Below are 61,520 nucleotides of genomic sequence, written 5' to 3' on the forward strand. Positions count from 1 at the left end.
GTGCATGATTTTCCAGGCTTTTCAGCTTCTGAGACTTGTCAGTCCATAATTCAGTATCAAGATGATGCCAAGGTATTCAATAGATCCTTTTAATGTAATAATGTCACATCAGTTTCAATGTGAAAAATCTTGCAGCTGCATACAAGGGATGGTTTGAACACAAACACGAGTGCAGGCAATGACACACTTTTCCATACTCACATTTAGATCTGGGCAAATTTCCAGGGGAATCCACATTTGTCTCCTACAGCCAGGACGTCAGAAGGAGCAATGGTTTGTTCAGCAGCGAGCAGCCAGACAACAGTCCTGCTTAGGGTTTGGTCTACCTAGTACAGGACAGCCAGCTCTTGTACTTGGGATAAGACAACAGAAATAATACCAAGACTCAGTGCAAAACATGGTTTCTTACACTGAAGTCAATTCAGTGACTCAGCCGAGAACAGAGTTGCTTCCTTTGCTGTTTATGCCCACCTTGCAGTCCAGCACTGCTTATCTGCTCTGCTCTGCCTTGTTTAGTGCTGGATCCAGTCGGTAGGCTGCAGTTGCTTCATTAGTCACTAACCTGCTGCACACTTAGAAAGTACTTATATGTGTTTTATAATGATTGAAAGGCTACAAGGACAGTTTGCTGACTGCTTTATTGCATACTCAGTAAGCCCTGCAAAAGCTTGGCCAAATTGTGGGGTTTAATGGACGCTAAGCATCAGGCCTTACATTTCCTCTTCTATGTTCTCTGTTTTAATGAAAACCACAAATCTTTCCGGGTGAATTGTTTCTTAAGTGAATTTAGAACAGTTAACACTTGCATTTGTAAATTTTGTAGAAAAACAGGTATTACTAGTTGCTTAGGACTCCAAGTGCTATCTCAGAGTTCATTGGATGGCAGCTGCAAAATCTTGGTACTAAGCCTTTGTTGATGATTAAGCCAGTGATGTTATTTTCAGTGCCATGGAGCACCTCCAGCTTTGGCTCCACAATGACCCGAGGACGACTCAGCACCTCGGACAACACCTCTGCAATTCGTCTGCAAAGTGAAAAAAAAAGCCAAAAAAAAAAATGTTTAGGACCAGATTTTCACAACTGTGTGTGCAGAAAGGTAACTGTATAACCACAGCACGCATCTGCTGAGATTTCTGATACCTTTGCGGTGACGGCACATTTGAATTATTCTTATGAATTGCATGCTTAAGCAATAAATGAGAGCCAAGTCCTAAAGCTACTCATGTCCCAATGCATGAATATGAACTGATTGTATTTTTAATATGAATGTTTGGGTTTCTGAGATCAGGCACTGAATTTTGATATGCCCTTATCTGAGGAAGTATCTGTGGTGCCTTCTCCCCAAGGTATCACTCCCAGATCCCACTGTGCCCTGGAGTTTTGTTCCACATTTCCTTGATTGCATGATCAGAAATGCTCTTTCAGTAATTTCCCCTCATTTCTTTTCACTAATGACAGATCTTTTCTCTCTGCAAAACCACCTTCAAATTCTTGATTTCTTTTACTGGGTCACTGTTAGCTTTTCTGTGCTGGAGATTTTTTGCAGATAGGCTTTATGCCAGTCTCCTGCATAAAACTGAATTACATCTTGAGCAGGTATGAACTTGGAACAATTCCTACCTCCCAGGTAAAATAACTCATCGGATGTATAGGCATACTGTGAATCCTGCACAGACTGAAGAGGCTGGGAAGCTGAAAGGAAATTTTTCTAACTCGCAGTTGAATTTCTCCTGGTGAAGGATATGTACAACCAACTGCAAGAAAACAAATGATTGTTCTGATTTATTTTCCACTGTAGGAATAATTGGTAACATTGTTCTTCTTGGCAAAGATGAATAGTTGGAACCAGACTATTTCAGAGACAAAATATCCACAGGGAGAGATTTTTGAGGCAGTCATAGGATGCACCCTACAGAGTGTGATTCTCATGACATTAAAGCAGTGCTAATGGCACTGTGATTAACTTCTAATGAAGAAAGAAATGAACCTGATAAACACAGCATAAATGTTCTACGGCAAGGACAATAAAAATGTTAAATTTTAGGCAAGGTCTGGCTCTCACTGAAGCCAAATCAGATGAGCTTACTGAACTTAGCCATAACAGGCAAAAGAATTTATGACTGTGGAGGACGAAGAAATACTGCCGTGAGTCTGAGCTGCTGAATAACTCTATACCACAGAAGAGATCCCCCAGAGTTTTGCAATAGTAACTGTTGTGCTACTTTGTGGAATTCTCTGACCCTTTGATAATGTTTCCTCCTTTTAACAGCACAATCCGCGCTGCTTCTTGAAAGCTTTTAGAATATTTTTCCTTATGCGTTTATCCTAGAGGAGAAGGCAGGACTGCATTTGGTATTTAGGACAGGGAGCTGGCAATCTGGATTCTTTTCAGCTTTGTCACTAAACCGTGGTATGACTTTGGTCTACTCATTGTAAAGCGCCACAGCTTAGGGAAGCTATGGGGAGTCTCTGTGCCTTGCGGAAAGGATCCTGTGTGTGCCTACTAAAGTGACCGCCTTCCCAAGCCTGGCCACTTGGCAGTCCCAGCTCCTTCACTGCTTCTTTGCTGCCTGGCAGAAAGTACTCCCACTTGTACCATGCTGAGGTTCATGTTCTCAGGGTACGCACACATGCTTCTTTGACACAGTCTGTGGTCTCCATGGAATTGTAACGCCGGAGCTTTGCTCATTTACCTTATCCCCAACATCAGATAAGCCTCGCAGTAAAACAGGAGTTTATTTAGTAACAATTAAAATTGAACATTTAGATATTAAACTGTGAGGAAGTAATGAAGTAAAATGAAAATTATTTCAATTCTAGCTGAAATTTTGCAACCAGAGGCCAGTGTTTTAGGCTCTCCTCCCCAGAATCTCCAAGAATGTCCACGCGCTCAGGCACTGGGATCCATTAGCCCCAGTCCCTAATATACATCATGCTCCATCCTTCTTGGAGCAACTCTTTGAAGTTCTCCACACTTCTGTTCCCTAGAAATTAAGTTTTATAATATAAATGCATCTCTAATTGGCTTTTACCAAAGCCAGCAGCAATGGATATTTTACCAGTGGTTCCTCTGGGTTTAGACCTAATTGACCAGAAGGTGTGTGAGCTCTATAAATACACCTGCTGGCCCTTCCTGGGAGCGAGGTGCCTTATTATTTCTCCTTTCCTCCTATCCAGCCTGCTGGCTACTGCTTCCCACCCACTCTGAGCTGCTCCCTTGGTTTCCTTATACAGAGTTATTAGTGTTATTCAAACACTGGTTATACACAGATTCTATTAAGCTTATGATTTGCGTTAGTGGTTTCCTATAGAGATCTATACGTGCGACATTATGCATATAGGTTAGTTATTGATAACAAGTTGCTCAGGGGGGACCTGTCTATGAGAACAGGAACTTCTCAGCTTTATGCTCTGACACTGTCACTTAGGCTATAATTTTCAAAACCCTCCAACAGTAACATGCTTCATTTTTAATATCTACCTTCAGGTGAGTCACTGAGCACCTCGAGCTTCTGTTAACTTCATTTGGATTTGAGGTGCTAATCTTGAAATGAGGCCACTGGCATTGGGCACCTCCAGCTTCCCCTGACTTTGGCTTTTGGGTGCTTGTTCTGGGGGGTGTACACACTAGAAACAAGCTAAACAAAAACATGGGGGTTTTTTTTGAAGAGCCTTCAACATTAAAATGGGACTTCCAGTTTCTAAAGGCTGACAGGGAATTAGTTTTGAGTCAGTCTTCGTGTGGTCATTTTTACTCTGCAATGAGAGTATTCTTGCACAGAATTACACTAAAAAAATTGTCAAGACACATTGTCTTTTGTTTCCATGAGTTTGCAAATATTCCCAAGCAAATGTGATGTAAACCAGCAAGACGCAGCTTTTATCCTCCCAAATAAAAGACCTTCCTGAACAACATAGACCCTCAGCTAACTTTGAGCTCCAGGGGCTGCCAGGGGGAGCGCGCTGCTGATCTCATGCTGCCAGCAGCCATGAGGCCCAAGCCTTTTGCTATGGCACCGACACGGTGCTGGGACAGCCTCTGCCTGAGCAGGTGTGCATTGCTGTGTGCCCAAAGCAACCAGGAACAGCACTGCTGTAACAGTAGCTAGAAGATTATAAAATGTACGTGGCAAAACAATTCCTGTCTCAGTGCACCAGGAGCTCCTCCCCATGTAAACAAATTCTTGGTCACTTTTCAAAGTTGGACTTTGCTTCTTAAATTATTTATGTCTTGTAAATTTAAGGTACCCTGAAAAAAAGGAGCAGAAAATGGACATTCAGGCACTTGGCACCATTTTACAAAATTTCTGTCTGCATTCATAGCGGCCTAAGCAGACAGATTTATTATGGATCTGGCTTTTGATGCTCCAGGCTACTGCAAAAAGTTAAAAGCAGACATACACTGAGGTCACTGCTGCATCTTGCTGCGAGTGTAATGTAGACATCTGGAGCACTGCTAGGTTGGCTCTCCCAAGCAATGGCAGCTGGCTGTGCAGCGGTGTCCTTCTGCCCAGGCAGAACGATGCAGCTCGTGCGAGCTCAGTGCTGCTACAGCCAGGCTACCGCAGAGACATGGACAAGGTAAGTTATAGCTGCTGCAGAGGGGGGGGGCTCCATATAATACTGGCATGACATCACGTTTTGATGAGACTTTAATAAAACTAAGTTTCCAAAGTCCTCTGGTGAAGGACATTATGTGTGTTCAGTCTGTTTCATTGCCTAATTATGAACAGCAACTAAGACTTCACACACATAGTTTGTAATTATTTGCATTTTGCAAAATTCCCTTGCCTTGACTTCTCTATTACTAGTAGTAGTATGTCTACTAGCAAGGCAGACTGCACATTTTATTATTTATCCAAGTGCCATAGACCAAGCCACGTCATCAGCCTGACATCTTCAGCTGACAGCAAAATGGCCCAGACCTGAAGCAGCTGGCTTGATGCTGCTGTGATTGTGGCTCACATGTACCTTGACAGAGACTCCACGTACCTTAGTAAACTGAATTAAACTGGTAGTACACAGGCATGCAGCACATACCACCGAGGCTGATTCTGCAGATCGTCAGACCATGAGTGAGCTTGCCCACAGGAGCAGTCCAACCTGAGGACTCCCAATGATTGCAACACTGCAGTGAGATTATTTGCATACATGAATTTGTGTGTGTGGATAAGTTCTTGTATTTATCAGTCCCGTAGTTCCTAGGTACCATCAACTTCCAGTGACCTTTCTGGGAGTTGGCAGCGTTTAGGACTGCATCGTATCCCATGCATCTGTCCTAATTCAGCGACTCACTTAACTGCGCCAGTAAGACTCATACATATCTTCATGCGATTTACGGAATGGGGAACATGTTGAGTACCTTTATGCACCTCTAATCAGCGATTTAATTGTACTTTCAAAACACTGCTTTGAAAACTGCGCTCTCAGTGAAGAATAAAGCCAACGCTAATGTTTTTTTCCTCATGCTATTAGGTTGGGTCAGATTGGGAAATGCATGTGCCCGTCAGTGAGTGGGCAGGCAGAGGCCGCCAGGCCGGCTGGCTTCGGGGCCTAGCTGGCGAGAGCTCACTGGGGCCTGGGCACCGATGTCCTACACAAAGGCAGCAGTTCCTCAAGGAGATACCTTGAAGCCAAAGTAACTGAGCAGGGGTTCTGCGTTATGTTATTTCTTTTCTTGTTGGTGTCTGTACACTGCAGTCACGGTGGTAGGCAAACCACAGCGTGGCCTGATTGTTTGGGCAGACGGACAGAACAATGACAGCCCCTTCTTCACAGACTGCGTCTCCTGAAAAATGCTTGTTTTCTGACTTGGCTGTGGGGTTTTGCAACAGTATGTAGTGAATATGTACAAATGGGAAAGTCTCCAAATGGTGACTGGGACATTAGTACGAAGTATTATTAATAAATGAATTGACTTTGTTTTTATTAGCTAAATAAATAAACCTAGGCTCATATTGTTGGAGTGAAACTAAAACTGGGAGAGACAACATTAAGAACACAACTAGAATAAAAACTGCCACACAGTAAATCAAAGAAAAAGAAAAGTACATGGCTATTAACGTTCTACTATAACATTCCTCACAAGCTCTCTGCAGTGTAGAGAACTGCAAGCCAACATTTTTCAACAGTCCCAAAGAATGTGAAATGTAAATGTTTAGAAGTGTGTTTTTCTTGCCAAGCTAAGAGCAATCATAAACATCAGCTTCTACTAGAAACATTTTAAAAAGATGCACTCCTTGCTGCCAGCTTTTGAGAGCAACACCATTTAAATTAGATTGGAGTCTCCTTGGATTCTTGACACTCCGTTGCTGCCTTTTATTTGCCAAAAATTGTTGGATTGATGCTGTTTGAATTTAAAGTATGAACTGCAACTGTATTAAATATGTTGCTTAAACATTATGTGGATAAGCAATCAATTAACCTGCCTAGGATTCATTTTGAGGAAGACAGAGGTCAAAAGAAAACGTTGAGGGAAAAGAACCGTTGTTTTAATTATTATACTTACTTTCTGTGGCATTACAAATGTGCATGGTGTTTTCCTGTCAAGTGGCACTCACAGATTTGTTGAGATGTAGTATTGCTGTAGCTAATAATATACTACAAGCTAACCATGGCTTACTTCTTACTGTACCCACTCTGCCTTTCAGCTGAGAGGCCTGTAAATATCATTAATAAAATTACCCAGTAAACTGCCATTGTAGATCTGTATTAGGTAATACTAAACTGCTGATTCTGACAGCACGTTATTTCTTCACAATAACATCCTCCCATAAATTGTCATCTGATAATCTTAGCCAAAATGTTAAAATACGGGAAAATTGAAATGCTTTGCAAACTAAAGCCAGTTTCAACTGATTGTTTTAGTTATATCACCCTCAGATTCCAAACAAATCAAATTATATAATTTTAGCATTTTCTAAAAAGTAAAACATTTTAGCTTTGGGATTCAAAGTTTCCATTTTAGTTTAGTACCTAATTATATTTTTGGAAACCCTTAAAGCAAAATTAAATATTTGAATCAAACCATTTCCGTACGAACCAAAACATCTTTTTTGTCAGTGCTGCTAGTGAATCAAATTTAATATGTTTTTAGAAGAAAGAGCCATCTCTGATCACAACCCAAAGCATCTCCTTATATAATCAGTGTTCAGTTCACCTCCCTTATTTTGCACCATGAGAGCAGATGGACTTGGGTTCACCTGGTTATTTGTGGATCATGGTTATTCATCTTTGCACTTTTCATTTTGATAAAAGACTATGAAATAATCTAGGAAAAATCTGTTCTTAGAGAAACTTTCCTGGTGTTATGTATAGCATCCTACTTGTTTGGAACAACTTTGTAAATTTGAAAGAGGATTTTCAAAGGCATAGAGAGCATTTTGGGGTACCAGTCTCAGATAAACAGATTCTTAAAGAAGGATGACAAATCTAGTGCTGCTTTGAAAACTCTGTAGTACTGAAATAGTAATGCTATGTGGTGTAATCATGAGATTTCATTTTCAGAAACAGTAATATATTTTTAGTTCTTTTTTTTCTTCCTTTTTTAATTTGTATTTTGGGATGATCACATGCTACTTTTACAGGGTACTTCTGCAAGTGTGGCTGCTGGGACTGTCCAGCTGCCCTGTTCTCCTCCAGTAGTCCCGTCTGAGAACAGCTGAACTTGTGGGGCATATGATGAAAAGCAAGGAGAAAACACCTCGTTATTATAAGCAGAAGATGCTTTGAATGGATGCAGAAGACTGAATTAATTTCCTCTTTTTCTGTCTTTGTTGCTACAGAAACAGTGATCTTTGGAGTTTACAACTGTTACCTGTGTCAAAGAAACGGAGACTAAAAATGAGTGCAAGAGCAGAGAGTACCTGCAGGCATTAAAGGGTGTAAGGACATGAAAAAGACCCAACAGCAGCAAATAAGAAGATGTGAACTATGCTATGCTCACAATGGAATCATTAGGAATTTTGCCATGAGAGCAGAACTGAGTTGTTCTTCCAGGTATGAAATGTACTGCAAATTACAAATATAGAGCTCACATTAAGAGGTTAAGACAGGAAGCTGTTTTCTTTCTAGGATGAGCCAAGAAGCTGCAATAGCTGGGTCTCTAAACTTGTGTATTCTAGCCAAGCCTTGGCAGAAGTCTTGCTTCCAGCATCCCTTGAGGGTGTTTTTACTTCCCAGTAATATATATCATAGTTCTCCCATCCCTTCCTTAAGTTCTAGTGTCCTTCTGTCTCTTTTCCGTCTGATCAAGAGCCTACACAGTAATCCAAAATACACTGGAGTCGGTAGATCTCTTTGCACTGTCTATAATAGGCTCTGAATCAGAACAGAGAGGTCATAGTTATTAGGTTTGTAATTTGTTTTGCAGATAAATTGGAACATTTTGCTATTGTTTTGATTTGAACCTCAGATAGTCCTAGAAATAGCAGAAATAGCACATACATAAAACAAGGTTCATGCCAATGGAACAATCAGAAGAGTTTATGTATGCCATCCCAAGAGAAATGGGATCTTAGTGGCGGAACCAGGAAAGCAGTCTCAGAGTCCTCACTTCCCTCCTTGTGCTCTCACCATTTGATCACGCAAACTCCCCCAGATTATCATAAAATTGTGCAAAGAGCAACATCCAGTAGAGACCAGCTCTGCCTGGCTCCAATGAGCCTGCCAAGGCTGTTGGGATAGCGAGGGAAGAGACACACAATTCATTTTAAGAAGGTTTTCCTCCCCTATTTTGTCGTTGTCTTTGTGGTGGTTTGTGAAATGCTGGGAAGGAACATTACAATGAACAAAAAATGTTCCAAGGAAACCAGCCTTCTCCATGCCGTTGCCCAACAAGCACCCAGCGTACCAACCGCAGAACTTAGCATAGGAGTGTATGACATGACACACATGGGGACTATGATTTCTGCTGGGGTAAGGTCTGTCTGAATTCACAGCGCAGAGAATTAGAGCCTGTCCCTGCCTGGTCAGGCTCTCCCTCACCTCCAATACAGATGCAGGTGCAAAATTATCAAGACCGTATTTTTTTGCATAATTTAAAGCCATAAAATGGAAGCTGCCCTTGAGCATTTGGCTCTTCCTCTCTTGCAAGTTAGGGCCAGATGCAAAAGAAGACTTAAGCACCTACAACTCAGTAGGTTCCTCCCTGCTCAGGATAACATTTCTTCCAGTACCAGCAACTTTGTGTCTAGACATGCCCAGAACTGCTGTGATCTGAGCAGCTTAGTACATAGTTCCCACCTAAAACCCATTGGGATCCTGAAAGAAGTAAAGGAGCCTACATTTTCTTAGGCCAGCCAAATCAAATGGAGTGTTCTGAACAAGCCTCATACACACCAGCAGGACCAGTCCCCTTGCATGGTACAGTCATAACTACTTTCTTTTAAATTTGACCAGAGGGGAGTGGTGCTATCTGGCTGAACAGTGCTTTTGACTGACAAATACAAGCAAAGTAAGAGACGTTCTTAGCCATTTCATGTAAGGGTCCAGGCCTGCCCCGGTCTTGTGGGGATTGTCTAGGAGAGTAAACATTCCCTTTGGGAATGAGATTGGAAATCTGAAAGTTTCCAACACAAAGAAGAAAGGAAAAAAACCACACACACACACACACAAGCCCCTTTCAAGGAAAACATAAATGTAGAGAATTTAAAATAATAATAATAACAAAAAAAAAAAACCTGAAGAAACCACAGTTATTTTGCTGGCTAATATCATGAAGACATGATAGTACTTGCAGCTTCCTGCTTGGACCTGGCTTGCTCCAAAGTTATTTTGTGTGTTAATCATGTGGTTTAGATGATGAAGATTAGGTCTGAGTAAGCTGTTTCAGATAAAAGGGGAAAAAGCAGCAACCAAACCTTCACCCAAAACTCCAACCTAAACTTTTCTAAGCTTTGGAAAAAAAAAAAAAAGTATTAACTTTTCCTTATTATTATTTTGTTTTGCAATTAAGATTTTATTTAAAGGTACTATTATTAGCTACAGTTATTCATTCAAAGTTTTAAAAGTGCAGAATGTTGTAAGAAGGACTACTGTTATCAGTACAAACACAAAAGTACATTTCTTTCCCTTTTCCTGAACTGAGCTTTTTAACAGCACTTTTTTTTAAAAATTCTTTTTACTGTTTCCAGTATAACCAACAGCATACTGTGTAAGTTTCTACACAGTCTTTTGTTTTCTATGCATCTTGGCCTGGAATGTTCAGTTACAGATTTCCTGATAAAGTCTCCAGCTGACAGCTAGCAATTTGGCCAATGTTTCTCAAAAAAATAGGTATATAAAATCACGTTCCAAAACCTAAACGGAAGTGTGTAAGGGGTCTGATTCTCAAAAAACAAGAATTGCTTGTTGCTCAGCAATTTTGAAAATTAAACTATGTTCTTTAGTGCTTTACTGTGTAATACTTTTAGATACCTATTTTTAAGTATTTGCCTCAATGGGTGGGATACTTTTGTGCTTGATTTGCACACATTTGGCATGTGGTGTGCAAAGGAAATTCATACCTTCTCCATTTATGCGCTGTCTGGGCTACTCTTTGCATATGCGTAACAAGTCCAATATTTGCTTATGCAGACATTATATAAGTACAATTGTAACTGCTGGCCCAATCCTCCATTGCTTTTAAATTATGCAAACTGGGAGCCTGGCACTTCCAGATGTGCTAGACAGGGTTTTACACACCCTGTGGACTTGCTCTGAGTCCCATGGGTTTGGACACAGCTGTAAGGCGGTGGGGAATCAGGCTCTAGGATATTGTATGAGAACGCTTTTATTTAGAAAATCAACTTTCTAGAAAATCAAGTCTCCTGCATTTCAGTCCACTATAATGCACCAGTGTGCAGCAGAGCTGACTTGAAACGACCCATAATGGACTAGCCATGGGGCAGGGTACCTGTCAGGAGATACCGTAACATCAGGCATTTCACAACAGAGCTGGACCTTGATCCTTCCAAAGTGCAGGCAAATAAATGAGATGCTCAAATTAGGAGTCAAGCTCCTTCACTGCAGTCACTGTCAAGAGATATATACCTTTAAAAAGAGATTGAGTTTCTCAGACATTATAGAAACAGGGATTCTAACAGTTAAGCATGATTAATCCAAGCCTTAGAGCCAAGAACATGCAAAAGTGAACTGTCACTGGAGGACATAAGACTGTGGCAAGCGCTGTCTGGAGACTGCTATTCAGTCGTTTGATTTTTCTGCACATCTGCAATTGCTGATTTCAAGTGGGATTGTTGGAGGGGATCTACTTTTCGTGACAGCTGCTGTTTGTGCAGCAGATCAAACCCAACTGCAGTTAGGATATATTAAAAATGGAATGAGTAAGCTGCTCTAGAGAGTGACTTCCATCATTATAAACTAAAGAGGCTTGGATTAGCATTTGAACTTTTTGAATACTTATTCTAATTAAACCACAGAATCTTCTGAGAGCTTCATCCATCACTAATTAAGACATGCAACCATTTATCTGTGGTTCATCCGTGCACTTAGCAGTTTGTGCTTTAGTGGGACTTAGTAGTGCAAAGTGTCTGCACTGGGGTAAATGCCACTCAGAGAAACACATGGGCTAATGAACTCTGCACTTTTATATTAACCGTCTTACCCCTTCCGTACCCGGGAATACTAGTGTGGCTTCAGATGTGGAGCTAAAACAAATAACACACTTCAAAAATAAACTGCCCTAGGAAGTGTCTCTGAGCTTTTTAATGTTGAATTAAAAAAAAAAAATAAAAACACGTGAATGCAAATAAGTTTTCCTGCAAAGAATGCAGCACAAACTTCCGCGTGTTTTGGTAGTATCTGAGAACCGGAATATAAAACTGCCTGTAAACAACAGTGAATCTGACAGGTCTGTTTTATTTTTCTCCCTTCTCCATCTTCCCCAGTATAAATTAATAAATATTGATGAGAAAGAGAAGCAATAAGACTTATCTATTAATTTCTCTCCTTTTATTTTCTGGACATGCTTAATTTAAAAGTGTGTTGGGGTTACCTTTAGTCATATATATGGCTGTTTGAGCCTTTTATTAGCCATGATTCATTCTGCATATCAGCACAAGGTGGTGATCATGCTTTCAGTCTATATCTGTTCCATGATGCTCAGTTATCTGTCTGCCCTTGAGCTATCGGTAGGTATGGATTTGCATGTACACTGTTGTCCTATGACAATAGTATGCCAGGAATGACCGGTCTGGTATTACCTGGTCAGGTGAGGTTCCATTCAAATAATGTACATGCCACCAAAACAATTCAGATCAAAGGTCTGTCTTTCAACAGAATTAAAATGTACGGACTTCTAAAGCAATTTTAGCAGTTGGCTTTACAAATGAACTTATGTCAGCTGCTCTGTATGATGACTGACTAAATTACTTATATACCTAATCTTATCTAGCTATCTGTCTGTCTGTTTTTCAGCATTTCAGTACCCATCACCATATTATCTAGGCGCCACCATAAGATTAAGAAGCTCTGTAGTGACATTCTCAACGTGATCTGTTCAGAGGTCATTAGCAGAGCCTTTCATACTGGAAGACCGGAGGAGAGCAAGGAAGTACGCAGCAGAAGGAGAGAAAAGGAAAAGAGGCGGTAAGCAGTTGGAGCCATTTTAGTTGTGCTCATCCTGTGTGGCTTGCTTAGCTAGTACTGAAATGTAAGAACCTCATGTCAGCTGTCTTTATTTTGATATGAGGACTATAGTACTTGTTGTTACACTACTGTTACATCAGAAAATTATCTCACACGGCCTCCAGATTGCTGTCCCTGTGCTTTCTTCAGATGCTGTTTACCTGCTTGGTCTTTATGATTTCTGTATATTACTGCCTCAGAGCAGGATATTTCTCTCAAAAATTCCTAGCAGAGAGCAAGCACTGCATCTCAGAGAACCACCTTCTCCAAACTAATATATTAGCTAACATTTTATTTTTAGCTTAGCATGTGAATCCTACAAACACCTTGAGCTTGAAGAAGGAAGAAAGGTGGTTTTTAATGTACACAAAGTTACACAGGACCCATGGAGTCAGGAGAGATAATTTTGTCCCACGAGACCCAGTCTTGCTTCCACTGAAGTCACCTGCTGTAGGCTCTCTGATTGCCATGGGCGCATGCTGAGGACAGACAGGGGCACTTGCATTCTGGAAAGGTGACACTGCCTCTACTGTGTTCACTGATGCAGTTTTTTGCTACCGTTTCAAGAAATACACTGGTAGGTGAAAAAATGGCCAAAGCTCTTTATTTCACCGCTGCAACTAGGAAGCTGGTTCAGTCCTGAGGAGGCCAATAGCAGTATGCTGACGCACTCAAACAAACCCTCTGGGGGTCTTTTGTACCCCTTTTGGTACAAAAACATGGGGATTTACACTAGGGGATAAATAGGTGGTTCCAAAGCAAGAAGGAAAGAGCCAAAGTTGGACGCTAACCACAATACGTGGGTGTAAGCGATTACCAAAGGCTTCCAGTAACTCTGCTATCATCAGAGACTGTCTTTATGGGTATGGCCTCAAGAAGTTTCCCTCCACTTAATTAAAGAGGCAGATAAGTATCTAGGTGGAGTGTGCAGATAGGTTCTGAATGAGTTATCCACTAAGGCTGGTTCGCTGCACCTATTGTTAAAGCCAAAATATAATATCAGATTAATGCATTATATTTGCCTATTATAGCACTATGTCATCATTATATGACATGTTATAATTAAAGCCCTGCGTTAGAAACAAAACTATTTGGCTTGGGATAAGTTGCCTTTATGACTTCTGTGGTTATGATTTCCTCCTTTTCTTAACCCCTTAAAACTGCATAATATAGCTATTTGTAACTGTATAAAGAAAGTTTCTAGTTTCAGATTCTAATCTCGGGTAATTCAATGTAAATAAAGTCAAAATCTGGCAGATAGGCTTTTCCTGTGTCTGAGTATTTGCTAATAGAGGGAAATGCCACGCTGCCCGGGTTGAAGGAGTCACAAAGATGGGCATTAGATTAAATGCGAGCACACACAACTCGCCATCTAGCCCTTTTACTCTGGCCACATCACTTCCTGATTATGTACAATTTCCCATTACTTTTTAGGAGAAGAAGCCACTCAGCATGCTTTCACTCTTCTTTTTCCTTCCTGGAACTACAGGAGGAAAAATTGGTTATTAGACTGGTTTCTGGACCTAGCTCTCAGGAAACCATGCTCACAAATGCAAATCTGCAGAATGGGTGTGTGATTGCATGCCTAACTTGGAGATACGATTTAAGATTACAGTTTGGGTAACTGACTATGTTAATGTGTTTAATTAGTGATTTGCATATGCAAGCTTTTAAATTTCAGTAGTTGGTGATTCATGCAGTTAAGTGCCAACCTTAGCCTTGCTGTCAGGTTTAGGTAGAGAGTGTGCCAGCAGTACCCCCTATCTCCCACATCAAATGCACAGGGCAAGTGTTGTCACCACTCAAAAGGTAATTTCCTGAAAATAGTCAGGCTTTGTCTATTTGAGAAGCAAACGTGCTGTGGGGTTATGAATTTTCCTGCTGTTGTTTGGTAGCAGCTTTTATTATTCAATATTTTGCAATACCCTTATATAAATCTAATTGATGTCTTTTATATTAGTAACCAAACTTTGCATTTGTTTAGTTTGGAGATGACCACCTTAATAAAGGTTAATTATGAGAAGACGGTTGCCAATAGCTAGGGGTGATATCCCACTGTCTTAGTCAATCGGTGAGAGTTTATTCTGTTGCTGCAATGCTGTTAACTCAATAGTTTGCTTCCTAATTCGTGGGTGACCTTTTGCCTAGACTTGGACAGAGCTGGGTTTGGCCTTGGTAACTTGCTTGTGCAGTTTTAAGCTTTGAGCACGCCAAGCGCTATTTTGTTATTTCTGTTTCACATACATCTTGGAAATGTGTGTTCGCTTCACGAGCACACTTTCTCCCGTGCAGGAAGGCCCCAGGTATAAGTGCCAGATTTCTCAGGTCATCAGTCTGGGATATATGCAGAATTTGAATTTATAAAGCTTGCTGGAGACACATATTTAGCATTTCATCTAAAATAAGAACATTCCTAAAGTGAAAAGTAAATAATGTAAAAATAATAATATGCAACAAGGTGATTTTTTTTGCACAGAAAAGTTATTTCGTCAGCTTTTGCTGTCGGTAGCCTGGCCCCAGCTCAAGATGGGCCCGGCTTCCCTGCACAGCTGCTTGCTCACACGGGTAAGTCACTAAACTTGATCCCACGGTGACTGCTCCTGTTTGCACAGAAAGGAAGCTGCGAAGGGATGACTCAGAGGGCAAAACGGGATGTAATGGGCCACACATGGGCATTCCAGAGGAGTGTGTTCTCGTCAGTGCTAATTAATTTTCTGCTCTGCAAAATACTTAACAATACAAAACACTGGTAATTTCTTCATTCTTTAAACATTTCCATCAGTCTCTTAAAGGTGTTTTTATGAAGTCCATTCTGTCCTTTTCCATGTTGATTGATGAGTCAGACCTAATTACATCGACAATTTATGATCATGACATGTTGTCCCTGAGTAGCATGTTATTACATACTTAATAAAACTGCAGCCGTACCCACCAATATCAGGAATTACATACTGTCAAAGGGAAGGGAGTTTGAAAGGAAAATGCTGAGGAGTCAGAGAAATTCTGTGAACACAGAGCTCAGATTCCAGGAGAGGAAAAGGAAGATAGTATCTGACTTTAAGATCATTTCAAATACCTTAAAAAGTATGAGGCATGATAAAAATACAGCCCCTGCAGAGGATTTCATCATGAGGGATAGGCTTCTGTACTCACCAAGTCAGAAAAATTACTTTCTAATAGCATCTGCCTATTTTACATACATAATGAGCCAAATTCTGTGTGGTCATGCTACTGCCTGGGGAGTGTTTAGAGTGAGGGACAATTGTGCTTCTAGTCATTTTCACCAGAAGACTGTCCTGAAGAGTGCACGCTACAAAAATAACTGAAGGCTTTCCCTGGTGAACTCATTTTTATTTTTAGCATTTAATACAAACTTTAAGCAATTAAACATGGCATTATCGATGTCTCTTATTTCATATTTCACACTTCTTTAAACAAATAACACCTGAAACACCCGCCTCTATTCTCCCACACCCAGGAAGTGTCTTTCTGCGGAAAAAAGAAGTGGAGCATTGAAGGGTGAAGTAACTTGTCCAAAAAACAAGTTTGAAACAATGCCAGAGACAGGACTATACTTTCTTTTCTCCAGACTCAGTAGGTCATCATTCCTGCCTAGTTATATGGGGCAGAGTAGCAGAGGCTGAAAAGCAGCTATCTGGGCGTAACATGAAGCACAGGACCAGTGCAGCGTGCCCCTGTACCACGGCAGGGCCCCCCAGCTTGCTTCGCTGTGTAGAGAGACCAAAGCCCTCCGGAGATCCCGAGCTACTGTTCAGTCCCTGCAGGGAGGCTGGACGAGGACTCAAATTATCTCAGAGAGTAAGTTCTGTGAAGTGCTTATTTGGAGGTCACTTTTACCCTTCTCCTCCCCTCAAGACATTGCGGTAGTTGTCAGAGGGAAGAACCTCACACTGCATTTATAAAGCTTATAGCAGTGGGCTTTTCTGTCCTAAATTTGTGCACAAGTGGTTTGGTTACAAACAGCTGTGGATGTTGACGAGCAGTGCATGCAGGAGGCTGAGTCAGTCAGAGTTACCAGGACATGAGAGTAAAAGGCAGCATTCCTCACAGGCGAGTTTTATGCAATATTAAATGTATTTGACGTGGATAATTAATTTTCCCATTTGTCCTCTTCACTTCCTACCCAAGTGCCAATGAGAAACCCTTCTCAGCATAAAGCCTGTTTTGAAGCAAGGGATGCAAAGGCCTGAAATGCTGGTGTCTGAAGTGCTTGTTTTACACCAGCAGAGCCTAACTGCTAAATGGTGAGAATAGGGAATGAATATGGGGCTGTTGGGAGGTGCTCCTCACCCTCCTCTTCTCTGACTGCAGATGAGGATGAAGCCAGCTTCTGCCATGTGTTCACAGGCAGAGGCACTTGCTGCAAAGATAACTTTTCCTTGAGGAAGAAAACCAACCCTATAATTTCCGGACATTGGAGTAAGCAAAATAACCCTCAAAATGGGAGCAGCATGCAAAAAGCAGAACAGTGTCTGCCTCAGTGTACAGAAACCAAGAAGTAATAGACCCAAGAGGTCTATATTGCCATCTTCCTTATAGGAATCTGTTGATCAGGAGATTAGGAAGGCACTACCCAGAGAGCGCAGCTACTACCTTGATTAGCAGTTTCATAGTCTCGTAAAAGGCACCTCGTTTTGCTCTCCCATGTAGGTGGAGCTTTGTTGGCAGGTGGAGCATAGGAAAGGATTGCCAGTATTTTTTTTTCCACATCTAATCCTGCACTGAATGCCTAAGAGGAGCTGTTGCAGAGGAGGGGTGCTGCCGAGGGCTGCCGGCTGCATCCTCCAGCTCCATGGGCTCCCTACCACACAGTCGCTGCTGGAGGAGGGGACGCAGACACGTGAGGGGGTGTTTGTCCCTGAGCTGCCCTGTGCTGGAGAATGCTGCCCTGCTCCTGCCTGTCTGGGTACGGCTGGGTACCAACCTGCTGCTGCCCTCTGCTATCCCTGGTTAAAGCAGGATTTTGCCTTTTTTTTTTTTTTTTAAGAGAAACCTTGTAGTTTTACCTGTCATAGTAAACTGACTCTAATGCCAGTAAAGCATGCCTAATTGGCAGGATTTAGAGACTGATCATTTCAATTTATGCCCAGAACAGGTAGGGCAGCAAAGAAAGCCTCTCCCACCCAACCCCACCCCTTCTCACCAATGTGCCTCAACCCTGCCCTGAAGGGACCACCTGGAGGGCTGAGAAGGGAGTTCCCTCCCTGTGCGCAATAAAAAGGCACAGTCCTACCGTAAATACCAGGGTAAGCTTATGGCTGTTTAATAGTTAGTGTACCTCTGGTAATAAAGCTCTTGCAGGGCTCGTGCAGAAGAGTACCTGCTAGTGAATTAATGCAAAAGCAGGAACCATTGGATAAGGTTTTGCCTTTAAAAACTTGGCAAAACCCACCAGAGGAGAATTTTCACTTCGTGTTACCGTGAGGTCAGTGAGAAAAGAGTTCAGTGCCCCTGGCGTGTCTGTTGGAAACAGTTCCCATCACTGCCACAGTTTGCAATAGCCTTCCCAGAACCATGCACTGGTTGGTCTCACTTCCTTCTTTTAAAGCCTCTTTGCCCCATGGAGATCTGCCTTGTAGTCCTTTTTGCCAAACCCTTTCTAATCTGCTAACCTCACTTGTGAACTGTATCCCCTGCAACCAGGCACAGGATTGTATTGCAACAGGTTTGTTTGCATCATTCTCACCCATTCCGGGTGCCTCATCCTCCGCAAGCCAAAATCCACAGGAGCTAATTCTGGAGAAAGGCACAGCTTTGGTACAGACGGAGGAAGAAAAGTACCAAGGAGTAGTGGTTTTCCCCTGTAAAGTGGGAGTATCTATTCATCTAAATAAAATGCTCTGCAAAAAAACAAACAAAAAAAGCCCTGTGCAAACACCATGTCACTCTGAGCCTTCAGCAGACCCGTCTTATGCAATTGCAGAACTAAAATAAAAATAACATTTTCCAGTAGCCATTAGTGGCACTCAGATTGCCCAATGCAGGCATCATTGCTTTTCTCAGCGTCTGCTTTATCAGTTGCCTTCCAGCCCGTAGAAGTCCATGGTTCTTGGCAGCGGCTCCTGCTGATGTGGAGTGGGTTGTTGCCTAAGAGTGCTTTGATCACCAGCCAGGTACTAACACCATGCGTTGGAGCAGTGGCTTGCCAGCCCCGGCCAGCATACACACTGAACGGGCTCCTTCAGCACAGGAGGAGGAAATTAGGATTCGTTTTGGCCCATCCGGGTGCATCTCATTCACCATCTTTTGCACGTCCAGATTTTCTGCCATGTTTTCTTTCCCAGGATTTATGCCAGTGGCACAGCTGCAACACAGCAGTAATCCAGAGGCCAGGCAGCTATCTATGCCTGGGACTGGAATGGTGTGTTTCAGCAGAGCACTTGGCACATCCAAAACTCGAAAGCTGGTGTTCAGCATTGTTTTGCTTCTGCTCAGGTATAACACATGCTCAGGTGCTAGTGCTTTGTTACCCTGGGACCCGATGGTAGCTGTTAGAGCATAGGCAGTGTCCCACTAGACAGATTTTCCTTCTGTCCTGAGGAGTGCAAAAATGCTGAAGCCACCATCATCACCTTTTGTACAGGAAGGGACACCCACATCAGCCATGTGCCTGGGTATCTCTGTAGAAATTGAATATACGATATGAAAGTGCTCAAAATTTTCTAGGGCATGTGGTATAAAACAGAGGAAGGCACAAAAATCTTCCCAGAGACACAGTGATCTCAGATCTATGTATATACAGATCCATGTAAATGCATCCATGTAAATACAGATCTGTGCATTTATCATTACTCATGGGAGTAATAATAGTTCCACTGAAATCACTGCAGCTACATGTATAAAATGAAGCACATATGTAAGATCAGGATCTAAATATATAATAGGCAAATATACCTGCAGCTATGGCAACTGCACTTACAACTAGAGATGCACATATGTGCACACAGTTCCTATTACATTTAGGGGCTAACTAACGATCTAAAGATATATGATAAACTGGCGAAAGAACCAGGACCAGAAACTGTGTCCTTCCGTTCTCATGCTTTTGCTAAAACCCAGTACTTATGCCTTGCTGCTTAAGTTTTGTCAGAGTTCTGCATTCATTAACTCTGCAGCTATATAATTTGCTTTGAAAGTGTTTAAGGATACTGCGAACCCCATAGCTAAAGTCCTGCATAAAGGCCTTCTGCCTCCTCTCCTCGTCCTTCAGATCTGGGGACTCGACGCAGCAGTCGGAGCTGTTCTTAACTTGGAGCAGAACAATATTTTCTGCCACCATGAGTGGTCATCAGGAGCACATCAGCAAAACCACAGTGCTGCTTGGAAGTTATGTCTTGACTGAGCTGGTGTAAAAGCTAGCTTGCGTGCAGAAGTTAGGCATAAGTGGCTATGGTCCAGCTTGCATTCCTGTAAGCAAACTCCTTGATAATTACCCCTTTTTTTTTTTTGTAATTCTACTCATCTCATTGTGCCAAGTTATCCCACAGATTTTGTTCTGCTCCTTGTACATTTAAATGTTAGACACACTTAAGTATCTCGAAGAATTACATTCTAGGTTCCCTTTCTCTCCTTTTATATTTCAAAAAAACAATAGAGGCAGAATCTGTGTCCTCCTGTTCCCTATAAGACACCTAGACTCGGAGAAATGCAGCGAATTGCAGTCAGAAACATCCACCCCCGAGTTATTGTCTAGATGACAGAGGCTGGGGAAATTAGCAAAACAATGTTTCTGCTAGCTAGCCACCAGTGCTCTCTCCTTCTGCTTCTCAAACCGGCTCCAGGCACTTTCTCTTGTTCTTGTGATTCCCTTCCTGAATTACTTCAGCCAAGTAATTGTTTCATCATGTTGCACAGAAATATTTTCCCATCGTGTCACCGTGACATTCATTTCTAAAAGCAAAGCCTCTATGCTCACTTACACAAAATATAAATCAAGCTCACAAAACTTTTGTGGACCTGGATCACAGGTGAGCTAATGTAGGAGGGGAACACAGTCAGTGGATGAGGCATTAGAGGGATTTTTGCATTGTTTGAAGGAGACTGATTCCTGTTACTGTAATTTCTAGACAACATCAATGAGCTACCTACCACAGGCTTAATGAAATGCTGTTGCAATGGACTAGCAAATGCAAGGTATTTATAGGAAACAAACCAGCTGTTGCGCTTCTTTTATGTGGGGATAGGGACCATAAGCTTTCGTAGCCTCTATCAAAAACTCAGCTCCTTACTCTGCCTGGCATGATGTTCAAGCCAATCAAAACGAGGTCTGCTGACAAAGCCAGCACTTCTGTAGCGTGCTGTAGGGAGGGAATGCGTGAGTTCTGAGATGATTTATTATTCTGCAAATTGTATGAAATTGTAAGCCCTAACTAAAGCCTCTGATTTAAATACCCTGGACTCTGAGAAAGTGCTTTGAAAGCTATGTAATGTGTGATACAGAGGCAGGAGCAGATGGGACAGGGCAAGGCAAAAAACTGATGTAGATCAAAGCCTTCCTTAGACTGTAATTAGCTAGAAAATATTATTGGAACTAAATAGCCCAAATTTGTGATGGCTTAAAAACAAATAAGGGTTAAATTTGGCTCTGCTCTGTGAAACTGTGACAACCAGTCAGAAGGTTTGGAACCAAATGTGTCCCTCTTGTAAACACAAATCAATTAGTTTCAGCAACTATTAACCCATTTATCCGAGTTGGGAATTCCAACCCTATTGTTCTTCACACCCATCCAGATCTAACCACCAACATTTGTAGGAGGGGAAGAAAGCCCTTTATTCAAAACAAAGCAGTCAAACAATTTAGCAGGTGGGAAAATGATCACAAAAGGATTTTAGATCCCAGTTGATAGAACTCCCCAAATCAGAATCAGAGCTGTGCTGAACTTGAGAGCTCTTCTTTACTGAGGCTCAGGACTCAAATCCCACAGCGGTTGTGCTCCCGGCTGCTGAGCTGCAGGGTCTAGTATCACTGCAAAGAGAAACTGTCTTGGGATTTCATGTAGTTTTGCATCAGGATTACACTGCATCATATGTCTCACATGGTCCTGATGTCAATGCACGGCCATTTCCAGGTGTTTACATATTCTGCATGGATTGGGCTGCTCAGCTGCCCAGGCTGGGTCAAAGCAGGCCTCAATTCACATGATAGAATCAGAAACCTCTGAAATAAACGGGATATTATCCAAGTTTACAGCTTGTACAAAGTTTAGCTTTCTGTTGAAAAGATTAAACTCTCAGAATTTGTTTTGGGTCCCAGCAAATAGTTAAGTAGAACTTCATTATTTTAATAATTTCACTAGTCTGTTCAGGGTGCATCGCCCAAAAGAAGAGCCAATTCCCTCACATATTTAATGTATAGATTTCGCCACATGGTTCTACTTTTACTTCACTGAGTAGTTAAAAATGGTAGTCAGAGTTGGAACAGAATTGTTTCCTTGGGAGTACTTAATTATATTCCTAGTTTTGTTTAGATTTCTTGATTGTATTAGGACCCTTGCAACATACATGCGTGGGTTTACATTTTACTTCACACTTCACATTAACGTATGAGTTTTGCCCTAACATTCTGACTACTAAGCATGTGCACAGAGTTAAACACACAAAAAATAGGCTAACCCGCAGGAGAGTAGTGCGATTTCTTTTGTATTAGTTCTTAGTAGGAAAAAGAGTCAGAAGCAGATTCATCATTACCCTGTCCACCACATGATCATCTCTAACCAGAACAAACTGAATGCAAAACCCTGCCGTTCTAGTTCGGTGATGGTTTAGTTTGTGTTGCTCTGAATAACAGGAAAATGCAAGACAATACTTACTGTATCTTAAGTGATACCATTATAAATGACAAAAGAAGATGTGTAATTTGGCCTCATATACATTTTTGTCTTTATTAAAGCAGATACTGAGTTGCATTGACTTTTATTCTTGTCACAGCTAAGGAAACATTGCTTGAAAACTACCTAGTATGAGAGTAACTTCATATTTTCATACACATCCACATCAATAACAGTTGGTCTAGCAAGGAAATTGTAAAGGTGAACACTTCACAAAGCTTTTTTTTTTTTTTCAGGTTGTAATTTTGATATAAGAAGGTTATTGCAGGAATGAGGAAAAAACTATGCTGTTACCAAATGTGATTGAGTCTCCCAGCCCAATAACCCTTTGGTGCAATTTGGGTGATTTTATTTGATAGAAGATAAACAATTAGTATAGAAACAAGTGTAAATTTTCCTGCATCTTCCAAGAGTCAATAAGGGAAGGCAGCAGGCAAAGTGTCAAAGCAACACCACCCAATGTCAGAGCGGTATTGGGGCTATACACGCTTTGGACAGATAAGCAGAGGCTAGCAATTGCTATTAATAGACAGAAGACCCATTAACAAAATCATACTTGTGTTTTTGAATATTTTGGTTTAAAATGATACATATGATTTCTTTTGCAGAACTAAGCACAACTGAATTTAAACATTAGCAAATGATAAAACGGTGCTAGATGCTTTGGAAATGGGATGCCAGTGCTAGGGATGTGGTCTTACAGACTTATGTCTAAATAGGAAGAAACTCTGTTATTTTGGTAGTAACAAGAAAGATCTGTACGAATCAGTCAGTGTAGCATACAATTTGAAAGGGGAAAAACAACCCTGAACCAAATGACATTTATAAACTTCCATAAAATTTGAAACAGACTCGTGGAGTAAAGGCCGTAACTCCTCTGCGTGGTTTACCTGCAAATAGCCTGCAAAGTCCTACCGCAAATTGCACTGAGTCACTTTAGGAAGAGAAGCTAAAGAAACCTTGCAAGAAGACAACTGAGACGCACCAAGTACTGCTTTCAGTCAACCGAATCTTGCTTGTAATAGGAAGCTATATCAATATTTGGAGCCGAGCCCCTGTTCGGACAGGGATTTTCCAATTCCCCCCCCCCGCCCCCTTGATTAGAAAAAGTATGTGGACTCTTTTGTCTGCTTTAGTACTAGAATTAGTGCTCAGATTCATTTCCAAACTACTTTTTCCCAAACTGTTTCCAAACTTCTTTTTTTTTTTTCTAGGAAATGTTTTAATTTCAGGGGCTTTTTCATATGCTTGTTTATAAAGCAGGGTATTTCATGACCTCTATGCATTTAATCATGCTAGAAAGCTCCTAAAATGTAAGTTCTGTAGCTAACAGAAGATTAAGAATTAAAGATTCAGGAATTCTCTTTCTGACTCTTTCAGGTTTGTTCTGAGACTAGTGTAAAATTAGTGCATTTGTGTTCTCGGTTTTCCTGTCTGTAACTGCGTCCTTTTGACAAAAACTCATCACTGCACAAGTTTCCTCCTGAATGAGAAATCTTTAATCCAAATGAAGAGATACAGGGCAATACAGCAGGAATTTAAACATTCTTTAAATTGCAGCAGCGCTGCCCTGACTCTCCTGGAGCAGGCAAAGTTTAAGGACGGGGATTAGCTCATTCGTGCCTGACAGAGCTCTGTCTCCAAAACTGGACTATTATTTAAACAAATATAAATACCTTTAGTACATCTTATCTTTCAATCTACCCTGCCTCCCAGCCCTCATAAACTGAACTTTTGTTGGAAGCTTTGTCATTTATAAAGAAAGAAAGAAATGTATCTGAGGACATCTTCAGTCCTGCAGCAATTCTGCCCTCAGCAGCACTCAGCTCCGACTGGGAACGCAGCTTGTGAGTTTGGGTAACATTACATGGCCTACAGCACAACAAGAAAATAGGATCTAACGATGTGGATAAGTTTCGTAACTAGAAGAATAGTAGAATAAACAGCCACAGGAGGCTGGAGAAATCAGCGTCACGAGGGACAGTCAAGACAAGATCTAACGTCTATCTTGCCTGCAAGAACTTGAGTCAAGCCGGTGCAGGAGCTAGCTCACCCGAGAAGATCTATTCTTAGGGTCTCATAAAACCAACTTAACTGTACAAATTAAAAAGCAAACAGCAGAAATCTGTAGCAGGTCTAACACTTCGTGCTTACCAGTGCCCAGCTCCTAGCAGGAGCTACGGAGGCACTGCAGGAGCAGGGAACGCACAACAAATTTCAGGAAGAGCTCCGGGAGTTTGTCCCGCCAGAGGAAGATATGATCTTAAGTGTCAAAAATGCAGAACAGTTCTTTCAGTAGAAAACATGCTTTGCTTAGAGAAACATTAGAAATAAACAACAAATTCGATATTTGTCCTGAAATCCGCTGCTTTTTGTATTGGAATGTATAGCAGCCAATTCAAATGCATTGGCTTGATCCAGAAAAGCCCGTCTGTACTCAGCTGTCCAACGGCACAGACAGTTAAGGAGTTTCTGTTCGGAGGCACTCGACTTAAAAACTTACTGCTTAAATTTGGCCTAACAGGAAAATGGAAAATGCTGAGTAAGAGCCGATCATTTTCTCAACTCCCTGTGCGTAACCAGCTCGAGACTGTTAGCTGCTCGCAGAGCTGCGTGCGGCAGTGAGCAGCGGGGGCTCGGGAAGAAACGCGGCTGGGGAGCCGTGCCGAGCCTGGCTCCTTCCATCGGAGGCAGAGCCCCAGCTCCCCTGGGAACAGAGGTGTAGCCCAGAACCAGCTTCCTCCTTCTCTGCCCCCCCAGCTTGTCTGCCACTGTCCCCAAACACAGAAGCACAGAAACAAACGCCTCTCAACAGAGAAACTCCATCTACAGGTTTTTAGGAAAATGTCTCAAGAGAAAGGATAAGGGAGTTGTTCGTGTGCCTCTCACCTGGCCGGCTGCAGGAGAGCTTCCTGAGCAGTGACCGAGTTACCGGCATCCAACAGAAATGCTACTTTCTGGTGTTTGTTCCTGTAAACTACAAACATAAGAAACGCTGAATCACAACTTAGAGAATAGAAACTCCGTAGAGAAAAATATATATATATAAATAAATTAAAGCTTCCTCCCTTACTTTTTCTTCCTCCCTCCCACTTCAGACTCGGAGTTACTTTGCCAAGGACTGGTCCCGGTTTGGACAGCACACCTCGCTCTACATGTTGAGAACAGCAAGAAGTGCAAAAACCAAAAACGCCAAACAACCACCTCCTCCCCAAACAATACCCAAGCGGCAGCTAAAGCAAGTGATTAGAGGAAATAAAATGAGGCAACGAGAACTGGCTGAAGCTTCCAGCCCTGCTCTTTACTGGCTTTCTCTTGGGGTTTTTGTTTTTGTTTTTCTCTGAGTCACAGAGAAAGTGAAAAGACCAACTGCTCCATCCTGCTCCCTGATCACAGCACTGAGCCAGATGCAGCTAGAGTTTCAGCTCTGCCTTTAAGCTAGCTTCAAACGTGCCTTCCAAATAAAACAAGCTACTTTTTTTAACCTAGTCATAAAGTTTATTAAAATTGTTCATTAATGCTTCAAACGTAGCAAGAATGCATAGATCCCAAAATATACATATGTATTTTCTTATAGAAATAGATTATTCTTTATAATAAAAAAAAAAAAACGTAGGAACATCTTTAACAGATTACTCAATCCATGACTGACAGTTACACGAGATTGCATCATGTACGCAGCATTCCCAGCCATGCTTCAAGGATTGCATCACTTCGCCCTGCTCTCCTCTCGCTGTGTTAAATACCCCCAGCGCCCAGCAGCCCGCAGAGCCCCGCGGCCGCCGGCCCCCGACCCCCGACCCCCGGCGCGCCCCCGCGCCCTGGCGGCCTCGCCGGGCCCCTCCGCCGACGCGTAAATAAAGAGCAAACCGAGCAGAAAGCCCCGCCGAGCCCGGGGGGAGCCCCGGGGGCACGCTGCGGGCCCCCAGCCCCGGGCTCCCCCGGCGGGGGGGGGGGGGCGCAGCGGGGAGCCGGCCACCGGCGCTCCCCTCCGGCCGGCCCCGGGGAAGGGGGGTCAGCAGCGCGGCGAGGAGGCGAGCAGGGGCTCGGGCAGCTGTTTGAACAAGTTCCTGAGGGTGCTGAGCTCCCGGGAGAGCTGCTCCACCTTCTTCTGCAGCCGCTCGTTCTCGGCCGTCAGTTCCAAGACTTTGTGCTGCGTCTCCAGGTTGCGCATTTTGGCTTTGTCGCGGCTCTTGCGCACCGCGATGTTGTTCCTCTCCCGGCGCAGCTTGTACTCGTCGCTGTGCTTGTCCACGCACTTCTTGGGCTTGTTCTTGCCCGCGGGGGGGGCCGAGTAGCCCCCGCCGGCCGCGGCCGACTTGGAGGACTCGGAGGGGTTGGGGGTGCCGGGGGGGCTGGAGGAGGACGAGGTGGACAGGTTCCCGCTGCTGCCGCTCGGCACCGACTGGTAGCCCAGGTAGGAGCGCACGGTGCTGCCGTAGGGCGAGGACATGCCCCCCGGTCCCGGCCCGGCCCCCCCTTCTTCCTTACGGGGCCCTTTGCAAGAGTCCAGGGTCTCGAAGACCGGCTCGGCTTTGGTCTCCACGATCTGCGGCGGGAAGCAGCCCGGCAGCCCCCCCGGCTTGTGGCTCTGGCTGCCGCACGGGTGGCCGTGCCGGCCGAGGCTGATGTAGGTGTAGTCGGGCTTCTTGCCGCCGCTGCCTTTATAGTCCTCGGCGAAGAGATCGGAAAGGAAATCTTGGCCGCCGCCGCTGCTGCACGGAGGCTCAAAGTTGCCCCCTGCTGCTGCTGCGGGAGGAGGCGGCTGCGCCGGCTGCTGGGATGCTAAGGGGTCCAGGTAGGGGCTGAAGTCGATGGCTCGCTCGTGGTCCCCTACGGTCAGCTCGGTCATGGAGCGGCCCCCGGCCGCCCGCGGGTGCAGCTTGTTGAGAGCAGCCAGACAGTCCGCCTCGTAATAGAAATTCGCCACTTCCATGGATTTAAAGGCGGGCGGCTGGATGGGGAGGCATGCTGCGTCCCAGGCCACCAGGCGTTGCATGAAAGCAAAGGGGGATGCGGGGAGGAGAAGACGGCGCAGGGGGCCCCCCCGGCAGAGGATCGAGCTGCCGCCGTCGGGGTGGGGGGCTCCAGACCCTGCCTCGGGCTCTGGCGCTGGGCACCGCGGCTGCTGCGCTGCCCCCCCCTGCGCCGGCTCAGTCCCTGCGGCTCGGCGGGGCTCTGCCGCTCCGGGTGCTGCGGCTGGAGCTGGCGTTTCTCCTGCGGACCATCTGGTTGCGGGGCCCGCGTCCTAAAAGCCTCTGCCTTAGGAAAGTTCCTCCGCTCGGTTATTTATAGGGGCGGCCGATCCCATAGCAACAGGCGCGTCACCGCCTGGCCGCCTGCCACGCCGAGCCGCCGCCGGCCCCGGCCCGCGGGTGCGGAGCGGCTGCGGAGCGGCTGCGGGGGCCGGCACCGCCGCCGGGGCCGCCCGGGACGGGGACGGGGCCGCAGGTGCCCCTCGCTCCCCGCCCGGCCCCGGGGAGGGGGCAGCGATCGGCCCCCGGGGGTGCGGAGCAGCCCCGCACCCTGCCGGCTGCGCGCGGTTTGGGGCCGCAGGGGTGCAGCGCTCCCCCCTGCCAGGCTCGTTTGGCCCCCGGGGAGACGGAGGCAGCGGGGGGTTATTTATTTGTTCGGTTCGTCTTTTTCCAAGCTCTTTTGCCAAGGCAGGGGAACGCTGCGGCCAGAGGGCAGACCGCGCTATTCGCCGTGCGGCGCTCGGGGGAGGAACGCCCGGCGGCCGGCAGCGCTGCCCCGTGCAGGGGAGCGCAGCGGCGTTGTCCGAGGGCCGGCAGGGAGCAGGGGGAGGCGGCTCCAGGCTCCCTGCTCGCCGCTGGAGCAGTCACAGCAAAGCCACGGCTCCCCTCCCCGTCCCTTCGCGCCGGGATGATGGCCTTAAAGTTTGTCTCGGCGTATTTACTTTGCGTGCTGTGGTGCAACTGTCAGGGTACACAAGCGATAGGGGATCTGTGCCCTGAACCCAAAGGGGACCGGCTTACAGGCGGTTCTGAACCAGCGAGGTACGTGCACGGCAACATGGGAGCCCAGAGCCTGCAGAATGGCAGGGTAAGTTTGGGAAGGAAGACTGAATCTTGATGTCCGTTTTAATTAAAGACACCCACCTTGGGAATCAAACTTATATTTTCACTCTCTTACTCCCACATTTACCTGTCTACAAGCTGGTGATTCATCGCCAGAATAAAGGACATTAATTTAAAACAAAACATATAATTAAAGGAAGTAGGAGTGTCCTTCGCCTCAGTAAAGAAGACCTAGCACTGCAGGGAAAATGACACTGCCTCTTAGAATAATGTGAAGCAATCCTGCGGTGTGGGAAATATTGTAACGTTAAGCCAGAGGAACAGGTATTGCATTATACGATTCAAACAGTCAACTGTTCATAATGTTCAAACCTCAGAACTGTGAAAAGAGGAAGAATTCAGAAATCAGTCAGTGGACCATCACACTTTTTCTTTCTTGCATTTTTTAGCTTTCTTTGCTTTTTCTTCTCGCGTTCTAAAGGGATTTTTCTTGCCATAACAAAAGTACCCTAACAGGTTTCAGGCTCCAAATATTTCTAGTTCCATCTTTATCTACCAAGTTAATCTTTGGTGAATGCACCAGAGATTAAATTGGAGCTGGGCCTGGCCAGAGATCTGGGTCTGGAGGTTGTAGTTGGAGCCCATTCCTTCATAAATACAAACATCTGTATTGGGTGCAAATACTGGCAAGTCGTAGGGAGCCGGGGCTTGTTCTCCTGGCTGTTTACCCTCTCGTTCTGTGTCTTTATCCTGCGTTCTGATCTGGCAGTTACATCCAGCGGCTGCCCTAACTGGCCCTTGCAACTGAACTCTTGAAAATCGGTCTCATGCGCTTCCTACCTCCAAAACAGCTCGGGAACCCACAAGCAGAAGGTCTCCTGCTGAAATGCGTGTTTGGTTTTTCTTGGCATTACCCCGACGGGTTGCCACGGCTGCCACGGCCGCTGGCTAAAATCGAACGCTCAAACCGATCGGTAAGTTTCGTGGGCATTTTTTCAAGACACTCTTGGAGATCTGAATTTGCCCTCTTCAAATTTCTGCCCTGTTCCCTGCAGCTCAGCAGCAGAAAGCCGTACTCCCGCCCAGGCTGATCTTCCCTAACAAAATAAAACGTCTGTGCAACTGTCATGTGAAATAGATTATATCAGGGATGGTGTGGCCCACACCTCCTTTTCCAGGCCAGTGCTGAGTAATCCCATAGTCACTGAGATCACACGTCAGCCGGAGTGGTAATTGAGGTTGGATGCCCAGCTTGTCCCCTCCTTCCCTTCTCCCCCCTCACCTCCCTGCTGCACCAGGATCTCTTTAAACTTCCTCCAGCTCACCTCAAATCCCAACATCCACTCTCACGGAGCCAACGTCCATTCTCAGCTTCTCATGGGAACCTTGTTGGCGGGACTAACCACTCATCCAAAACCCTAACGTTCGGCAAGCAGGTTTTGAGCTAACTCCGGTCTCTTTTAAATTGTTTCTGCACTTGTCATAACAAATGCACGGCCAGAAATGGGGTTTTTGAAATGGGAACAGGTGTAGGGCGAAGCTCGCACCGCAGAGGATTGGGTGGAGGTCTTGGCACACCAAGCTCCGTCCCTGCAAATGCCACGGCTTGGCCAGGCCAGGTGTGCAGAGGCTGCTAATGGTCCTGGAAAGCCTTCTCCACACAGAGGTGCCTGGGTAGGAAGAGAGATGCAGACCTTCCTGGTGAAGGGATCTGGGCACTGGCCTCACTCTCCATAGCGGGTCTTCTGACAGAGCAGATTGCAGCAGAAAGGCAGCATTTCTATGAAAAGCACCTTCTTTTTACTGATTTCGTGATACAGTTTTTCAGAACTAGTCAGTTGGGGAAGGAGATGGCATTAGTCACAAATTAGTGAGAACATCAACATTTTTGAGCAGCAAAAGATGTTTTTCTGATGCAATAAAATCCAGATTCCTCTTTATTCGCGTGTGAAACAATATAGATACTGGAAGGGTAAGACAAGGATATGAAAAGGGGCAAAGTGGAGGAAAGAATTTCATTGTCACTGCTCAGTGCTGTCATGAATTAAATTCTGCTTTCCAGTTTCCCTTTTGTGCTGTAGAAGCCACACATTTCCAGCTGCAGGCTCAGACCTACAATAAAGCATTGCAGAGACTTTTTTTTTTTTTTCCTGGAAATTGTCTCCTTTTCTAGGATTTCTTGCAAATTTTCCAGTTCCCACACTCCAGGTCTATAGCAGCTGTCCCTAGAAGGACACTAGCTTTGGGGAGGTGTTATTAGTTTAATGGTCACAGATCAAACACTGAAGCATTTCTAAGAAGGTCTGTGGGCTGGGGTTTGTACTCTAGATAAAGGCTGTCTATAATTTCTGATGCTTCTTGCTGTAGACCCGTCTCACGTATTATTTGCCTTGCAGTAGCTCATAGCAGATCAATAAGATCAAGGCTCCATCATGCTAATAAAAACCCTGTGTGAGGACAGCTGCTCACCCACAGACCTGCAGTCTGAAATGCGATGTGGAGGGGCAGAAGAAGGGCAAAGAGGCAAGAAGTTAATGCTAGAAGCTGACATCAGTGAACAAGGTGCTGTAGGTGGTATGTTGGAGGTGAGCAGAGAGGAGAACGTGAGGGGTTTCAGAGCAGACTGGTGTCCCCGCATGTGGGCACACTGGGGGAGAGCACAGGGGTGGTGTGGGAAGGTCTCAGGGGGTAGGAAGTGACCTTTCCTGAAAGCCTGGCTTGAGCAATGTTACAATAAAAGCTGCAAAATAGAGAAGTAAAATTGAAATTTATTTCTGAGCATGTTGTGTGCTCTGTTTTTAACTTCTTCCTAGCCCCAGGTCCCTCTTTATACAGCCGCACACCTTCTGCCAGCAACGACTCATAAGTTGTACCTGGCAGAGGCCAGATTTCAATCTATTGCTTTCAACTTGCTCTTCTCCACTGTTAAAAAACAAACAAATAAACAAACAAAAAACCCAGCATTTATGAAATGTCAGGCAGGGACAATGTCTCAACTCAGAGAGAGGTTGGCAGGGACAATGTCTCAACTCAAAGAGAGGTTGGCTCTCCTTCCATCTCCCCCAGCTCTTAGACCAGGCCTGAGACTTTGCCTCATTTTAACATAAAAAACTATTGCCACATGCTTTCCTCTCTTCTTAAACCGCAGCTGTGGTACTCTGCATTGCAGTCTCCAGTGGCAGGGAGCTCCCCAGGCGAGTTGCAGGCTGTGTCTCCTGGCCTCCTTCGGTTCTTTTGTTACAGACCAGAGTCCTCCCCCTCCCCGAGGGCTCCCTCACCCCTCATTCCCATGTGACTTGGGGATGCTCGGATATTTGTTGGTCTTCTGCTGATTTTCTGCTCACCTCTGACCTAGCATGCTTGGCCTTTGCAGTGCTAGGTTGCTCAATCCCCGCTTTATCTACATGTTGCTCTTTGCCCTACTGAGTGCTGCAGAGACGACACCTGGAGATTGGCACCACTGCCTCTAGCCAGTGGGACAACATGAGCAAAATACCTTCCCCTACCAGACTCTGAAAAATTTCCAGAGCAAATTGGAGGTCAGAGCACCCACTCTGTGGCTCTGTGAAGGAAAGAAAAGGAGGGGGCGTCTGAGTGCACACAAATGCCCATGGAAGGGAACAGCGACAAAGCAGAAGCCATAGGCGCCAGTGCTGTATTGCAAAGTCTGTACTGAAGTCATTTGGCTGGCAAGATGTGGGTTTTCTGTCTGAGCAGGGACAGCAAGAGGTGACTTTGTGTATTATGAGTAGCCGGTCTCCTTGCATGCTCACCACCCTCTGCTCCACTCAAAAAAAAAAAAAAAAAAAAAAAAGTAGAGAAGTTGCTGTCCACTAATTTTCCAGAAGTTCTCCATGGTTATCTCACATTTCCTAGGTAATCAAAATCTCCTAGTCTGATGACTTTGTTACAGAGCATGCATTAATACTTTTTTTTCTAGAGTACTCAGGCTTTCAAAAAAATTGTCAAGGAAACAGGAATCTAACCCTTTTAGGGGACCCTGGCAAGTGTCAGGAGTAGATATTGTTAATTCATTTAGGAAATTTTCAAAAGAAAAGAACTCCTCAGGGGACCTGAGGCTGGGGCCAGGTAACTGGAACCTCAGGGTGTGTATTGGCAGGGGTAAGGTAAACCGAAGGAAGACTTAGGTTGACAGAAGAGTGTGCCTCAGTGAAGAATTATCAGATTTTTTATTAAAAGCATTAGAGGTCCGCTCCCCAGACTTCACGATTACTTTTTATTCAGCTGCTTTCATCTTGTGTTGAGCACCATGCGGAAAGTGGGGCTGCCAGGGGATCAGTTAGGACTTGTCGGTGGTGAGCGCTGGCGCAGAAGAGCAGCCCCTGGGCTGGTCTGTGTCATCTGGCAGCTGGCCTCGATGGCCTGGGCACCGTGTGGGGATAGCCGCCGTGTTCTGTCCCCCACCCACTTCATTTCTGGGTCCCAGTCATCTCCCTATCTTTGCATTTATGGCTTTGGAAGGGAGCCGTAGGAGTGGCTATTCCAGCTCTCCCACCCACTGACACTTTCCCATGCCAGAGAGTCCAGCAAGGGAGCTGCAGCCAGTTTCTGCTCCCTTCGTGCCTCATGGATTAGGAAGAATTGCATAAGTGAGGGTAAGAGGCAAGAGAAGTGAGTCTCTGAACTCTGGCTGCTGTGCACTGTGGCAAGCCCTGGTCAGTGCTGTGTGAGCAGGGGGTCTGTGTTCAAAAATGGCTTCCAGATCTTTGTGGCAGGCAGCTCTCGGGTACAGATGGGTAAGGGGGAAATGCAGAAAAGAGGCGAGGTGGCTGCTGTGAATTCACAGGGTGACACAGCAGCCAGGACCTCTGGTGCCCTGTAAATTGAAATCATTGCCACCACTCAGCCTCAGTTGTGAGGGCTGCACTCTGCTCCTCTCCAGCACGCTGTTGAGTCTGCAGCTGGCGATAACAGGAGGCAGATAAAAGACCAGATAATTATTTTCACAAAGAACGTGCGAAACCTTGATGAGGGGACGTCTGTCATAGCCAAATTGGCAGACAGGCACGGAAGCTGGAAGGGGACATCTGCCCCGTGCTCCCCTTTGGCACTGAGGAAGACCCGTCACCGGGGCAGGGCTGTTCTGTGTGGGTTTTATTTTTTATTTTTTGGGAAGCTCCGTTGCTTTTCCAAACAGGGGAAGCCTGGAACCAAGGGCTGGCGAACCAGGCCTCACCTGTACCCGGGAAGCCAGCGGCCCGGCCCGGTCGCTAGGTGGCGGTACGAGCACGGGCACAGCCCAAAGCCCAAGGCCCAAGGCCCGGGCTCGTACCGCCACCTAGCGACCGGGCCGGGCCGGGCCGGGCACAGCGGGGCCACATCGCCCCTCAGGCCTGCCGTGGCCGTGGCCTTGGTCGGAGAGAGGGGCTGCCATGGCAGCCTGAGAGGAAGGAAGCCGGCAGAATGCCTGGCGAGGCCGGGGTGCTGGCCCCTCACGACGGTGGTCAGAAAGTCCCTCCAAGCCTTCTCACAGCTTGTTGCAGTGAGAGGCGACCCGTCATGACGTGGTTCGTGTCTGTGTTGCTGGTCTCCTTTCAAAAAAAAACAACACAAAACAACCCTTTAAATCTCTATTCTTTCAGAGAGGGCCAAAAGCAACCCTTTAAGTGTCTTTATTCTTTCAGATATGGCCACTTCTTTACTGGACTCCCTGCACATGGTTTGTCAGCATGGTGAGTTGAATCCCCTGGGTTTTGAGCCCTGCCGTAGCTGGGCACACACTGCTCTTTGTCGTCTGGAGCTGTGTCTTGACAGACTTTTCAAAGCTGGGGAGAACTTGTCCCTGCTGCCTGTTCCCTGTGTGTCCCCAGTACCACCAGGACCTGGCAGGTCGCTCTTGCTCAGGATACCTGCGCACAGCAGGGGCCTTTCACAGTATGGAGCAGGGAGCTGAATACAAACAGCACTGCAGGGGCTTGGCTATAGGCTACCCTTAAATAAACCAGCCAGGGATTTAGCTCTTTCATAGGCCTCTTTATGGTAATATGGTCTATGATGTGCTGCCAATACAGTCTTCATCTTCTCCAAATAGCGTCAAGATTTTACTGCATAATTACCTTCTTAATACAGATTTCTGTTCAGAGTCTCAAAAATGTTGTCCTAACTATACTGGTACTGTACCATGTCACCAATATGCTGTCTGATGCATCACTTTAATTCACTTTATTTTATTTTTCTGTATTTCAAAAAGGCATTGGACTCATGCAATGCTGAATCCTCATGGCTTCCCCCCCTTTCGTGGGACACAGTCATAATAACTGTACCAAGTCTGGGAGGTTCACCTGAGTCTATGAACTAACCTACCATTTCTCCCACCTCCTCAGGTAATGTTAGAGGAAAGAATGTTCTTCAAATGTGTCCCGAGCATTGGTCTGTCACTAAGGAAGAACCAAACCCTTTCCCCAATTGTCTTCTGCCTTGTCACAATGAACTGAGATTAAAATGGGCCGCAACAGCACCTTTTTTCTGATGCTAGGTTTCACTCTGAGAAGTTACACTGACATTATTATGCAGCTTTACTCTGGCAGATACCAAGACAAAACTAAAAACCATTTTCCAGAACATTATTACACATTCAAAGCCAAAGCTTGCTAGCAATTTGCTGTTTTTTTCATACTGACAGTCCTATTGCCTTGACAAAACAAGATGATTAACAGATGTTGAAGGTATCTTGGCAAACCCTCCCAAGAACTGCACCTCATATAAAACTGTTTATATCTTACATCTAGCTTACACGTTTGTAGTGGAGGCATATGGTCACATATCTCAAAACACATTTAAAGGTGCCATATCCTACTGAATCAACATTAATTCTTTCACATTTATACCACTTCCACACTAACACTATCAAGGTCACTGTGACCCTAGCAGTATCGTAGAAAGATCCTTAGCATCAGAGCAGCCTAACCTTGTAAATGTCTAATGAAAACATCAGTATTCCTTGATGCCAGACTGTTCCCATCACTCAGTCTAAACACAGCTCAGTCCAACAAATTGAGGCACCCCAAGCTAATGCCTTTTAATTGTTTTATTACCCAATTAATAGAAAGCACAGAGAAATCCTCCCTCAGACAAATACCTTCTTTTGTCAGCAGCAAACCATCACTTATAGTTTCCAGAACTTTTGATACAGTAAATGGACTCATTGAATTCCTGAGCCATCTTTTCATTAAGAACTGATAATTTGAGCATATGTTTCCACCTAATTATTAATCAACTTGTGATCCTTCAAACAGCATGGCAAAGTCTGGGAGGCTCTTAACCTGCTCCAGAAACAGTAATTTCGGTGCACTGCTAAGTGACAATGTGGAGCAGTTCCTTGATGGTCGGGTTTGTTGGGTTTTGTGAAGTTCCAGGCCAGAACAGCCTGGTCACAAGCAGCGTTTCTCTCCTGCTGTCTGGAGGGGAGCCCACATGCCCCCCCCGAGGGAACAGGAACCACATTTCCCCTGGTGGGTGTGATTTGCTGTTGGGCAGCCGTCGGGGTGGGACACAAGCCCCAGGCCCAGACAGCACCAGCCCAGGTTGTGCTTTCCCACCACACGTGCCTTGCTGTCAAAGTGTGGAGAAGTGTCTCATCCCTCATGGTGCATCGTCTGCAGACACATAACCTTCGAGTTAGACAGACATCTGGCTCAGCATTTTGCCCTCTGTAAATGAATCTGTTCTTAACTCTTTAAATAGAGTCTGCTTAATTATTTGAAACACTTGTATTTTTAAAGCCATTTTATTTGATCATCAAATAAATATGTTTTAAAAAATTAACAGGCATGCCGCAGTACTTAAACATCGCTTGGGGCTTGTTTATCTGTCTTTTTGTTCCATGCTGGAATGTGTTTGTTGGGGCCCAGCGAGTACCTTAGTGAGTGTCTGTTATGGAACACAGGCCGGATTACCAAATAAAAGGACCGAAATTAATGGTATTGGCAGGAAAACAACATTATTGGCACGACCGCAGTCTGGGCGCCCCAAGGAGCAGAAGGACTTCCAGGGAAGCAATCAGGGCTGCACCCGCTGATGGCCACACGCCTCCCCGCCCCGCCTGGCGCTGGGTGGCGGCACCTCGGCGGGCAGCACCGGGCCCCGGCGCCGCCAGGGGGCGGGCGGGCCTGTGGGGACCGGGGACAAGGGGACGGGGGGACAAAGGGACGGGGGGGGACAGAGGGACGGGGGGACAGAGGGACAGACGGACAGAGGTCAGCGAGCAGCGCCCCGCCCTGCCGCCCTCCCTCCTCCAGCCGCTCCCTCAGGGCAGCCCCTCCCCTGCCGCCACCCCATTGGCTGCCCCGCTCCGTGTCGCGCTCCCCATTGGCTCTCAGCTCGCGCGGCGGCGCCGCCGATAGGCGGGAGGCAGCGGCGGGGCGGGGCCACCCCTTCCCCCTCCTCCCTCCCTCCCTCCCTCCCGCCACCTCCCGGCCCCATTTCCCGATGCTGCCGCCGGGCGCCTCGGCGGGGCCTGGCCGCCCCTCGCCGCCCGCCGCCCCCGGGGAGCGGCCCCGCGGCCGGGACATGGCGGGCGGCACCGGCACGGCCCCGCAGCGCCTCCCGCCCGGGGAGCACGAGCAGGAGGCCGAGCCCGAGGGCGGCAGCCGGCGGTGGGGAGCGCAGCACGCCGGGGCCCGCGAGCTGGCCGAGCTCTACTCGCCGGGTGAGGGCCGGGGGCTGGGGAGGCGGCGGGGCTGGGGGGGTTGCGAGGGGGTTTGGGGGCGGGGGGCTGGGGGGCGCCGGTGTGGAGCTGAGGTGGGTGCCCGGGGTGCTGCCCCTGCTGGGAGGCGCCTCGCGGGAAGGGCCCGCATGGACCTGGGAGGGGTGTGCTGGCTGCGAGCCGCTGGGGGTTCGAGCCAGGATCTGTCCGTCATGTTCTTATTATCGTTATTATTGCTGTTATTATCGTCGTTATTATTGCTGTAAAGGTAGGCTTTCTGTCCAAAGGTAGGTGAAGGGGGTTGGTCACAAAGCAAGGGAACAACCGAAGCTTTCCCTTCAGAATGTTCCATAAGGGGCTTTGAGGTGCCCGCTGCAGGCCCTCAGGAGGGACGCTGGGGTTTTAGTTCGGGTCCTGCCCTGCAGCAGCCCGTTGTTTGACAGAGCCCAGCAGAGTGACAGCGGCTGGTGAGTAATTCTCTCAGCCCGTAGCTTGAGAGATGCAGGGTGTTCGCCGTGAGCTCCTTGGCATGTGCAGGCTCAGAAGCGGGGAGAAGTGTCACAGCGCTCGGTGCTGCATACCTGCAGTTCCCAGCTGGATGGCCTAGCTCGCGCATTCAGAGTGAGAAGCAGGAGTTTTTACTTGCACAGAGCCAGGTAACGATAAGAAAACATGCATTCGTTAATTTGTCAGTTCTCTAGACTGTTCAGGGCAAGTCTGTGCCCGTTCCGGCTTGTGTTGGTTACATCATCCGTGCCTTGAGAGAAGGCGCTGGGTGACCTTTTTCAGCCATTGGTAGTGATCGCTTCTCTGTAAAGCCCAGGAATCAGTCACCGATGTAACCCGTTCACTCTGCTCCTGCTCATAAGAAGATTTCCCTCCCCAAGCAACCTGCTATCCTTACGTTTACAGATGGAAGTTCCTGGGAAGTCTGTGGAGTAGTGAGTGTGTGTGTAGGGATATCTAGCAGAAGCGACTTGTGGTAATGTTTTAGATGTGCAGATTTCTCCTGTCATTACATAAATAACTTATGTAAACAGTGTCAGGACACGTTACGGCGGAAGCATGTGATGGTGAACTACTGAATTCTTAATAGCGCAGATTACATACAACTGTGCCGAGTGAATATGGCTGTGGAGTATTTCCACGATTTCTTTGAGCGTGTACTTCCTGGGTTTGGCACCTTATCCCTTCCTGTGGGCCGTATGTTTAAATTTGAGTACTTTTTAAACACAAGTTACTGGTTTTCTGGCCTTCTGTCCTTTGACTGCTTTGTCTCCCAGTCTGTCCAGAGCTGGAGCTGTGTTTCTGGACTCAGGTGTCTTTGGACGGGTGGTCTTGGGATCCCCACGTTCAGAGTACGGGCGGTGTTTGCACAGACTGAGCTCGTGGGACTTGCTGGTAAGGAGCCCAGTGCTTCCTTGCAGTTAGCTAATTGTTCCGTGAGGACCTACCCATTTAACTCCTCTAATCAGGGTGTGGTTTTCTTAGGCTGGAAGTGAGTGTTAATTAATTCCTCCTTTCATTACCCCAGGGATCTCTTTATAGAATCTCGCACATTGTGACCTGATGCTGTATTGAAACACACTTGTTCTTCGTGTGTCTTAGTGTTAGGATTCTCTCCTCTGCTACTGCAGAGGACGTTAGATTCTGTATTTGTGGCCTTTCTAGAACAGATCTCCGAACAGTAGGAGTCTTTGTTCAGGCTTCTTTAAAAGCTGCTGTTGTAGGCACAGTGGGGATGATACCAGTCCTCTTGGATGTTCCCAGTCTCCTTTTTGTTCCGCGGTGCAGCTGAGAGCTGATTTAGCGTTTGGAAGGAGAGCTGCGAGCAGGCAGTAGGTCAGCGTAGCGGAGTAATGGGTAGGGAGCTCTGCTCCAGAGCACAGAGGTGCGGCTGTGCCAGGGCGTGCTCTCAGCCCGTGCTGACTGCTCGCCTCACGCCCAAGTGGCGCACAGCGTGCAGTGCCGCAGGGGCAGCGGCAGCGGGCTGTGGGAGCTGCTGCTCTGGCCAGCCCCGGGCAAGAGGCGGCTGCGCGGGCTGGCCCCGGCGGAAGACAAAGTCTGACCCGGCTGGGCCAAGGTGGCAGCCGAGATCTCACCCTGGGATTTAGCTATTCACGTTCTGTTTCTGGTGCCTTAATCCACACGGGTCTCACATTGAGTGTTCTCTTACTCTCAACATCAATGCCTTGTGAGGATCTAGCGGTGACTAGCAGCAGAAAGCTGCCTCTCCGTCTGAGTATTCAAAACACTACCACATCCTGATGTCTGTCCTTTTTTAACCGGCATTAAATTAGGTTATTGTAGAGGTGCTAAGTAGTATGGGTGAATACGTGCCAGTTATTTCTCGTTGCATATTCAGTCTCTTGTTGTAGCAGGACGGCTGAGAGGTTGTAGTTTGCTGTCTGAGAGCAGGAAGGCAAAGGCAAGACCGCAGGAGTTGGGGGTTAAGTAAGCTCCAGAAGTGTACCTGCAATGTTAGGAAAGCAATTCTAGGGCCACCAAGATGCAGGATGATGCTTTTTCCTGTTAGTACAACAGCTTTGTTTACAAGGTCTGAGGTTTTGAACATCGTGGCTCGTAAGGTGATTTAACTACAGGGCTTCTGAGGCCAGAAGCTTGTTCCCAGATTCAGCCATACCAGCAGCGCTGAATATTGAATATTGAGCGCCGTGCGAATTTGAAAAAAGATGTGATGCAGAGGAGCTTTATGCCAGCAACCGCAGGGGAAGAAAACTAGGACAATATGAGTTGATGTCTGGTTTGTCACTGTTATTTTGGGCAAGGGTAGAGGGGAAGGGGTTAGCAGTGGCTCAGGGAAGAGGAAAGTCATTTGACAAACTACTCACACCTCTAATGAATAATAAGCCTCTGTTTCACTTCCCTGTCAGACAAATGGAGCAGGTCATCCAGGCAGTAGAATAGTCTGTATTATTTCAAACTTCAAAGTGTCCTCACAGATAAAAGTAAAACATGCTGTTTTCCTTCTTTTCCAACAGGAAAGAGACTACAAGAATGGATCTCCGTCATCTTATGCTTCTCTCTGATCTGTTTCAATTTTTACAATCTTCTCTTCTACTTGCGACTGGAACACACACCCTCCATTATTGTTGGGATATGTAAGTAAAAAGTGCTCACTTTTGTCAACAAGGCAATATTCTCTCTTGTAATGCTGGAAACAAAAGTCTCATCTCTTATGCTTCGCTTCCTACTGGAAAAGGAGAAAGGCAGTTGTGCACATGCAGTAGTTACTGCAAGTGGAAGGACTCTTCAGAGGGAGAATAGCCGTCAAGACTGTCAGAGTTGGAAACAACAACCTGATCCACAAAATTACAGAACTTCTTGGAATGCAAAAGTTCAAGAGAAATCATACAAAAGGTGTTTCAGGCATCAAACAGGCTTGATTTCTGGGGACTGATGACTAAAAATAGGTATCTTGTAGCATTATGTTTTCACGTCAGGATGTGAATTTTGGCCTTTATCCTGAATGCTGACTTCTTTCCAGCAGTGTAGCTGGAAATTCCAGGTGCAGCTTTCGTGTAATAAATGTGACTCTTGGGGTCTCATTACTTTGATTGGAAGTGGAGGGAAGCAAGCTCAGTCTCATATCTTTGCCTCAGATGTGTGGAGGTATTTAAATTGGCTGGATCTCGGCAGTACAGAGCTGGTTCTTCTTGAATGACCCTTCCAAGTGTAGCGTAAGTTGCAAACGCTCTGCTGCTTCCTTGCAGCGACAGAGGGTATGTCTTCGAGTGGGATGACAGAAACATTGCTGTTCTTTGGCTCTTGGCTCGTAGATCTGTGATTGCTTTTCTTTGAACTTGGAGTTTAGAAACCAGGTTGGTCTTACCAGGACTGATATTTTGATTTAAGCAACTTCCATCTTTCTGGATATTGGTTGGGGTGGGGAACGGGAAGGAAGAACTTGTTTCTGCATCCAACCGTGGATGAAAGAGGTTATTAGGAATGCAGTATTGGCTCTTCTGCCTTACCAAAGGAAAAGCTTATCTTAGAATTAGGTGGTTATTAAAAGGGTCTCCACAACATTCATTACATCATCCAAAGTCTAAACGTGTGCAGAACTTGAATGTTGTCTAACACTTGGAGCAAAAAGTACTGGTGCTTCTATGAACTTTCTGTAGTTAGCATAGTAATGAAATGTTTTTGCACAGAAACTTCCTGGAGAGTGAGCAGAAGAGAGGGCAGGGGAACGGGCTGAGCTGCAGCTGTGGTCATCTGTGGCTGCCTTGGTCTGTTGGGGATGTCCGGCCAGCTCCTGGTAGCTGGGTTAGCCTCCTTTAGGTGAGAATGCTCTTGGTGCACAGCTGTCGCTGTCTGTGCCCTGTGTGTTTATTTTTTAAGTACTGGAAGGCTTTAGAGATTTCCTTGGACAAGCTAAAGGGAGATAAACCTTGAGAGAAGCTCTGCAAACAGTGTCTGTTGGCTACATATGTATGGGAGGGAACATGAGAAAAGAAGACTTAAGTTTTAAAAACTGGAAGTCAGCTCTGCAGCACCTACCTTTTGTTATTTTCTGGTTTGGTATGAGGGAAAGAAGAGAACAGTAACTTAGCACTTCACTGGACTTCTCGTATACTTGTGGTGCATACTGATGGCTGTGTTAACGTCTGGCTTTGGATGAATGCTGGTTACATGGTTTTGTATGAAACATGTTGTTAACTGAAAGGAGAATAAATCCATTAGGGCACCATGTAAACTGCCTACAGGTGTTCAGCTTCTGTGCTTTACAATGAAAGCAATTTTTCTACAGACTGTGTGAGGTGTTGCATGTTTCAGAAGTGATAGCTGTTCATCATCGCTGTTGTATATTACTAATGATTAAAAAACCAGCAGATTCAAATAGTGATAGGTGCTATGAATTTTTGTCAAAGCTGAGGATTGCTAACACCTGATGTCTGCTGAAGGTGACTGGCTTTTTCTCGGGCGTAAGGAGGAGCAGTGTCCTCCCACTATGAATTACACCAGCTCGCTTGTTTAGCTTAGTCTTGCCTGCTCTTAGCTGATCAGGTGGAGGTGCTGAAAGGAGCAGGGATGAGCATGGCATGAGAACTGCTCTGTGGTGATGGGGGAGAATCAGTAATGATTGCCAACCTGGAGTGCATGCAATCTGTTTGCAACTGGCTTTCATCTCAAAATTAATATTGATAAAAGCTTAAGTTCTCTGATATCCTGTTTACTGGTGTAACTGATAAAGCAGCCAATTCACTGATAATGATATTTAAGTAGTAGTGAATGATTAAAGCAGCAGAATCTGGATTCTGTGTAAATAAAGCAGTGTGGAAATAACTGATAATATGCACAAAAATGAGTGCAATAAAACAAGGCCTGCACACCGTTGGTTTTGCTGTCAATGTATTGCTGCATCAGGCAAAGCACGGCTGATGTCTCACTCACAGCGATGATTAGCTTTTATTAAGTTTTGTGAGACTCCGCTGCCTATATGTGCCGCTTCCTCAGTACTCTGTGCCACGGGTGGAATAAAGGAATATTGTCACGGACACTGTCAGGTGGGTTTCTGCTGAAAGCTTTCCTGATGCTTACATTAGAATATTGACCTTTGAGTTGGGATCACAGACCAAACCTCCTGCTAATAAAGGAGTTTGAACCAGCTCTGTCTTGAGTCCACATCAGGTCTTTGTCTTTGGAAATTACAGTAATGTGAGAAATCCCTAAGTGATCCGGGGTCTGAGGCTGGGTCTGATCTGCTGCCCCGGCCGTTAGGACGGATTGTTGGACGCCCGTGTGCTCTCGTGTAAATGCTTCCTTTCTTTTAAGAAACAGGGAGCAGTTTGAACGTCCTGCATCACTTGACCTAGCTCGAGTCCTGCGTCTGTAACTAGAGGCTGTTATCCTTGGTTTCGATGCCTTTAGAAGCACACAGCTGTAACACGGTTAGGCTGTAACTAACTTAATCTGGAAATTCCTGGGACAAAGGTGGTCTGATCCTCCTCCTGCTGGCGGTCTGCAAGCACCTACTTCCTCATCTGCTCAGAACGGCTCACGTGGCGCGCTGCGACTCGCTGTGCTGAACCACCTGCGGGTGCCCGGGCAGGGTTAGCAGGCAGGCGCCAGCGTTGGGGTGTTGCGGCCCAGCTCTGGAACCAGGCCGTCTGCGCTGACAAAAGCTCGTCGTGCGGGAGAGGAAGAGGAACCCATGTGGTTCTCTCCTCTCCCCGCCGCTTTAGCAGGCGGGAGGCAATTCCTTTCCCTTCGCGTGGTCAAAAAAGTGTAGGCAGAGAGGATGGGTGGCTTTTCTCGTCTGTGTTAAATGCAGGCCTGCCCTATTCTGAATGCCTCCAGCTGCTGAGGAGCAGTGAAAATTCCCCTGTGTGCGAGCTGATGGCTGTACGGACTTGAACCTGGTGCTCGGGTTGTGCAGACGTGCACAGCTAACCCTGGGGTGGGCCTGGCTGGTAAGGCTGGCTGTGGTGGATGCTAAAGCCCCCCATTTTCAGCTGTAACTGAACTGTTCCTGCAGCAGGACATCATCCTAGCGGTACAGCCGAACCGCAGCGGCCTCAGCCGCTTTGTTAGAAGCTCCGTAGTGCCAGGGAGCAAGGCTGGTGTAGGTGGCATTTGTGTGCAAGCACCAAAACAAATGAGATTGTTCTTGAAAGCTCTTACACCTCCAGGCACGTTTGTGGTGTCGAGCATATTACTCAGTATACACGAGGTACGTGATATGTGCTGTACTAATAGCAGCTAGATCAAGGTGGCAAGTTGCAGCATGGATTCCCTTCCCTTTTTTTTCTCATCCTCGTGACTTCCTGTAGGGTTTTAAAGCCTTTTTTTTTTTTTTTGCCACATTGGTTGGGGTTGGCTTGCACTTTATCCGCAGACATCTTATGTTCTTAATGGATCTTGTTTAATTGTGGCCTTATGGAAATTAGTTCTTAGGTTTGTGTTACCTGTTCATATGCATAAAAGTCCCCCACATATGCTGGTATATTTAGGGACATCCTGTGACACAGCACAAGGTAAAATGAGTCGTTGCTGACTTGAGGGATAGTGAACTAATTCCTGTAAGCCTTTTATCATGTTTCATTATTGCAGAAGTTGTGGGTTGGCCAGAGGGCGCATGCAGAAAGAAATCACTTGTTTCGTTTTCAAAATAGAAACCTTTGTTTTAAGCTTGAGTAGCTCTGCTGCAAAGCTGTACCTTGGTCAGCTGCATTGCAGAGCCAAATGAGGAGGGTGTAATGTATGAAAGCTCTGGCACGTGTTGGAGTAAAAGCACTCCTAGCTACCATAGGCACTTCATGAAGTGGGCTGCTTTGCATGAGCATCAGCTGCTTTGATTCCTGCTGCCTTACAGCAAGAGGCAGAACCTTCTGGTACAATCGTGATGACATCGCTTGGTTTCGGATTTGCTTTGTACGTTAAGATGAGTTTCCATTTGAAATTTTGATTTAAAAGATCTTTGAGATTACAGCTGGGAAACCTCAGTTAACGAAGGAAAATTCTCCGTTGCGTGCTGGCCTGAGCAAGATAAGTTTCTTGTCACCTGCTGTCTTGTCCCATCTGCTGTAACTGTAGGTAACTGTGTTTTACATCCTAAACTGTACCGTCTTTTGAAGACAGAGACTCCACAACTTGTCATTGAGGAGGTAAAACTTTGATTCAACCACTTGTTGCATTTCCCCTGCACTAATGCAGCCTGTTTGTGTCTCACCATCTCCCGTTAACGCACACGACTGCTGCTTGGAATGGAGGAACTTAGGAGCTCCAGGGCGTTCCTGCTCCGAAGGATCCTGGGGGCTGTCAGTCTCAGAAGTAGGATTACAGGGCGTGCTTGGGCAGGTGATTTGGCCACTAGCTGTCTGTCCTCCGTGTAGCTTGGTGAGGGGATGGACTCCCCCAGCGTGCCAGCAGCTGTTCGCAGCAGGACGGATGGAGGAGATAACCTCAGGGGAGAGGTGAGCCGTTCCCCTGCTGGGTGCTGCTCACGCTGGTGGCAGAGGGAAGCTGGGGACGTGGCCCCATCTGTGCTTCCATGCTTGTGTGCACAGCGGACGTGCTACTGCTCTTTCTGTCAGCAACGGGGGCTGAGAGACAAAGGAAGCTCTGTTTGCTCGCTGTGTTGTCAGGGGCTCTCTTAAAGTTGCAGGGACTTTGGCTGGAGGATTTAACAACAGGTCTCAGCGGCCCTGATTTGCTCCAAATAGTGCCTCTTTCAGCTCAAAACGCCGGCAGCGCTGGAGAGCTGCCCTCATGAAGGAGTGGGCTGTAGGGAATGTTGCCAGAAGTGGCCAACTCAGTGAGAGCGCGGACCTTGAACAGAAGCAGTGTTATCGCCGCTCACATCCCGAGCCAGGCAAACGTGTAGGTGTTGGGTCTCCTGGGGTGCAGACTCAGGTACACAAAGCTGCCCGGTGCTCCCGGGCGCTGAGCGCACCCGGGTGGTTCCTGGGAGAGTTTTAAGTGGGGGAAAGCAGAGAATTAGCTCGATCATTCGTACTAATGAAAGTATTGTTTGGGGGTTTTTAGTGAGAGGAAATTTTGCTCTTGATTTTCCTTTAGTAGCCATTATTCTCTGTTCTCTTCGTTTTCTTCTGGAATGGCTTAATTGCTTTTTGTTTGTGTTTTTTTTTTTTTCTGAGCATGTGTTACCAGAAGTACCCACAATGGTGGTACTTGTTTAAGAACCTAGCGCTCAGGCAAAGTTGGCAGGATTTTGTCTAAACGTGCCAGCTATTTTACAAACTCTCCGTCAGCTGGAGGAATAGTAAGAATAGCTTGCTTAGCGCTAAGCTAAGGTTAAAGACACAAAAATAAAATTGGGCAATTCCTGCTATTAAGTTTATTGGATAGTGACTCTTAGCCAAGCCGTGCCTTTGGTAGATGAGTGTTTGCTCTAGGATCTGCTGATGCTTGCCTTCAGGACAAACAGTACCCTGATTCCTCGGGGATCTCTGGTAGCTTCTGGCAGCACCGCAAGCTGTGTGGTTCCTGCCCTTGAGGCTCGCGTTCGGGTCCCTCTCGGCTGGAGGCGAGGCGAGGGATGTGCCTGTGCTCCTGGCGGTGATGCTGGGGGCAGTGGGCTTGGTGAGCGGGGAGTACCTGGGAGAAGAAGAAATGTCTTCTGTGTTAACATCCTTGCAAAGTAAGGTTGTGTCGCAGGCTCGGCTTTTTCTAGTCCCTGCAGCATGTGTATCACAGACACGTTTTATTTGAAAATCCAGCTCTAATATAACATGACTATTATTTATAGGTAGGTCTGTACACCCTTCCGTTATCTCATAGTTCAGCTGTTCTCTGCTCCCTCGCACTGACAGCTGTACTTCTGACTGAATGTTTCTCCTTATGACTTAACCAAAGCGATTACCTCTTCTCTTCTGAACTGCTGCGCTCTGCGCTTGCCCACATGGTCAGGGATTATTTTCTTAGTGCCCTAACTTGCCACCGGATCAATCCCCTGCCTGCTCTGTGATATGAGTGTCTCTGCGCTGCAGTAAAGCGCTGACTGTGGGTGCAGGTGACAGGTATTTTATTTTTATAAGCATATAGGTATCAAGCGATCGATACTTTAGCACATCAGTTTCTAGAAATCACAAGATTTCTCTGTGGAGTTGGCCACTCTGCCCTGACTCTCAAGTGCTGTTCTGTTCAACTAGTTCCTAGTCGCTGATTCAAAATGACTGTACTTACCCATGGTGTTATACAGCAGTATCAAGTAAAACTCCTTGTTGCAAGCGTACAAAATAGCTTATCTGTTGACATGTCTGAAACATGCAGCTCTCCTGGGCTTCCTTCCGCCCTGTGAGCAGCCGGGCTGCGGGAAGCGGGACGTGAGCTGCTCAGAAGAGACGCCCCTGTTGAGGTGGAAGCTCTAAGCCCTTAGGTTGGTGCTCCAGGAAGAGGAGGAGTAGGAGCCTTTCTGTGACGTGAGCTCCTGTGTGTTACGTGGCTTCTGAACAAACCGCAAGCAGCAGCGAAAACTCCTGGCCTCGATTCTGCACCTGGGTCAGCTGCACTTCAGCCCTGCGGTGCTGTGCCCAGCAGGTGCCGGGGCTGCTGCCTGAGTGCTGCCGTGGCCTCTGGCGGGTCCCCGCGGGGGCTCAGGTGTGGGGCTTGGATCCTCGGCAGCGCCCCGGGGGTGCTGCTGTGCCTGTGCCAAGGGTCACAGGTACGGGACGGCTGGAGGGGAGCGGCTGTCCTGGTAACTGTGTGCGTCAGTCCTGAAACGTCAGCAGCCGACACAAGCTCACTTGTACGCCTTTGCTCTCTGTCAGCGCTAGGCCTCTTTCTTTTCTCCTGATTCAGCGGTCTGCTTGCACAGCCAAGAAATTCTGGTGTTCTCAGCGTGTTCTGCAGCTCACTTAAGTGCAGTGCCTTCTCTCCCCATGTTTTCAGCATACTTGCTTCCTCAGCTAGAAACCAGAGCTGGGCTGCTCCTCCATCCCCCTGCCCAGCAGGTGGGAGTAAAGGAAGCGGTGTGCGCAGAGCAGTGGTTCTGTTACAGATCCTGCTTCCAGTACTGTGTAAATCCACTGGTTGCAGTCCATATATGTACACTGTCAGTAGCCTCTCTTTCCTGACCTTATGATTAATCTTATAACCCATGTTCAGGGTTGTCAGGCTATTGTACCTCACCCTCCCAAACCTGATGACAGAGCATCAAGATCCGTACCACACTAGAGAATTAACTGGACACCTGTACCTTGATTCTTTTTTTCCCCTTTTTTAACTGGGGACAATGCTAGGTGTATGAGAATATTGAGATTAATTCCTTGCTGTCTGCTGTGCCTCCTGAGCCTGCAGACAGGATGCAGTGTTACAGCGCTTGTCACGTATAACCTATGGTACAGTCTTTGCTCTCTTCTTACATTTCTTCACACACGACTACCGAAGGATCAGCGAGCCCTTCTGCAGTACAGCTGAAATATGGCTTATGGTGGTTAGCTTTTCCAGGCTGCCATAGTGTAATTCACTGCTGCAGGCACCCTTCGTTCTTTCTTCTTACTTTGTTGTAAACTGGTAAAAGCTAACATGAAATGTCTATTGAACTGTCAGTATTTTGTCTCTACTCTTGTTGTTCTTCCTGCTGTTATTGCAGACTCGGATGCTAACGTGTGCTGGAGGCGCTGTGGGTTAATCGGGTGATTAGCTCAGCAAGAATGGTATTTGAGTTGTTGCAAAGTGGAGTGCTGTTCAGATATCTTCCCCCTGAATCAAGGCTATTTGCTCTTTCAGCTGCTAGATGCAGATCCAAAAGCTCTCGTGCTCCACCCTGTCTCGCTGTAGCCTACGCACGTGGTCTGAAATAAAACAAGCATACGGAATTTACCGGTTATAAAATCTAAGCTGTATGCACCGCAGTAAGGTGATACAGAAAAATATCTTCTATATACAGAAAGTGTTTTCTACTGTATTTAAGAGTTTGGGCTGACTGGGTTGAATCCAAATGGATTCAGCAGCAGGGATCTATTTTTATCATGGAAAGAAATCATTTGGGTGTAGTAGGTGCCACAACAGTTGATCCTGATTTTTTTCTTATTTTTTTTAAACGATGAGGGGGTGACAAAAGGCATGCAGAAGTGAGGAATTAGCTAAGCAAAAGGTAACCGCCAGGAGGGGTATATCTGTTCTGCATGCACTGTAGGAGACTGCTGTGTCCTGAAGCTTAAGAGCACTTGATCAATAGTAACAGAACAACCTCGTCCTCGTCTGTGGTCTGAAAAAATGCCTGCTCTTTAGCAATCCTGCTAGTGTTAAAAGAACCTCATCAACCTGGGCTTTGGAGGCAGCTGACCTCAGTGTCCTGATTGGAGCAGGAGGATCAGGTGAAGTCCAGACCATGGCCAGTGTAAATAAGTTGTGGGGCTTAGGGGGAAAGATGCACACTGGTGGTTTTTTTTCTGGACATAACTCAGATTGAGTGTTTGAGAGGGGCAGGAGTAACAGGATGCCCTGCATTTAAGCAAGGTGAACCAGTATGCCAACTGTAACTCTTGATTGGGATTACAAGTGCTCTGCCTAATTGCTTAGCAGGCAGAGGTGTACCTGCCCATCACAGAAGGCCTCAGTACTGTAATTGAGGAGCTGTGCTTGGAAAAGTCTTCAAACACAGAGAACCAAATGCTGCCTGGTGGAGGAGAGAGCCAGGAGCTCTGCTAGCTTCACAGCCCTCTGAAGAAGAGTTGGTAAGGCAGCCAGAGCAAAATAAACCTCCTGCATCGCGTCTGGTCTTGCAACTCCCTGCTGCTTCTGGTGCAAAGACTGCTACAATGGGTGACCTCCGTAAACAACCTGACTTTTGTAAACATCACTGGGGGGAACCGAAGAACTACATTCCAGCCACTCCGAGGTGGCCATGTCACTACTTTGGTTTACGTGGATGGCTGTGGGCAGTTAACAGGCTTCTGGGAAGTGAGCTACCAGGCGTGCCGACTGTAAGTGACTGTGCCTTGTGCTCTGTGTCAAACGGGAGTAGGGCATTGCTAACTAAGCTGCTTTGAACACACCATCGTTGTAGTTCTGTTGCTGTGACTCATTTAACAAAAGACTGCAAGTTCTGTATATAGCACTTGAATTGGCCTGAAGTTTGTTTGATACCTGAGGAATTTGCATTGAGATCAGACAGAATCAATTCCCAGGTGTATGTATAAAGGATTTGATTTCTAACCACTAGCTGTGCTGAAATCTAGGTAGTGCTTCTGCTGGTTTTGTGTGCGTTTTTTTTAACCAGAGCTGCAGGTAAGAGGCGTGTGCTGGCTCTCCCTTTGAGAGCATTAGTGCTGACCCCACAGAGAATCACCAGCTATGCTTGTGTTCACCAGGTGGGCAGTCTGAGACTGACTGAACAGTCGGGTCCTGCTGTTCATGTACTAACATGAAAGGACAGCACTGCAGTGAAAAAGGATCCTGATTCATAATCTGGTTATTCTTCAGATATAGGCCCCATTCAGGCAGTTAATCTCTATCAAAACCTTCTCGGAGCAAGACGTGCAGGCTAGCAGTGCTACCTCTGGATGCATGTGTTCCTTAGAGGGCAGCGTCTGACCATCTTCAATCCCTCAGGCATAGAGATCCCAAGGCCGCGTCACCCTCTGTGCTGTGTTGCTATAGCCGTGTGACGATGCTCTATGCTATGTTCCCCCAGCCTCCCCATTAAAAGTAAGGGCATCTTCTCTGAATATTCTTCCTCAAAAGTGTAGTAAGCCTGGCAGTAGGGCTTATGCAGGAGGGCTTCTCAAACTGTGCTGGACGCTTCGTAGCTCTAGGTCTTGGGAACCTGGCAGTAGGATTTCTTCTACAGATGAAGAATGATAGGATGCCTGTTAAACACCGTCCAATAGATCGGTGACTGACCGGGAAATGTACTGCTGTTCTGATCAAAGAACGTTCTTATCCTTACTCCTAAATGTCAGTGTTACCCAGAAACTTGGGTAAGTAAGAGATCATCCAGAACAGGAAGGCAGAAGTGTGACTTTGTGTGCAAGAATTGAAAATCACCTTTACTTGACCACAGTTTTAAAGTTCTCGTGGTTGGCATCTAGAAAAATCTTGTTGCAGAAACCTCTGTTTAATGGTGTGTCTAAGTTTGTGCGGATGTATCACAAGTGTAGGCTGTCCCTTGCAGAGAATCATCAGTTTGGTTTCCAGGGCCTCTGCCTGTAGCATTGCAGATGATATAATCACAAAGTCGTTTGACATTCCAGTCTTATTTAGTCAACAGTCTTGCTGTACCAAGGAGTGGTTTCTTAATTGGTGCTTACGTAGAGTCATTGGAGTTCAGTGCTCCTTGCTTACAGATGTAAGGGACCATGAGAGAAGAAGAAGGGTCTGCAGATAGCAGTATCTCTTGGGGTAGCTTTAACAGATGCTCTGTAGCCAAGTAATCTGTTAAACACCACAAAAGACGACGACGGGCAGGTCCAGGGAGAAGGTGCATCTAAAATAAGATCTAAGTGACTCAATTTAATGTTGTTAGTATTTTCTGTACCAGCAATTGCAAAGATTTTCGAGCTGTTTTGTAGAGAACTGGTCAAGTACAAAGTCTTGGTGTAGCTATAGTGAAGACTGTCCAAACAGTGTCTCGTTAACCATTATTGCTAGCTGGCTGACCCTATTCACATAAAGGTTTACAGCCACATGAGATCTACCCAAAGTTAGAGGTAGATAAGCAAATAAACTTGTAAGACAAATAGAAAATGTGAATATGTTAGTGAAAAATGCTTTTGTGTATCTAACTGTATGTGTCTCTTCATTCAAGTTGCAGGAGTTATTACAGCTGACTTTCTATCAGGATTATTTCACTGGGGAGCAGATACCTGGGGATCTGTGGAGCTACCAATAGTCGGAAAGGTTTGAGATTCTTATTCTTAAGCTTGAAAAAATTAATTACATGCTTTTCTGAAACCCTTCTAGTATTCTTAGATGTTAGACAGGTACTTTTCTTGTAGTCTTGCCAGTGTAACCAGCTCTTCCACCCAGTACCCTCCTCTAAATGGCACGATGCGCTGTTGGTACAGTGCTCCCAGGGCTGTGTTTACACTTGGCCTAGGTGACATGTGCAAGGTGACACTGTTCCGTTTTATCACCCTGATTAGGGTTTGCACACAGTTTTGCAATACCGGTGTTCGCAGACCTTGCCGAGGGGCGGTGGGCATGGCCTGTTACACACCAGTGTAGGAACTTGACTAGAGACGAGACTTGTGTAGAGCTTCCAAAAGGCTGATAAATGTCAAGAAGTGCAGAATTTACCTGGCCTGCTTCAACAAGAGTCTATTCCTGGAGCTAAATTCTCTAAAACCTCTATTGAAAATACAAAGAAGCTTTAGCAAGAAATTTTCTAGTTCTGTGTGCACCTGCACCTTATTGTAAATGTAATAGTGTTAGAATGGTGATGACTGAATATTGAGATTTGAGCTGTATTATACATCTGTGGCTACAAATGCCAGATGCTTAGACGAAATTGCACTGACTTCTGTAATAAGCTGTAATCTGTTTTTTTTAATAATCTTCTTTTTAGCTACCATTAATTTCTCCTCACAGTGCAATGTTAGGAGCATCTCTGTTTTCAAAAAATATATGGGATATTCCTTGTAATTATCCAGAAACAAGTGAACCAGCTCAACAAAATTAAGTCTGTTGGTTTTAGTTTTATTTTTGTTTACCTTCAATAGATTTGGTAGTCCTTGAATGCCTGTATCTGTGGACCATAGTTCAAGGGGAGAAAAAAAAGCACTACAGGAAGCTATGCACTAAATAAACAACAGAGTTCAGACTGCTCAGGATACCTTTGCATAGACTGTACATGATGTATGTGTTGAAGGCAAATAACTACAAATGTTTTACTGTCCCTTGCCTACTTAATAGATTTGCTGTTTCCTCTCTGAGATTGTGTAATTCAGGTGCTATTTCTACTTTTTCTGTTTTTCTTTTCCATGATAACTCTTGAGTTACGGTGTCATGTTTATCACTTTGTTTTCTCAGGCTTTCATTAGACCCTTCAGAGAACATCATATTGACCCTACAGCAATTACCAGGCACGACTTCATAGAGACCAACGGAGACAACTGCTTTATGACACTAGTCCCATTGGCAAACATGGCATACAAATTTGTTTCTTTTTCCCCAGGTAAGCTGTTACTCATAACTTCTGTGGATTTAGCATTTTTGTAGCTATGTAAATGAGCAGTTCTCAATAAGAAGATAAAAGAAGCCAATGTATGGGAAATGACTAGTAATAGCTCTTGGAAGTGTGATGCTCCCTGGAGGAGGGAAGGGAAACTTTTTCTTGAAAGGGAAGCAAACTGTTTCCTCTAGCCCAGCAGTGAAGCTGGCTGAGGAATCTTGTAAGGAAGCATTAGAAGTAAATGTTCTTTCTATAAGAGGAATCAAACTGTGTGCACACAAGGAAATTCATTGTTCTAAACCTTATAAAAATGCTTCATCTGTGTATAACTTTATTTGCACACTAGAAGGGCAAGAATTAAAGGATGAATTTAAATTTATGGATAAAAAAATCAGACCTTAGCTTCCTGTTTATGGTGAGTTGACTGAAGTTGGCGCATACTGGTCTGTCTTGTGACATTCTGAAATTGCTTATGGCGCACTGCTCTTGTGACACTAGTGCTAAAGCAACTTTGAGGCCCTTGTTAGCTCCTGCAGCACCAGCCAGGTCTGGCTTGGCAAGACAATGTTTGTTTTAGTGGAAATTCACATTTTTGTAATAAGTACTTAAAGGTATAAGTCTTGTTTTGCAGAAGCATTATATGAAACATGTCCTTGGGAGTGTTATGTCTTTGCCCTCATCATCTTCATCACCATGACGAACCAGATTCACAAGTGGTCTCACACGTACTTCGGTCTTCCACGCTGGGTCATATTTCTACAGGACTGGCATATTATCCTGCCGCGGAAACACCACAGGATCCACCATGTGTCGCCACATGAGACGTACTTCTGCATTACAACTGGTACTGTCATCTGGTTCATAGCTCTTTTTAATAGTCTAGTACAATTCACCTGGCAAGATGTAATTCAGCGACAGTCTATTAAATACAGAAAAAGACATTGTGAAGCTAACTGTACTCTTAGTTTTGCTGAAGTTATATAAAGCTGTATTTGTTGCATTAAAAATGTGTGAGGAAGATTCATGATTAGCCACAGGGTAACTTTCAGTGGGGTAGGCAGTGGTACTGAGGTCTAATTGCTTGGTATCTTGGAAATCTTACACTAGCAATGCATTTTGCTCCTTAAAGTGTTAAAGCGGGTGGTGGGCCTTCTTACACAAGGAGCATCATAGAACCTGCAAGTGCAGCTTACCTTGAATGTGTGCTTCTAAGGCAAAGCTTCCGGACTTTTAGCATTCATTCATTGTGATTTGGGGCAGAGAGGACAGACTTGGAGAAAACTGGCTTTAGATTCTTCTTATGTCTATGCTCGATTTGACACCCACTGTACAGGCTGGGGTACTCAGTCACCAGTGTTGCACAATCCTGAATAAGTTATCAAGTTAATCAAATGACTCGATATAAACTGCTCTGGTTCTTGATTCTGTCATTGGCTTTGACAAACAGTTTGTCAGTTCTGAAATCTCTACGAAGAAACAAATCTAGTTGTTATAGCCAGAATGTCATATAAAAGCACTGTACAATTCTGTCTGACTTGACAGATCATGGCAAAAATCTTGTCACTGGAAGAGCTCTTTTTTTTAGTTCTGCTATGTCCTGAAGTGGTCCAGGTAGAACACTACAAGTTGATGTTTGACCATTTAATGTTAGTCTTAAGCTAGTTGCTTTTGTGTTCTTACCTACAAAGTTCTTCTGTTCAGTCAGTGCTTTCTGTAAGTGTTCATACCATGCTAATCTGCTGTAAGATGGCACGATAGATTTATGCTCGCAGTCTTCCAGTGGAGCAGTGTTTCTGCAGCCCTGCTTCTAGGGCAGAAGTGAGGGGGAGGACAAATATGCAAGCACGTGCTATTTAAAATGGGTCTTTACTTCATAAAATATGGCCATTAACTGTAATGCACCTGTTAGTGACTAAGTGCAGAGCACATTTAAGAGAAGACGGCCAAGCCCAAAGAGTGTACTTGGTTTCAGAGCTGACCTGTGCACGTAAAGGTCTGCCACTGTACCACTGCCAGGGAAGGGGTCAGGTAACAGAACTTTCTGGTGATCTGACTGCTAAAGCCTTTGGACTGCCTGCCGTTTTTAGACACTGGGAAGGAGGAGTCCACTCCTTGAGGGTCTGTGGCTGTGCTAATAAGAATTACGTGGAACGACTTCCTAAAAGGCATCAGTATAGAGTGAGGTGAGCGGGGCTGCAGTAACAGACGTGCAGAAGGAAAAGTCACGTCCAGCTACAGAAGCTGGCTGAAAACAGCACCCATTCTGATAGATCGTTAAGGCTATAATTACGTCTGGTTGGGAAGGATTTAGCTGTATAGAAATAGGATACTTTTCAGCAGTGAATATCCTGAATGTTCTTTCATTTTAGTGTTTGTCAGATATGCGCATAGTCCAAGGCTTCTCCAGCAAGACACTCGCATTCCTTCTGCTGCCTGCGTCACTGTGCGAGTGCTACTTGGGTCTGGCAGAGCTGGTTCTGCAGCAGCTTTTCTGTGTTCCGGGCTTGCTCATAGTATCCTGCACTTGAGCTATCTCCTTCCTCTAGTGTGAACTGCCACTGCTAGCTCACTGTTTCCATTGTGGTGACAACAGCTCCTTCATTCCTGCCTTTGCTTTTGTTTTCTTTTTCTTCTTTTTCCAGGAACGTACATGAAATAAAGTATAATGTGTGTATTTACTGAGCAGCTGTGTAAGTGTGGGATAACAGAACCCTATGTATATCCATTTCTTCCTGGTTGTAGAAAAATGTCTACAGGAGAATAATACTTCCCAGTGCTGATTTTTTTGTAGCTATTGCAATATTTAATGAGGCCTAAAGTTACTATAATAGTACATTGTAATAAAACCCTGTGAAGTTGCTTCTTTGTGCACTCTGAAGCCAATTATTTGTGGTTAGGTTGGCTTCAAAATACAGTATCAGAAAAGCGAGCTAGCTAATGTACTAATTAATATCCCAAAAGTGAGATGTAAAGCCCTTCTGAATTCAGCATGAGGCCTATTAAGCCTGTATGACTTCTGTATAACAAAACACTTCTACAAAGCATTCAAAATAGGCTAAACTTGTAGGCTAGGAAAGGTGCATTTAAACTCTTGCTGCATGCAAAGGAAGATGGTGTTTACTGCCACTTTTCGATAAAATAATAGAAACCTGTCCCATATCAACCCTTAACAGAAAGGCTGTTACGGGGAAGCAGAAGTGGTAGCTGAGCTGCACGCTTTCAGGCATGTGCTGCTAGCAGTGCTGCCCTTTTAATCCAGGAAACGTCTACCTTCAGTGTCATTAAGTGCAGCGTGGTGCTACAGCAAGACCTTCCCATCACAGGCTTCGTGAGCAATCACTTAAGCAAATTTAAAAGTATTGTGCCCTCCCTTGGTAAAATTAAAGTATGAAAAATTTAAAATAGGAAGTTGATATTGGAACTACCAAAACTTGAGGTTTTATTTAAGGAAGAACTTTGTTTACTTTGAGCCTTAGTGTTGTTTAGGTCCCAAACTGTAACCTCAGTTTTTCTGGGAAGTGTAGCATTGATAATGTATTTCAGAACCATGTTGTGTGCATGTATTTTCCTGCTGTACTAACTAGCTAATGGGAAACACAGGGAAAAGCCAGGCTGGCTTTGGTGATGGGGGGGGTGGAATAGATAAAATTATTGGGTTGTTTTTTTGTTTAAATTTCAACACTAGATATAAGGTTCTACTAATATAACTGTCTTGCTTGTAACACAAATCCCTTCAACTTGGTCTCTTCTGACAGCTGTGCAATAGCTGTAGAGTAGTCCCCTTAACTCTTTACATTGACCTTGTGTTTAAATCAAGGAATATTATTTAATATTTCAATACATTGAACTTCGGTTGCTATGACAAACTAATGCTTTTTTTTCCTTTGATATCATTTAGGTTGGCTGAACTATCCGTTAGAGAAGATAGGATTCTGGAGGTGTTTGGAGAACATTATCCAAGGACTTACGGGGGAGAAGCCAAGAGCAGACGACATGAAATGGGCTCAGAAAATTAAATAACTTTTGCCAGCCTTCTGCAGTCCTTATCTTCGTTGCCAATGTTTCTTTTTTTTTAAAAAAGCCATCAGCCAAACTCAAGACCTGCAAAGAAATAAGACTCTAAAGCACAAACTAAAAAGTGCTAACAGACTGTAATTAAAAGAACTAATTCTTAAAACAATACTTGAAATGAAGATGATTACTCTTACTGAGCACCTTTGTTTAGCCATGTCGCTTGCATCTTAGAAAATACTTCATCACTGTATTTCATAAAGCTGTCAGGCAAGCCAGAAGGCAGGACAGTCACTCCATTGGTACGTGGTGGCATTGTAAACGTGTTGTATCAACATTATTTAACACTTCAGAAATAGCTTGTTGCCTCAGACCTGTGGGGGAATGGTGACAACAGTTTGTCGCTTCATGTTTGAGTCCAAATACACTGCATGAAAACAGTGTGTCAGTACTGGAAGCCTATAAAACCATCACTGTTCAATGCACTTAGTGTTTGGTAACCTTATAGTTCCAGCTTCACTAGTAAGTAAAACTGATGTAATGTGGAACAGACTTTGAGAATCCCACTCCACCAGTGGGCCACGAATCCTCAAGTGTCTTCAGTTTCCCGTAACGTAAAATTATTCTGCTCTCTACATGGAATTGAGCAAACCGTTTCTGCATAAGCCTTCAACTGTACCTTAACAAGCCTCTGCGGAGGGGGAGAGCACCCAGTACAACACATGCTTGCATTTGTTCGTGTGGAGTGCTCACTGATGAGCTTTCTATTAAGTGTTTCCTACCCTGACAATAAATGTTTAAAATAGTTATAGCATTGGGCACATTGCAAATAGCTGTATTCAAGAGCTCAAGGTATCAAACTTGTAATGTTAGAAGGGAAATGTCAATGACTGGTGTTTTGTTCTTTGTTTTTTTTAAGGTGCTTGCTTGTTTCTGTAAATAATATAAAGCCTTAATCTCTTCTGGTGTAATGGAATAATATTTTAATGTGATGTTTGAATGTATATAATATATTTATAACAAAGCAGTTGGATAATACTAATCGTGTTTGTGTCTTGTCGCTCTTCATTCATATATTGTCAGTGTTTTAATATAAAATCTTGATCCTGTTCCAGGCACCTGAATATTTTTCAGCCTGTTATGTCTTGTTTAGGTTGAAGTGGTTATTTCTTCAGCTTAGTAGGACCTTGACCCTATGTTACACCAGACTTTAGCACCTTTCCAGAAGTGCAACTAACTGCAACAGCATTGGATGCTAAGGAAGAGCTCTGCTGGACTGGGCGGAAAATGTTCCCTTAGTAAATTCTTAAGTGTTTGCATCCAACAGACACTTAAATGCATGTGATTTGCGTCTTGTTACCCTCCTAGCTTAATGAAGGTCAAACCTAAGACTGTCTTCCCTAGTTGTAAACTATTAAATTCAAACTGTGATTTCCTGAAGTGCATAGTATAGGAGGGTTTAAGTCCTAGATTCAGAATAACCTTGTTCTCAGTTTTTAAATATCAATTTCCAATGATGGACCACCTTTTAAAGGGTTGGGACCTGGCACCTCTCCTTCAGTTGAGTCTGCTCAATGCTGATGGGCCTGAGCTGGCTTCTACAAATTAAGGTCACAGTTGGCACCATGGTTACAAGGCATTTAATATGTTTAAATGATTCAGACCCTTAGGGAGAACTTTTTACCGTTACGTGAAACTGTCTCCAGTTACCATAGTCAATATTGTGTAACCACGTAGATTTGACAGTAAAGAATGCTTCTACTTCAGTAAGCATTGAGTTTCTACTATAGTAAGCATTTAGTTGTAAGTGGGGAAGAGGAAGGAGTACTCTTTAAATGCTGCTATTGGGGTAAACAGTTGTAGAATATCATATTGCCTTTGTTGAAAAGGGCAGGTCTCCCCATGCCCTCCATCACAAGCCTTAGTGAAGAAGGCCGTGTATTCATGTGTCGCTGGGGAGGGCAGGCAGGAGTCTGCAAGCTCGGTTAGGGAACATTGTTGCAGGCTCTCAAGTTCTTTGTAAATTATCACCTACTTCTCCCAGATACAGATATTTAAGAGGTTTGATTCTGTGCCAAATCTGTTGAGTTCAAAGTAGATCCTACTAGTAGTTCTGTCACTACTTGTTCTAGTTTCCAGGCACTGACTGTTGTGTATTACAACCTCAGATGTGAATATAGATTTAGGTGAGAAAAAGGGTAACGTCCCCTACTGTGCAAGTCACTGCAGTGGTTTTTACTCCAAATCAGTTAAGTTAGATCTAGTAATATTCACAGTTTGTGGCTGAAACTTGTTTTAAATTTCTTTGGTATAACAGGTGTTGAATTAAAAATATGCTGAATGCTGCTGCAGTGGGATGCAAACCGTCGAGTCCAGAGCAAAAAATTCTACTCCCTCTTCTCCCCTTCCAGTGTGCGAGTGTCCTGCAGTTTTAGAGGTGTAGAGTACAAAGCTGTGAGTACAAAGATCTGCAGTAGTTATTTTTCACATCTTGACAAAAATTTTAAATTCATGCCCACTTCTGCCCCGAGACTCCTGGACTCCTGTAATCCGTATTCTAACAGGTTTGTAGTCCTTGTTTTTCTCCCACCTGCCCTTCTCATCCCTTTTCTCCCCCTCCCTCCTGCTCAGCCCCAGCTGGAGTTAAGTAAACCAGTGTCAAAACCCAGTACAGAACCTGAAGGATGCTCAGGTGTAATGCAGCCATGACCACCAAGTCATCTAAGGCTTACCTCTTACTGGGAACTTAAACACCACATCAAAAGCAATACTGCACTGTATATAACAAATGGTCTGAAACACACAAGGTACTGGAATTTGTACTTAAAGGGTGCAGTAAAAGAACTGCTTGTTGACCAAACTTCTCTCAGCCACTTTTACAGCAGTCTTGCTGCAAACAAATCTGAGCTGCTCATACTGGTGGCTGCTGTGTCTATCTACCTGCTAATCTTGTTCAATTATAAGAAACTGGGGCAGCAGTTAATCTCTGGATGCTGTTTTACATGCTCTGAGTGACACTGTCACAGTTTAATGCGGCACTCGACCCCATGGCAGCTCAAAGTGTCTCCTGGGGTCTGTGTTAATGCCGCTGTTTGTCAGGTTGGGGCAAGGCACGCAGCCTGTGAGCACGTCCTGGTTTTGTAACCGTTGAGCTTTCCCTCTGCCGTGAGTGGAGGTGAATCCTAGAGCTTTCTGCTCCTAAGGGGAGGATTAATGAACGCCTCTGTGTTGGCTTATTTTTTGGTATCCATTTTGTTTCCACAGACTTCCACCTATTTAAAGTAGTGGATGCTTCTGTAAAATCAGTAGGGCAGTGCTGGAGGAAAGGGCTGTGTGGATCCTTCTCAGCAGACGTAAATCTGGCTTAAGATGAATTTGTCTTAAGTTGATTAGGAACAGATTAGAGCTAAAGCAGAATAAGCCACACCTTTTAAGCTCCAGAGACGGCCTGTGTTTCAGTTGGACTCATCACTTTCAGAGGGTGTTTGATCTCAGTCTCTGCCACGCCTGCAGCCGGGCACGGTCAGCCTCCTGGTCAGCTTCTGGCTCCCCACAGCTCCGGGAGGAGGCCAAACGTACTGCCCACTGGTGCCAGCCCTGCAGGCACCTCTAACATGCTGGCTGCTCATGGCAGCGTAAGGGCCGAGCAGGAGCAGCTGTGGTTTTTTTTAGATCTGTGGGCCCTGCTGCAGGGTGATCCTACCGCTGTTTTGGGCCTCGTCTGCAGGGGCAGCATTGCAGCGAGGTTACCTGATGAACATCACCGCGCGGTGCCGGGCTGGGCCGCTCTGCCTTAACCAGCAGTGAGTGCTGCTTCACGCTGCACGTGGATGCCTTTCAAACCGCTCAGCCTGCTGATGTCTCAAGACTTATGCAATAAAGTGTCATCTTGCTGCTGGATCCCTTACTGGGTTCTCCCTGCTGGTGTGCAGCCTCTCGTGGAACACCGCTGACAGACGAGGGGCCCCTTCTTCGCCACAGCGGTCGCTGGAATAAACCCGGAGCAGTCACACCAGACAAGGAACCGGGACTCTAAGCCAGCCTAGAGATCACAAGTGTGCTGTCAGAAGCGCGTCTTTCTGGCATGTCTTTGTTCCTAAACTATTAAAAAAAATAAAAGCCCAAGGCCTGCTTTGGCCCACAGCCATTTGCACGAGCAGGGCCACCGGCTGCAGGCTGGCCAAATGCTGCCTTTGGTCCTTGTGCAGAGCAGTGCCAAAGCGAGAGGTTTGGGCTGACGTGTGGTGTCTGTATGTATGTATGTATGTGTGTCGTCCTCCTGGAACTCGGCTAGCAGCCAGCCCGGAGAGGGGAAGGGGAGCTCTTGGGGGGAGCAGGCTGCATCACCACCCGCCTTGCACCCCAAAACCTCACAGTCCTGCTGGGGCAAGAGAAGTGGCTGCCCGAGCCCCAGCACTGGTGTCGGGGTGCTCAGCAGCAGCCTCACCGCAGGCTTCAGCTCCTCTGCGCCAGCTCCCCACCTCCTGGCCAGGTTCGCTGAGCTCTCATGCCACCTAGCTTCTCGCTGCTTTCTTCCTCTCTCACCACGCTCAGCCTTGTCTATACTGCAGCAGTAGAATTAAATGAAATAAATCCAACCAGTGACACCAACACTGCTATTTTTCAAGTAGTCTCAAAGAAAAATTGACAGCAGCAGTACCTCGGCCCCGTTTGCTGCTAAGAGCGGCGTGCTTTGGAGTTGACTTAATGGGGTGAAGGGCTCGAAT

At 45.6% G+C, this 61,520-nt stretch overlaps 2 protein-coding genes across 9 annotated transcripts; one reads left to right on the forward strand and one right to left on the reverse strand.

Moving 5' to 3' along the window:
- Nucleotides 1-621: 621 nt before the first annotated feature.
- Nucleotides 622-27,758, reverse strand: CEBPB (CCAAT enhancer binding protein beta). Of its 8 annotated transcripts, none has more exons than XR_007708907.1 (4): nucleotides 26,581-27,758; nucleotides 25,365-25,452; nucleotides 1,621-1,754; nucleotides 622-1,024 (listed from the first exon to the last, which is right to left on the reverse strand). XR_007708907.1 is itself a non-coding variant. In XM_035548062.2 (1 exon), exon 1 carries the CDS (start codon nucleotides 27,472-27,474, stop codon nucleotides 26,491-26,493), a length of 984 nt encoding a protein of 327 aa, XP_035403955.1. In that variant the 5' UTR covers nucleotides 27,475-27,758; the 3' UTR covers nucleotides 25,951-26,490. The 8 variants fall into 8 exon arrangements, 1 of the variants encoding a protein (XP_035403955.1); XR_004778859.2 differs by lacking the exon at nucleotides 1,621-1,754 and adding an exon at nucleotides 25,549-25,626; XR_004778860.2 differs by lacking the exons at nucleotides 622-1,024; nucleotides 1,621-1,754 and adding exons at nucleotides 21,394-21,613; nucleotides 25,549-25,626.
- A 9,265-nt stretch (nucleotides 27,759-37,023) lies between these two features.
- PEDS1 (plasmanylethanolamine desaturase 1) lies at nucleotides 37,024-57,831 on the forward strand. The gene is made up of 6 exons (XM_035548028.2): nucleotides 37,024-37,181; nucleotides 40,181-40,300; nucleotides 51,418-51,509; nucleotides 52,641-52,785; nucleotides 53,414-53,626; nucleotides 56,681-57,831. The coding sequence occupies exons 1-6, from the start codon at nucleotides 37,043-37,045 to the stop codon at nucleotides 56,800-56,802; spliced, it is 831 nt and encodes a 276-aa protein (XP_035403921.1). The 5' UTR covers nucleotides 37,024-37,042; the 3' UTR covers nucleotides 56,803-57,831.
- Nucleotides 57,832-61,520: the final 3,689 nt, after the last annotated feature.

This window comes from Cygnus atratus, chromosome 16 (genome assembly GCF_013377495.2).
Source record: "Cygnus atratus isolate AKBS03 ecotype Queensland, Australia chromosome 16, CAtr_DNAZoo_HiC_assembly, whole genome shotgun sequence".
Taxonomy (NCBI): domain Eukaryota; kingdom Metazoa; phylum Chordata; class Aves; order Anseriformes; family Anatidae; genus Cygnus; species Cygnus atratus.

Coding starts and splice junctions, on each gene's coding strand:
- CEBPB (XM_035548062.2), bottom strand. CDS start 27,474: ATGCAACGCCTGGTGGCCTGGGACGCAGCATGCCTCCCCATCCAGCCG.
- PEDS1 (XM_035548028.2), top strand. CDS start 37,043: ATGGCGGGCGGCACCGGCACGGCCCCGCAGCGCCTCCCGCCCGGGGAG. Junction 51,510..52,640: donor AGCTACCAATAGTCGGAAAG/GTTTGAGATTCT, acceptor TTGTTTTCTCAG/GCTTTCATTAGACCCTTCAG. Junction 52,786..53,413: donor ATTTGTTTCTTTTTCCCCAG/GTAAGCTGTTAC, acceptor CTTGTTTTGCAG/AAGCATTATATGAAACATGT.